Source organism: Lolium rigidum, chromosome 4 (genome assembly GCF_022539505.1).
Source record: "Lolium rigidum isolate FL_2022 chromosome 4, APGP_CSIRO_Lrig_0.1, whole genome shotgun sequence".
Taxonomy (NCBI): Eukaryota; Viridiplantae; Streptophyta; class Magnoliopsida; order Poales; family Poaceae; genus Lolium; species Lolium rigidum.
In genome coordinates, this window is record NC_061511.1 from 239315009 (window position 1) to 239387097 (window position 72089).

At 47.2% G+C, this 72089-nt stretch overlaps 3 protein-coding genes across 3 annotated transcripts; 2 read left to right on the forward strand and 1 right to left on the reverse strand.

The window, feature by feature from the left end:
- Nucleotides 1–21076: 21076 nt before the first annotated feature.
- Nucleotides 21077–25507, forward strand: LOC124707364 (sulfite reductase [ferredoxin], chloroplastic). The gene is made up of 8 exons (XM_047239021.1): nucleotides 21077–21277; nucleotides 21898–22677; nucleotides 22774–23070; nucleotides 23393–23590; nucleotides 23849–23983; nucleotides 24079–24195; nucleotides 24320–24478; nucleotides 25188–25507. Exons 1-8 carry the CDS (start codon nucleotides 21113–21115, stop codon nucleotides 25245–25247), a joined length of 1911 nt encoding a protein of 636 aa, XP_047094977.1. The 5' UTR covers nucleotides 21077–21112; the 3' UTR covers nucleotides 25248–25507.
- Nucleotides 25508–29028: 3521 nt separating this feature from the next.
- Nucleotides 29029–29862, reverse strand: LOC124648465 (serine/arginine repetitive matrix protein 1-like). The gene has a single exon (XM_047188231.1). The coding sequence runs from the start codon at nucleotides 29860–29862 to the stop codon at nucleotides 29029–29031; it is 834 nt and encodes a 277-aa protein (XP_047044187.1).
- A 4951-nt stretch (nucleotides 29863–34813) lies between these two features.
- LOC124707365 (secretory carrier-associated membrane protein 3-like) lies at nucleotides 34814–42724 on the forward strand. Its single transcript, XM_047239022.1, has 12 exons — nucleotides 34814–34911; nucleotides 36905–37003; nucleotides 37518–37577; nucleotides 38645–38678; nucleotides 39163–39285; nucleotides 40400–40462; nucleotides 40559–40652; nucleotides 40743–40788; nucleotides 40891–40958; nucleotides 41779–41827; nucleotides 42167–42232; nucleotides 42343–42724. The coding sequence occupies exons 1-12, from the start codon at nucleotides 34858–34860 to the stop codon at nucleotides 42427–42429; spliced, it is 843 nt and encodes a 280-aa protein (XP_047094978.1). The 5' UTR covers nucleotides 34814–34857; the 3' UTR covers nucleotides 42430–42724.
- The last annotated feature ends 29365 nt before the right edge of the window (nucleotides 42725–72089 follow it).

The window sequence follows — 72089 nt, forward strand, 5'->3', positions numbered from 1 at the left end:
CGCCGTAGTAGCAGGTGGAGCAATAGGTGTGCATAAGAAATCATTATTATTTGTGGTTGTGAAGTCACACAACTTAGTATTTTCAGGAGTGGCCATTTTAACAAGTAGTAAATAAAGCAAACTAGATAAAGTAAATGCAAGTAAACTAATTTTTTTGTGTTTTTGATATAGAGTGCAAGACAAGAAATAAAGTAAAGCTAGCAACTAATTTTTTTGTGTTTTGATATAATGCAGCAAACAAAGTAGTAAATAAAATAAAGCAAGACAAAAACAAAGTAAAGAGATTGGATTGTGGAGACTCCCCTTGCAGCGTGTCTTGATCTCCCCGGCAACGGCGCCGTAAAAGAGCTTGATGGCGTGTAACTCACACGTTCGTTGGGAACCCCAAGAGGAAGGTATGATGCGCACAGCAGCAAGTTTTCCCTCGTAAAGAAACCAAGGTTTATCGAACCAGGAGGAGCCAAGAAGCACGTTGAAGGTTGATGGCGGCGGGATGTAGTGCGGCGCAACACCAGGGATTCCGCGCCAACGTGGAACCCGCACAACACAACCAAAGTACTTTGCCCCAACGAAACAGATGAGGTTGTCAATCTCACCGGCTTGTCGTAACAAAGGATTAGATGTATAGTGTGGATGATGATTGTTTGCGAGAAAACAGTAGAACAAGTATTGCAGCAGATTGTATTCAATGTAAAAGAATGGACCGGGGTCCACAGCTCACTAGAGGTGTCTCTCCCATAAGATAAATAGCATGTTGGGTGAACAAATTACAATCGGGCAATTGACAAATAGAGAGGGCATAACAATGCACATACATGATATGATGAATATTGTGAGATTTAATTGGGCATTACGACAAAGTACATAGACCGCTATCCAACATGCATCTATGCCTAAAAAGTCCACCTTCAGAGTTATCATCCGAACCCCTTCCAGTATTAAGTTGCAAAGCAACAGACAATTGCATTAAGTATGGTGCGTAATGTAATCAATAACTACATCCTCGGACATAGCATCAATGTTTTATCCCTAGTGGCAACAAAGACATCCACAACCTTAAAACTTTCTCGTCACTCGTCCCGCATTTAATGGAGGCATGAACCCACTATCGAGCATAAATACTCCCTCTTGGAGTTAAGAGTAAAAACTTGGCCGCAGCCTCTACTAATAACGGAGAGCATGCAAGATCATAAACAACACATAGGTAATAGATTGATAATCAACATAACATAGTATTCTCTATCCATCGGATCCCGACAAACACAACATATAGAATTACGTGATAGATGATCTTGATCATGTTAGGCAGCTCACAAGATCCAACAATGAAGCACATTAGGAGAAGACAACCATCTAGCTACCGCTATGGACCCATAGTCCAGGGGTGAACTACTCACTCATCACTCCCGGAGGCGACCATGGCGGTGAAGAGTCCTCCGGGAGATGATTCCCCTCTCGGCGAGGTGCCGGAGGTGATCTCCGGAATCCCCCGAGATGGGATTGGCGGCGGCGGCGTCTCAGTAAGGTTTTCCGTATCGTGGCTCTCGGTACTGGGGGTTTCGCGACGAAGGCTTTAAGTAGGTGGAAGGGCAACGCGGGGGGCCACACGAGGGCCCCACACGCCAGGGCCGCGCGGCCAAGGGCCAGGCCGCGCCGCCGTGTTGTGTCGGCGCCTCGTGGCCCCACTTCCTTTCTCCTTCGGACTTCTGGAAGCTTCGTGGAAAAATAGGCCCCTGGGCGTTGATTTCGTCCAATTCCGAGAATATTTCTTTACTAGGATTTCGAAACCAACTTGAAACAAGTATAAGGTAATCACAAATAAAGGTGCATAAGAAATCATAGTTGGTGATGGCAAACTTCGTTCTTGGTCGAAGAACAATTAACAGATTATACTCATCTATGGAGCATGCAGCTATCATATTAAAGCTTATGGTAAACTTGCATACTCAGATCATAGTAATCATTGATAACTTTCAAAGCTATATTCATTCAGATAAAACTTGTACTAAACAAGGAAGAGTAAAAGACATGATGAGGTAAATCACAATATAATGGTTTGATCACAACAACTCAAATGCTTGCTTAAGATGGAGGGGAATAGGTTTACCGACTCAACATAAAGTAAGAGACAGACCCTTCACAGAGGGAAGCATGGATTACTATTTTTGTGCTAGAGCTTTTCATTTTGAAAACAAGAAACAATTTTGTCAACGGTAGTAATAAAGCATATGTGTTATGTATAAGACATCTTATAAGTTGCAAGCCTCATGCATAGTATACTAATAGTGCTCGCACCTTGTCCTAATTAGCTTGGATTAACACAGATTATCATTGCATAGCATATGTTTCAACCAAGTGTCACAAAGGGGTACCTCTATGCCGCCTGTACAAGGGTCTAATGAGAAAGCTCGCATTGGATTTCTCGCTTTTGATTATTCTCAACTTAGACATCCATACCGGGACAACATAGACAACAGATAATGGACTCCTCTTTAATGCATAAGCATTCAACAACAATTATTATTCTCATAAGAGATTGAGGATTAGCTGTCCATACTCGAAACTTCCACCATGAATCATGGCTTTAGTTAGCGGCCCAATGTTCTTCTCTAACGAGTATGCATACTCAAACCATTTGATTGTGAAAAACACCCTTACTTCGGACAAGACGAACATGCATAGCAACTCACATGATATTCAACAAAGGTAAAAGAGTTGATGGCGTCCCCAGAAAACATGGTTACCGCTCAACAAGCAACTTACTAAGAAATAAGACACATAAGTACATATTCTTCACCGCGATAGTTTTTAAGCTATTTGTCCCATGAGCTATATATTGCAGAGGTAAAGGATATAAATTTTAAAGGTAGCACTCAAGCAATTTACTTTGGAATGGCGGAGAAATACCATGTAGTAGGTAGGTATGGTGGACACAAATGGCATAGGTTTGGGTTGAAGTTTGGATGCACGAGAAGCATTCCCTCTCAGTACAGGTATTTGGCTAGCAAGGTTAATTAGCAAGCACAAAAGTTGAGGGAAACAAACGAATATACATGTGATAGAAACAATCATGCATCTTTCTTGTAACCACAAACAATTTTAACTTCAGAATAATAAGCTATGAGCTAACAAGAAAGGAAAACAATGAAACAACTATATATATTTCTCTTTTCTACTTAAACCTCAAGGTGTTGTTGCTATTGACCAATGCTAAGTTTGCCAAAACCAAATAGATTTACTCAATGCTCCCAAAGTGGTACCAATACTAAAATCAAGATCAATCATATAATAGAAATTGCAAACTAAAATAAGGTGTGCAATATGTAAATGATAAGACTTCTCATTAATATTTCATAACGATAACTCACACCAAGGGATACATAGACAACCAACTAAAAGAGAGATACTTCCACACTGCAACCCATCTTATATGATAACTTCCCTATTCATGATATGACACTACTTGATAGTAAAAAGTAAAAAGGTAGTGATGATGTGATACCGTGGCACTCCCCCAAGCTTGGAACAAACCAAGGGGATGTCAATACCGATGATGAATTACTGCTTTGGCGATGGTGGTGATGAATTCCCATCATCAGACTTCCAAGGAAGAGGCTCTCCATCAACAAACGACATCTTGGTCTCGGGAATCCTGAAACTAGCAGCATGGCTTATATGTTTAAACCTGTTTTCATACTCACAGTTCTGATTCTGAACGTCATAGAGTTGAGCTTGGAGTTAAACTCTGATAAATCTAACCACAGCCTTAAACTCTGAGATCCTGCTATCCCTCCTACATCGATATACCAACGGGGGCTCAGGTTTCTGTCACTCCGGCAACCCCGCAATTGGCAAACGAGTACAAGATGCATTCCCCTAGGCCCATAAAGGTGAAGTGTCGTGTAGTCGACGTTCACACGACACCACTAGAAGAATAACACCACAACTTAAATATCATAACATTGAATATTACTCAACCATAATTCACTACTAACATTTAGACTTCACCCATGTCCTCAAGAACTAAACGAACTACTCACGAGACATCATATGGAACATGATCAGAGGTGATATGATGATGAATACCAATCTGAACATAAACCTTGGTTCAATGGTTTCACTCAATAGCATCAATAACAAGTAGAAATCAACACCGGGAGAGTTTCCCCTATCAAACAATCAAGATCAAACCCAAATTGTTACAGCGGTGACGGTGTGCGGCGGTGGAGACGGCGGTGATGATGATGAAGATGATGATGATGGTGATGGAGATGATGTCCAGCTCGATGACGGTGACGATGGCGTCGATTTCCCCCTCCGGGAGGGAATTTCCCCGGCGGATTCCTGCCCGCCGGAGAGCTCTTTTCTCTCTGGTGTTCTCCGCCCCGCAGAGGCGGCTGTGGCTCTTCGCGATGTACCCCTGGAGCTTAGGTTTTCGGGACGAAGGCGTACGCGAAGAAAAGGAGGCGAGAGAGGGCTGTGGGCCCCCTCCTCACAGGGCGGCGCGGCCAGGCCTTGGGCCACGCCGGCCTATGAGGTGGGCCCACCTCGGGTCCCCTCGGCTCCCCCTTCTGGCTCCCTTCGTCTTCTGGAAAAATAGGATTTTTCATATAATTTCCGTCAACTGTTGATCTTCCGAAATATTGCATTCGACGGCGCTTTTTCCAGCGAGAATCCCGACTCCGGTGCGCGATCCTCCAATAATCATGAAACATGCAAAATAGATGAAATAACATAAGTATTATCTCCAAATATGAAATATATCAATGAATAACAAGCAAATTATGATATAAAATAGTGATGCAAATTGGACGTATCAACTCCCCCAAGCTTAGACTTCGCTTGTCCCCAAGCGAAACCGAACTCGGTAAACAGGACCACATGTTTATGGAGTGAAGAGTCGATAAATCAAATACGGACAAGAAGCATCATATTCATTCACACAAGACATTCTAGTGAACAACTTCCTCATATAACTCAACTTGAAACAAGTATAAGGTAATCACAAATAAAGGTGCATAAGAAATCATAGTTGGTGATGGCAAACTTCGTTCTTGGTCAGAGAACAATTAACAGATTATACTCATCTATGGAGCAGCGCTTTCATATTAAAGCTTATGGTAAACTTGCATACTCAATCATAGTAATCATTGATAACTTTCAAAGCTATATTCATTCAGATAAAACTTGTACTAAACAAGGAAGAGTAAAAGACATGATGAGGTAAATCACAATATAATGGTTTGATCACAACAACTCAAATGCTTTCTTAAGATGGAGGGGAATAGGTTTACCGACTCAACATAAAGTAAGAGACAGACCCTTCACAGAGGGAAGCATGGATTACTATTTTTGTGCTAGAGCTTTTCATTTTGAAAACAAGAAACAATTTTGTCAACGGTAGTAATAAAGCATATGTGTTATGTATAAGACATCTTATATGTTGCAAGCCTCATGCATAGTATACTAATAGTGCTCGCACCTTGTCCTAATTAGCTTGGATTAACACAGATTATCATTGCATAGCATATGTTTCAACCAAGTGTCACAAAGGGGTACCTCTATGCCGCCTGTACAAGGGTCTAATGAGAAAGCTCGCATTGGATTTCTCGCTTTTGATTATTCTCAACTTAGACATCCATACCGGGACAACATAGACAACAGATAATGGACTCCTCTTTAATGCATAAGCATTTAACAACAATTATTATTCTCATAAGAGATTGAGGATTAGCTGTCCATACTGAAACTTCCACCATGAATCATGGCTTTAGTTAGCGGCCCAATGTTCTTCTCTAACAGTATGCATACTCAAACCATTTGATTGTGAAAACGCCCTTACTTCGGACAAGACGAACATGCATAGCAACTCACATGATATTCAACAAAGGTAAAAGAGTTGATGGCGTCCCCGGAAAACATGGTTACCGCTCAACAAGCAACTTACTAAGAAATAAGACACATAAGTACATATTCTTCACCACGATAGTTTTTAAGCTATTTGTCCCATGAGCTATATATTGCAGAGGTAAAGGATAGAAATTTTAAAGGTAGCACTCAAGCAATTTACTTTGGAATGGCGGAGAAATACCATGTAGTAGGTAGGTATGGTGGACACAAATGGCATAGGTTTGGGTTGAAGTTTGGATGCACGAGAAGCATTCCCTCTCAGTACAGGTATTTGGCTAGCAAGGTTAATTAGCAAGCACAAAAGTTGAGGGAAACAAACGAATATACATGTGATAGAAACAATCATGCATCTTTCTTGTAAGCACAAACAATTTTAACTTCAGAATAATAAGCTATGAGCTAACAAGAAAGGAAAACAATGAAACAACTATATGTATTTCTCTTTTCTACTTAAACCTCAAGGTGTTGTTGCTATCGACCAATGCTAAGTTTGCCAAAACCAAATAGATTTACTCAATGCTCCCAAAGTGGTACCAATACTAAAATCAAGATCAATCATATAATAGAAATTGCAAACTAAAATAAGGTGTGCAATATGTAAATGATAAGACTTCTCATTAATATTTCATAACGATAACTCACACCAAGGGATACATAGACAACCAACTAAAAGAGAGATACTTCCACACTGCAACCCATCTTATATGATAACTTCCCTATTCATGATATGACACTACTTGATAGTAAAAAGTAAAAAGGTAGTGATGATGTGATACCGCGGCACTCCCCCAAGCTTGGAACAAACCAAAGGGATGTCAATACCGATGATGAATTACTCCTTTGGCGATGGTGGTGATGAATTCCCATCATCAGACTTCCAAGGAAGAGGCTCTCCATCAACAAACGACATCTTGGTCTCGGGAATCCTGAAACTAGCAACATGGCTTATATGTTTAAACCTGTTTTCATACTCACAGTTCTGATTCTGAACGTCATAGAGTTGAGCTTGGAGTTAAACTCTGATAAATCTAACCACAGCCTTAAACTCTGAGATCCTGCTATCCCTCCTGCATCGATATACCAACGGGGCTCGGGTTTCGTCACTCCGGCAACCCCGCAATTGGCAAACGAGTACAAGATGCATTCCCCTAGGCCCATAAAGGTGAAGTGTCGTGTAGTCGACGTTCACACGACACCACTAGAAGAATAACACCACAACTTAAATATCATAACATTGAATATTACTCAACCATAATTCACTACTAACATTTAGACTTCACCCATGTCCTCAAGAACTAAACGAACTACTCACGAGACATCATATGGAACATGATCGGAGGTGATATGATGATGAATAACAATCTGAACATAAACCTTGGTTCAATGGTTTCACTCAATAGCATCAATAACAAGTAGAAATCAACACCGGGAGAGTTTCCCCTATCAAACAATCAAGATCAAACCCAAATTGTTACAGCGGTGACGGTGTGCAGCGGTGGAGACGGCGGTGATGATGATGAAGATGATGATGATGGTGATGGAGATGATGTCCAGCTCGATGACGGTGACGATGGCGTCGATTTCCCCCTCCGGGAGGGAATTTCCCCGGCGGATTCCTGCCCGCCGGAGAGCTCTTTCTCTCTCGGTGTTCTCCGCCCCGCGAGGCGGCCGTGGCTCTTCGCGATGTACCCCCGGAGCTTAGGTTTTCGGGACGAAGGCGTACGCGAAGAAAAGGAGGCGAGAGAGGGCTGTGGGCCCCCTCCTCATAGGGCGGCGCGGCCGAGCCTTGGGCCGCGCCGGCCTATGAGGTGGGCCCACCTCGAGTCCCCTCGGCTCCCCCTTCCGGCTCCCTTCGTCTTCCGGAAAAATAGGATTTTTCATATAATTTCCGTCAACCGTTGATCTTCCGAAATATTGCATTCGACGGCGCTTTTTCCAGCGAGAATCCCGACTCCGGTGCGCGATCCTCCAATAATCATGAAACATGCAAAATAGATGAAATAACATAAGTATTATCTCCAAATATGAAATATATCAATGAATAACAGCAAATTATGATATAAAATAGTGATGCAAATTGGACGTATCAATGTCCACCTATAGAGACCATGGCCACGGTGACACTGGAGTCGGTGGCCAATACATCATGTCGAAGGCTCCGACATATGTGGACCCAGGGGCGAAGCTCCCAGTAGGGCAAGGTAGGGCAGCTGCCCTACCTTGATTTTTGGTGAATACACTTAGATGCGTGTGTTTGTTCTGAAAAATTTGAGTGGTCATACATCAAAAACGGACTCCGTATGAGAAAGTTATGTTTGTTTTAGTGAACACTGCGCAAAATCAATTACAAACCGAAAACATAGACTATTTACCTCCAAGCATAGACTATTTTAGTCTCAATGCCAATAACATTGCTTGTAATATAGAGAAGGGATTTCTATTTTCGTGCCCTCGGGTCGTTAGTTGTACTCAGTTTTCCCCAGCCCCTTAGTTTTTCCCCAAGCCTATGTCTGAAACCCGCAGAAGGAGCTCAGACGGAAGGAATCCGTTTATTTGGACGTTCTGTGCTGACGTGTTGCGCCGCGTCGTCTGTGGGGCCGCGTCGTGTGGGGCCGGGTCGTGTGGGGCCGTGTCGCGTGGGGCTGGTAGAAAGGGACCGCGTGGGACAAGACGAGAAGCGTTTGGTTGCACGTGAGCGAGAGCTGGGTTTTGTCTCTCTCGGCCCAAATTGGCATTTTTAAGAGCACCTTTTCCCCTCTTTCTCTCTCTCGTGTTTTTCACCAAATTAGTATCAAATCTAGAGAAGCTTCTATTTCTGTCTTTCTTCAATATGGCAGCAAATCTAGTAGCAAATCTCGGGGTTATTTATGCCTTTTGGCCCTCGTTTTTTGCCCAATATGGCAGCAAATCTAGAAGCTAGTATATGATAAATTCACAACAGCATAATCACAAAACTAAGTATAATACATAAACCGCATACAACGAGCCAAAAGCGAGGCAATAACGTTGTTAATGTTCACGACAAACTAAGCTGAAAAATATACAAGATCACGCACGCAATGTATGGACAACAAGAAGATTAGGATGAATGAATTTGTTCTTCATTCCTCCCCATATATTTCTTCGTCGCTCCATTCGTGCATTTCCCCAAGGAAATATTCATTGAACTCCTTCCGTCTGCAGTGTGAGGCCAATACATCCTCCAAACGGTATGGCCTGTGTTCATTTCTCAAACCGTAGAGTCCTATTCTATCCACACGTAGTGGCCACTCATCCCAAGCACTTGTATCATGAGAGTACTCTCTGATATAACCCAAATCCGTGTAGTAGATGCTGCCAGGTTGAAGTGTCGGGTACACTCTGGTGTCGACGGAGATACACCGGATATAATTCACGAAGAAGGCATTACTGCCAATGTTACTGACCAGATGGAGAGAGCGGCTCTGAGTGTCCACACGGTACACCAATGGTTTGGCCGCCAAAGCCTCGCTGACCAACAACACAAGCAGCAGATCACCATCCGACTTCACAAGGTAGAACTTCTGACATCCAAGTTCTGGAAATGAAATTAGTGTCTCCATCTTGACAGTGCTCGCGCGCTGCTGCAACTGTACATTGGTGCACACTATTCTTCCGATCTCAAAATTGTCCGCAGCCTACGCATACAGTTCACCATTGAACGGGGTAATGCAACGCAAACAATGGTTCTTGATCGAAAATCATCCTTCTCCCCAATCCCCATCTTCATTTATATCCTTAGTTGGAGTGCTCTCATCGACCCAACCAATTTCCGGCGGGTAATGTGCGGCAACGAAGACCATAGTCGGGGATTTGATAACAGCGACCGATTTCGAAAAACAGATGGCATCTCGCGCCTCAAACATAGTGTTCGATTTCTTTGTGAGTGGGTTCAGCAGCCGTATCTTGTGCGGCGGGTTCTTCTGGGCAAGCACGATGACGCCACGGGAAAAGCCGACGAAGTAGAATCTAAAATATATTGAAAAGATAACATTCAACACTAAGATTGAAAATAAGATCTATGGTGACGCCACGGGAAAAGCCGAGGAATTTGAACCTTGCACGAACTGCAGATAGATCTATGGTGACGTAGCGGGATGTGCCGAGATGGAGGAAGGTGAACTCAGCGGCGCGTGGAAGGGCGTGGTGTAGCATGATCCATTCGTGCAGGTGCACGTCGGGATCAGGTAAACCTGAGCGCCAATTTCTACAGACTTGCCTCATAGCGGAGTAGCTGTCCACGTACTCCTCTTTCGCCAATAAGCATTCGCCGATCTTGTGAAGTGGTCCGTCGGCCCGTGAGACCGGCCCAGTTCACGGAGGCGCCACGCTTGGATGCGCCGCCCTCGGATGCGCCGCCCTCGGAGGCGACGGGCTCGGCGGCGACGGGCTCGGAGGCGACGGGCTCAGAGGCGACGGGCTCGGCGGCGATGGCCGCCGGCGCATTCTTCTTCTCCATCGCCGGCAGGGGAGGGCTCGTACGGCGGTTGGGGTTTTTTGGAGAAGTTGATGGGACGTGAGAGGGGTGGTTTCGTGCGTGAGCGATAATGAGACGTACCGTGTGCGCGAGGGAGGGAGAGAGGGGCTTACGCGTCCTAAATGCGACCCGCGTCAACAATGGCACGTCTTCCACGTCCGCACCGCGACACGCGTCAACAATGGCACGTCTTCCACTTCTCGCACCGCAACACGCGTCCTCGAGTCTAACCCCGGAAATTTAGATATACTCAGGTATACCCTCGAGTCATATACTAGCATTTTTTGTATGCTCAGTTTTCACCTTGAGTGCTAATACTCGGCTAGTGCAATATACTCAGTTTTACCCTCAAGTGGCTGGTCAACAGAGAGTCAACAAATGGGATTAACTAGTTAAATGAGTTATTTAATGTGCAAAAAATTCCGAAAAAGAGTGGCACTTACTCATGGAGTCTTTACCACAAATTTCCACTTCTCAAATCATAGATAAATCCTAGATAAATCAAGTTTCACCACAAATTGCCACTTCTCAAATCACCTAGTAGCTATGAAGGTGCATGGTTTTCCATAATAAGCCCTACCCAAAACAGACTTTCCCCAAAACATACTTTGTCCGAATGAGACCATAATTTTCACACTCATGTAGATTTGTATTGCAAATAGTTTGAGGTAGGTCAAGATGGGTTTCATTGTACAAAACACGCATTTTCCATTTTTTAAATCTCATATTTGAATCCCTTAGTCCGTTTACTACTCACTTGCCCTTGGTTTCTTGATACTACTCGGCTTTGCCCTCTCCCTTCACAAACTCTCACAGACGCCCAACATTGCCCCGATTGGTCTAGCCCATGTCACGCGGATCGTGCCCGACGACCGTTGATCGTATGATCTAACGGGCAGGATAACCCCTATCTCTCTCTCCGGTCGGGGCCACCACCCTCTCTCTCTCTCTGTCGTCGGTTAGCTTCACGCAAAGTTTGGTTTTCTGCATTATTTTTCACGAGCTAAATTATAAACTCTTTTTAGGCATTACTTTTCACGCAAAAAATGATAAACCATCACCGATTTGTTGTAGCCATTACTTTTCACGCAAAAAAATGATACACCATCACCCATTTCTTGTACCCATTACTTTTCACGCAAAAAACGATAAATCATCACCGATTTGTTGTAGCCATTACTTTTCACGCAAAAAATGATACACCATCACCCATTTCTTGTAGCCATTACTTTTCACGCAAAAAACGATAAACCATCACCGATTTGTTGTAGCCATTACTTTTCACGCACAAAAATGATACACCATCACCCATTTCGTGTACCCATTACTTTTCACGCGAACAACGATAAATCATCACCGATTTTGTTGTAGCCATTACTTTTCACGCAAAAAATGATACACCATCACCCATTTCTTGTAGCCATTACTTTCCACGCAAAAAATGATAAACCATCACCGATTTTGTTGTAGCCATTACTTTTCACGCAAAAAATGATACACCATCACCCATTTCTTGTAGCCATTACTTTCCACGCAAAAAATGATAAACCATCACCGATTTTGTTGTAGCCATTACTTTTCACGCAAAAAATGATACACCATCACCCATTTCTTGTACCCATTACTTTTCACGCAAAAAACGATAAACCATCACCGATTTCTTGTAGCCATTACTTTCCTTTTAGGTATTACTTTTCACGGTAAAATGATAAACTATACCCCCACAACGGTCGTCTCCTCCTTAATTTATTGTGTATAAACCCCCACAACGGTCATCTCCTCCTTATTTTATTGTGTAAACCCCTACAACGGTCATCTCTCCCTTATAAACACCCACACGGCCATCCCTTGTGTCAATAGGTTCTGCCTCTCTCTTCTTCGTTCACATACACTTTATCCATTGCCATGGCTTCCACGTCTCGGACGCGGACCGGAAGGGGAAGGGGAAGGGGAAGGGGAAGGGGAAGTGGATCATCATCGTTGCCACCACCACCGTCAACACTGCCATTGATCATAGAGGAGTTCTTCATCGTCGTCTATGAAGACCCTTTGGTCAAGAAGGTACGTACGCGTTCCCACATATATGATGCATGTGATTAATTATGGGCAAGTTCTAAAAAACCTTTAATTTCAAGGGTTCACTAATTTCAAACGATCGGCGCTCGATCTCTTTGCGGGAACTCCCAAAAAATTTGCGGACTATCTTGACGGCAAGGAGCCAGCTAAGGTGTATCTGCGAGCAGCCGACTCGCGGTCCTCGTCTCCGGACCGTGGAGGTCCTATTTGACGGACAAGGCCGGATGTACCTCGACAAGGGCTGGGAGAAATTCGCCATCGCGCACGGTGTGGATTTCGGCTGGTTCGTACACTTCAAATATGAAGGCGATGATGTGCTCACAGTGAAGGTGTTCGACGGAACAATGTGCAGGAGGTACTACTACTCAGACGATGAAGATACTGACAATGAAAGCGACGACGACGTGAAGCCATGCATCCATCCCCTTTCGATAATTAAGGGGATTATGACCAAGAATATATATGTAGCTTCATATGCATCGATTTAGAGATCTAGCTATTTTCTATATATTATGCATGTAAAAAATAACATCGCATTTCCACTATTATTCGAGCACCACATCCTCCAAACGATGCCGATGCCGATGCCGATATCGGCATGGTCAGAACGGCTATGCTCGCCGCCACCGCTAGGTCAACGTCGGGATGCACAATGTTTAGCATAAGAGTCACTTTAGATTAAGCTGCGAAAATAGTCACGTGCCATGGGCTGAGGCGGCCCCTACGGAGCGGCTCTATATTATATTCTCTAAATAAAATAGACGACCACATCGGTCATTGGCTGCGGAGGCCCCACGGAGCGGCAATATATAATTTTCTATAAATAAATAGACGACCCACTCGGTCATTGGCTGCGGCAGCCCCATAGAGCGGCCCCATTTGTCATTGGCAGCACCGCGTATACAATCGGAAATAAAACGGCCCACGCGTCGGCGGTAGATGGATCCACCCGTCGAGCACGAGACGGTCGGCGAGGAACCGACCTCACGGTAACGGTAAGGCCTCCGACCTCGACGGCAACCCGCGACTTCGAGGGGTTTCAAACTAGAGGGAGGGGAAAACTGAGGAAAAACTAACGAGCTGGGGAAAACTGAGTACAACTAACGAAGCAGGGGCACGAAAATAGAAATCCCTATAGAGAATTATCGTTGACTGAACCTTATGATATACAAGGTAAGCTCAAGTTATTCATTAAATATTTGAAAGGCACGTTATAGTTTCTCCGATCAACATCTCATTAAAATGATATTGGTTTTACCAATGGCGGCATCAACAATTGCAAGAAATTTTCCGGCAATAAAGATAATCAAGATCAAGTTGTACATCGAACAAGGGATAATCAAACATTTTGATTGTTTGAATTGCATTAAAAAGATGCAAAGCTTTTCCATTGAGTTAGCATTATTGGTATTTTTTGTTCTAATTATAGTTAAATATGTTTTTGTTTTTATTGTATCTAGTGATTGCGTTTGAACCATATACATCACTACCGCTTTAGGACTATTTTGGTATTTGTATCTTTCAAGATTCGTTCTACCTTAGATTTTTTTCGTCCTTCGCCACTGTGTGGACCAAGGGAAGGCGTTGGCGGAGTCACCCAGGCCCAAGCACAAGCAGTGGCCTATACCACCCATGCCACACAGGAGCTGTCTGTTGTCACATGCACTCAAGCAATAGTCGTGTGTGCGCTTCACGGCGACCACGATTGGACCGAGGCTGGATGGCGTGGTGGAGTTCATCGGAGGCATAGCCGACTGATGTTGTGCCAGCGGCGACTCGCACTGTGTAGGCGCGAGCTAGGGCCGCATGACCAGCTCCTACAAGTTAGAGGCCTGGAGGGCCCCTCGTCATCCAACTCGGGCTGGCTGCAGGAGACGCCTTCCTCCTGCTTGACCTGCTCTAGCTTGACGAGGTCCGCGAAGTCCTCATGTCATCCTCTAGCTCACCGTCCTGATCCTCCCATTGTTGCTCACGCTCCTTGTTTGTCGTCCATCTATGGGGGCGGCGGCATGTCGCCCGCAAAATACGTGTGGTATACCATGTCATCCTCTAGCTCAATCCACATGTCCCACAGGCGAGGTGGGAACAGTCTCGTATATCTGGCAGGGCGAGAGCTTGTCGGTTGTGGATCTGGTTGCGACGTGTCGTCCCTTCTTTCGGCACGGGTGACACAAGACCCTGGACCGGTTCAAATGTTACCCGTGAGGGAGGTGCGCATCTGGCCATGACACGGGTTGCTTGGCCTCCCAGAAAGTGTAGGCTGCCTCCATGATGCTCAGCCCCGCATGTGCGGCTGTTGTGCCAATGCTCGGCTTCGGCGTCTGGATGAGGATTCAGTAGACAGCGCCCGTGTAAGCACGCGTGCCCCACTTGGCCTCCCGGGCTGCCAGCCGGTGGCAGACATACGACTCCACACCCAAATCTACCACCTCCTCTTTATTTCAACACCACCGCATACGCCCCCTGCTGATTTTGTCGATGTCGTATGCTTCGATCGCTGCTCATCGAAGGTCAGGCATGTTGCCAGCGTTCTTGTGCACACTTGTCGCCACCATTACAGGTCCACGTACTTCGCCATCCGTCGGCTTGGACCCGTCCACTAGTTTTTTTTAGAAATGGGAGAAATATCACCCCAGCTTCTGCATCCAAGGGATGCACATGACTTTTTTATTAGATTATTCACAACACCTTACAAGAGCAATACAATAGATCAAACTCGAAGCCAACTCGCTAAACCTGCAGAGGGATGAAGGGGGTGACAATACACCAACTCACATCATCCAAAAAACCAAATGCCTTCCGAGGCCGCCCAATAGCAGATGCGAAGCACATCCAGTCAAGCAGACTCTCAGCGCACGCCAACGCACACGCCACAGAAGATGCTACCGCCGTCTTCCTCGACTCCATATTCAAGAGGGATCATCGCATTGACCTTGCCATGCCTTCCATCGATGTCTCCACGGTGCCAGAAGACACCACCATCCTGCACGCATCCATCACACTGCATCCGTCTCCGAGACACCACTGCACCATGCCGTGGAGACTCGACGATGCCAACACAGCAAAAACACACCGCTCCACCTCAGCAGCACCACCATACGTTCTATGCTTCAAAAACGATGCCCCCAACAGGTAGAACGGCGCTGCGCGCCACCATCGTCTGATCCGGGAGACCCGGGTCTAGGGTTTCCCCTGGAGCAGCCCAGACAAAGAACGCAGACTGCAGAGACAATGCCTTCAACAAAGTAACGACGAACATGCGCCTTCATCATCCGCCATGACCGAAGTCAGGGCCGGCTTTCACCGGCAGCTACGCCTCGCCATCGGGAGCTAGACGACGGATCGCGAGATCCGCCAAAGCTAGCCACACAACTAGCCGATCTCCTCTGGTGAAAGAGAAGACCACCACCGCCGTGCCTAGTGTAGATTCTCCATGCGCCCTCGTGAAGAGGAAGGGACACAAACGAGGACCGCACGCCGCTGCCCGCAGGAGCCCGCTCATCCCCTCCGCCCGAGCCCCATGGGGACCCGATCAGATTGAATGGTGTCACCGCTGCATCTTGCAGACACCGGATCCGATGTGGTCACCGTCCCATCGCTGCACCGACGCCATGAGAAGAGACGACGATCGCCATCAACTCGGCGCCAAGAGGGACGTCCGCCGCCGCATCACACCGCCCAGGCTTTGCTCGGTGATGCTCCCGGCGGCGGCGGCGGAAAGGAGAGCGCAGGAGGGGGCTGGAGGAGCGGAGGGTGGCGGGCGCCGCTGCGCAGGGGCGTTTTAGGGTTCTAATAGTTTTTTATGGGAACAACACCCCGCCCACTAGTTGCATCGCCGAGGACCTGTTTGGCCATTTGTGCGACCGAAGTTGAGGTACTAACTCAGCCTACATGTTCCGGTATTGATATTGACATATTGACCATTGTGTCATTTTGTACATAGATGGATAGTAGATCTATCAAGTTTTTCTACTAGAATGACATCGATACATCATCAGACGATGACTCTGATGGTGATACCGAACTGATGATGGCCGTGGCAACCCCTTCATACATGAGGGCAACAAGAGGCAATTGCCACGAAAGCTGGCAATATCCGATCCACTCTTCCGGGAGCACATATTTGGGCGCCGCTTTAAGATGTCAAAAAAGTTGTTCCTGCATATTCTCGATGGTGTGAGGGACCACGGCTTGTACATCGAATGCAAGACCCATGTTGCCGGTAAAATCAGCTTCACTTCTTACTAAAAAATGTTCTGGTGCTATTTTGTTGGTGAGTACATGTGCGTTAGCGAGACCACATGTCTTGAATCGTTGTTCAAGTTACGCTGATGTAGTGACCGGGCGATGTTTAACAACGAGAGCCAAATGCTGCCGACGCTTCCTGGCTGGATGTTGTCGATCAACGAGTGAAAAAGAGTTTCGATGATGTTTGGAATCATAGATTGCGTGCGCTAGAAGAGTTTGCTTCCGAAATGCGATGTTTATTTGGTTGTAAACTATTTGAATAGTTTTTTTGTTGTAAACCACGTTATTGTTTTTCATTCATGGGTCAGATGCGCTCTGATACCATGTAAAAGTAAAGGGAGAGAGAGGAAGTTTAGGCTGCGATGATCAACTGATCACCGGTTCATCTCATATATATAGCATGCCGCGTGTACAGGATAGATACAAATCTACACGGTTTGACAACTTATCGTATCTATCTAATCTAATCTGTCCAGTTCACATATACGTACATGGTTAGGATACTACCTAACTTAACACGACCTCCTCCAACTCCTCCTCGTCCTCCTCATCGTCCTCACCATCGACCTCCTCCTCCACCTCGTCACAACCCAAATCATACGCAAGGAGCGGCGGCTGCATGATGCACACCTCTGTCTCGTTGAGGAGTTGAACGAAGAGTTGGGGGTTTCGTCATACCTAGAAGGCATTTCATCAAACACGTTGCATGCGCCAACATCCGAACGCTGTGGAGCCGTGAATTCAGCTACTGGCCGGGAAGCTTGAGGAGCGGCGGTGCGGCGCTTCACGGCCTGCTTCTTGCATCCGCATTGTGTCGCCTTCTTCCGCCTTGCGACTACCAAGGCGACGACGACCATAGCGGCGGCTGGGGAAGCAGCGGCCGGGGAAGCAGGAGAAGCGCCGGCGGCACACTTCCTCTTCTTGATGGCGGCATGGGCAGCAGCCGGCGAGCATGCGTGCACCGGCGGAGCAACATGAGCTGTTGTTGTGGGACGGGGGAGTTGAGCAGCGGACGGCGGGAGGTCGGAGGACTCCATGGCGCCGATTCGCGGTGGCGACGACCTCGGAGGAGCGCTGGGCCGGTAGATCGACGACGGCGGCGGCGTGGTAGCGGGAAGGGATGAGGGTGGAAGTTTCGTCCCACCAAAAACAGAAGGGAGTGCGGGTCGCGCTCGGTTCCCTCTCGAAGCCTGAAGAAGTACCGCTCAACGGGCATAATTTGATGTTGCCCGTAAAAGTTTTTAGATTTCGGGTCGGAGTATGGGTGTTGTACTGCACGTTCTTTTAAGGAAAACGGAAAAATAACGGTTATTATTCAGTTTTACCCCTTTTACGATAGCTAGCTGCTAGAGCTGCTCTTACCGTTTTGCTAGAAAAAGAAGCCAAGACAACAAAAACGTCAGCCTTGTAATTAACTTAGAGGCTGAATCCTTGTAAAGAATTCGATCTTTGTCGAACGACTTGTTTCTCTCACTTGACTGCAGTAATGGGCGAAAAAATTATTGGCATGAGCTAGATAGATTTAATATGTTCACCAGAACAGCGGTGGGCCCAAAAAATTTGTCCAAACCTGGGTTAATCTGCTTAGGATTTTTTTTTTGTCTAAACCGCGTTAAGATATAATGCTGCTTCTCGTCATGCCCGGGTGGCCGTCCAAGCTGAAGGGATGCTAGGTCTGCCCTGCTCCAGAAGACACTCAAACGGTGTTCTTTAGGAGAATACACTTCATAGATGAACTCATAATTGTCCCTATAATATTAAACAAACTAGCATGTTGGCCCTCGCAAATGCGACGATATAATCTAAAATATGTCCAGAAATAAATTAATAGTGTGTATTGCGTGTTCTAATGTACTCCCTCATTCTTTTAGTTATCTGGCGTCTAGGGTTTTTTAAGTCAAACTTTATCAAGTTTGATTAAAAATATCTTAAAAATATTAACAATCATAAGACAAATTCCTTAAGTTGCAGTCACCCACAAAAATGCACTTGAGTTGCATTTTTCTGTCAAAAAATTGCAATTACACTTTTCTGTCAGAAAAGTGCAACTAATCCGAGTTGCACATTTTTTTGAATTGCTATTGCACTTTTCTGAGTTAACTGAGAGTCTGAGACTTAAGAAAATCTCAGTCGACTGAGACATAGACACACCTACATAAATATATAGCTTATGTCAATTATATTGGCATAACCTTTTTTTTCAAGCTCGATATAACTTTTACATCGCAAATGTTTATATTCTCTCTAAATATTTAATCAAATATTGCAAAGTAATACAGACTAATTGTGAAAGGATGGATTAGTACAATTCCATAATCATAGTAAATGATATGCTAATAAATTCCATGGGCAAAATAAACGCTTTAAGTATGTCTTCATCGGTTTTTCAATGGTATTTTTGTAAAAAAAAGTACCATGTCCGGCCTGGGACTGTCTTTGGGATGCATTTTTTTAGAGAAGTCAATCATACATTTAAAAGTTACCAAATTGACCACAAATTTTAATATCAAATTCAAATATTCTCATCCTCTGTCCTTTTCAAATCTTCTCCACTTCCGTCCTTTCCGCCATCTGCCTCTCTGCTCGTTGTTGGAAGGCTATCGTGAAGGTCGCCCGACTTGATCTGTCGAAATTATCCAGTATGGACCCGCCATTGTGCTTGCGCTCCGTCCTCTTCGTTGGAAGTAGGAGATTTATATTTATATATTTTTGTACATCCAAAATTTATTCTATAGTCAACATGTACTTGTCATGTCACGTCCCTGTATTTCTTTTGTACGAGTTCATATTCAACACTACGTAGTATTGAATAGGAAAAAACATTGCCTATTGATCATTTGTAGAAGACTTGCATATCTACTTCTAGCATGGGGCCGTATATGGCAATGACTTTTCACAGCACGGAAAGATCTTGACACGCTAGTCCAACATGTAAAAATATTATTTTCTTGAAAGTTATGTATAAACATAGAATATCTAGATGTATATGTAAAAAATTATTTCAAATTATTTGATAGTTTAAAATGTGTTTACACACAACATATTTATATGTAGCCGAGATATAAATTGGATTTTCCTACTTAAGACGTGATGGAGACGGACTCCCTAAAAAGTTGGACACTTAACAAAACACGCCTTATTGAGCTCGTTCTTTTTGTTTTTTCCTGCTGAGCTTGGTTGCTTAACTTTCTTATAACCCATAAGCATATACATGCATTGGACTTATTTTGTACCTGTTAACCAAAATATATTTTTCGCATTATCTTCTAAATCTAAACCGTTAAAGTTTATAATCAATGGTTAAAACTTTTTTTTGTCTATGTGGAATCACATGGTGCCTCTATTTTAGACCCCGTATTGTGCTTTTAGTATATAATAGATGTATGATTATGTGAAATGGAAAGGAAAATAAAAAGATAACTAGCCAGCGCTACCGAATAGATCTGGCTGGTGCATCTTGCCCCTCCCCAAACAGACCAGAAAATTCCGGAGGTCTTTGGCCTATCCACGAGCCAAGCTATGCACTAGTATTAGACCAGAGCAGAAATATTTGGACGCCGAACGTACAGTACGTGTTTGCGTTGAACTGGTGGTGCTGCATTTTCCCTGTCCGACCATGTCCCTGTTGATGCGATATTCCGTTGCCCGTCGCCTCGAGCGGATTTATCCGAGAGCAGGGGCCACTGTCGCACTAGAAACAGAGGCAGCCACACAGGTCACAGGCCACACGAGATTCGGAGACACGATTGTCTTTGCCTGATCTCATATCTGACCTCACATCGTGCGGTGAGCCGCCTACACGCAGGTTGGAAGGGAATCGAGCTTTTTCTCGCGGAAAAAGACGTCCAGGTTCAACGTACCCACACGAACGAACCGGGGTCAATCCACCCGTCGCGCATCTTGGAGCCGCCTCCTTGCGAATATACAAGCCCGGCGCTCGGCGGCCACGGGCGTGCGTCCCATTCTTCACCGACATGTGGGGCCAGATTTGCAGGAGGCCCACCTGGCAGCCGGTCGGGGTGGACGTGTGGCCGCCACAGTCGTCAGGTGTGATGCTCGCCGCAGCCGATCCCGTTTTTACTTCTTGAGTCCACCCCACGAGCCCCTGATCCGCGTTCATACACCGGCGTGGGAGCCGGCCCCACATGCCATTGCTGCCAATCGTGTCGTTTGTCCGGTCTACGATGGACCCTGCGCACAGAAATGTATTCCCCTCGCATTTGTCAGTGGGCCAGGGCGGTCGTGGCCGCACCCATAAAGCCCCGCGGCCCGTCGTGACGCCCTCTCGACCCTGCGAAGGCCGCAACAACAAAAATCTCTATCGCTCGCTCTCACTCCGCACACGCATCTCTCCCCAGGCTCCGGCCAATTCATTCCCCGGCCATGTCGGCGGCGGTGGGCGGCGCCGAGTTCCACGGCTTCGGCGGCGCGGCGCAGCTGCCCAGGTCCCGGATGCTCGGGCGGCCCCTCAGGGTGGCGCCGCCAGGGGCGTCGCCGGCTGGCGGCGGCGGCAACGCATCGGCGGCCAGCATTCGCGCAGTATCCGCGGTGAGTTCTGACTTCTCGTCAAATGGTGGACGCGTTCCAGTTTAGGGTTCTGCCGTTTTTTGGGGCAAGATTTTCGGGTTCAGGGAATGAAATTTCTCTACTGTACCTTATAATTATTTAATTGTTTATTCAAGGGCCAGATTAGTTCAATTGAAATTGATGCATGATGTCAGTTTAGTTCAATTTCTTTATAACCAGCCGAGTTTTTTTTTCTAGCGGGTTTGCCACTGGTGTGAAAACAAACCACTCCCCCTCGCCAGTGTTGATTTCGAAATTCCCATCACTCAGGCCAACACACGCAGACTGCCTATGTCATTCAGTGGGCATAAATTCATTTTAAATTAGCCCATATAGGATAGGATTCTTTGTCTTAGTCAGTTACCCCTGTGATGTTGATTATACCGTTAGAACCTATCAGCCCGTTTCAAATTATAAGATGTTCTACTACTAGCTTCTTTTTTTCTGAATCGTATCTAGATGCGGTTTCGGTATGTCAGTTCCGTATGCTGTCCGCATTGATATATTCAAAACATCTTATAATCCGGAATGGGTGGACTATATGATAGTTGCTCAATTGAAATGATTTTGTTCTGTTCTGAAACCTTTTGCCGTTCGTGCAGCCTTCGAAGAAAGACGCCACAGTCAAGCGAAGCAAGGTTGAGATAATCAAGGAGAACAGCAACTTCCTGCGGTACCCTCTAAACGAGGAGCTGGTCTCGGACGCTCCCAACGTCAACGAGAACGCCGTGCAGCTGATCAAGTTCCACGGGAGCTACCAGCAGAGCGACCGGGAGGTGCGCGGGCAGAAGAACTACTCCTTCATGCTCCGGACCAAGAACCCTTCCGGGAAGGTCCCCAACCAGACCTACCTGGCCATGGACACGCTGGCCGACGAGTTCGGGATCGGGACGCTCCGTCTCACGACCAGGCAGACATTCCAGCTGCACGGCGTTCTCAAGAAGAACCTCAAGACCGTCATCAGCACTGTGATCAGGAACATGGGGTCGACCTTGGGTGCCTGCGGGGATCTCAACAGGAACGTGCTTGCGCCTGCGGCGCCGTATGCGAGAAAAGATATTCTGTTTGCGCAGGAGACGGCGGAGAACATTGCGGCGCTTCTTGCGCCGCAGTCGGGGGCTTACTATGACCTGTGGGTGGATGGGGAGAAGATCATGTCGGCGGAAGAACCTCCTGAGGTCACGGCAGCCCGGAATGACAACTCACATGGGACAAACTTCCCTGATTCCCCTGAACCTATCTACGGAACCCAGTACCTGCCCAGGAAGTTCAAGATTGCCGTCACGGTTGGTGGTGATAACTCGGTTGATATTCTGACCAATGACATCGGTGTTGTTGTCGTTTCGGATAGCGCGGGAGAGCCTGTTGGCTTTAACCTCTATGTAAGGGCCTCAGAAAATTATGCTGCACATGCAATTCGTTATACCAAAGCCTATCTTTTAAATTTATCCCTCACGTTTGCCATCCCTATTTTTCAGGTTGGAGGTGGCATGGGAAGGACACACCGAGTGGAAACCACATTCCCTCGACTAGCTGATCCACTTGGTTATGTTCCTAAGGAGGATATATTGTATGCTATAAAGGCAATAGTTGTCACACAGAGGGATAATGGAAGAAGAGATGACCGCAGGTACAGCAGATTGAAGTATCTCCTTGACCGTTGGGGAATTGACAAGTTTCGGGCAGAAGCTGAAAAATATTATGGAAAGAAGTTTGAAGAATTCCGTCCACAGCCAGAATGGCAATTCAACAGCTACCTTGGCTGGCAGGAACAGGTATAATTCCATGACAATGTATCTAAGACTAGCAATGGCAGTTCTTTTTGAAAAGGAATAATTTACTTGTTTAGGGAGAGCACGTCAATTTTTTACTAAATAGTTTTCCATTTTCATCATTAAAAACAAACTTCCCTTGGTACTGCAATGTTGACATGACTTGCACATTTATATACGTTCTCGCTGTAATATACTGTGCAAAAGAGTGTTCGGTTCATCCTGCCTTATCTGTTAAATGCTAATTCATTCACAAGATCTATTTTCAATGGTTATTTCTGAAAATCTGGTTTTCATTTATTTTTCTCTTTGTTGTCTATTTCAGGGTGATGGTAAATTATTCTATGGAGTGCATGTTGACAATGGTCGTCTCGGCGGGCAAGTAAAGAAAACTCTGCGGGAGATAATTGAGAAGTACAACTTGGATGTTAGCATTACCCCAAACCAAAATCTTATCTTATGTGGGGTTGAACAGGCATGGAGAGAACCCATCACTGCAGCTCTTGCTCAAGCTGGTCTGTTGGTAAGATTTCTTTTCTCCATATCATTACCCTGGTCCTGTAATGTGGATTGTACACCTTTTTAGTTGATTTAGGTCCCTGTAAATTATTTGATCTGGCAGCTCTCCTTGTTGTGTCTCCTGTCCAATTCATAATGTTGATCTTATTATTACTCACATTGAAAAAATAAATAAATAATTGCAAAGTTTTTCTTTATATATTGTCTGCTTAACAACGTGCTCTTTTTCTGCCCACTAAAAGGTTGGTATTCATGTCTGTAGGAACCGAAGGATGTTGATCTCCTGAACATAACCTCCATGGCGTGCCCTGCCTTACCTCTGTGCCCTCTAGCACAAACAGAAGCTGAACGAGGGATCCTACCAATTCTTAAACGAATTAGAGCAGTTTTCGACAAGGTATTCATCTGTCATGTTGTCAAAAGTCAGCTTCGGACTTTAGAATATACCTGTCTTGCCACTTGGGAATTGAGATAATGTTGCCTGCTTAATAGGTTGGCATCAAGGAAGAGGAGTCTGTAGTGGTGAGAATAACTGGCTGCCCTAATGGATGCGCCAGACCATACATGGCAGAGGTTGGTTTCGTTGGTGATGGCCCAAACAGTTACCAGGTAAAAAAACAATGTTGAAATATTTGTCGTGTTTATGCAAATTTGTTACTTCCTTTTTTGTTTTTTCAAGTGTGATTGTATTTTTACTTTATCTCGATTGAGCTTTTCCTTACTGTGACTGTAGATTTGGCTTGGAGGAACACCAAACCAAACCACCTTGGCAGAAACGTTTATGAATAAAGTGAAGCTTCAGGATATTGAGAAGGTTTTGGAACCACTGTTTTCCTATTGGCATAGCACACGTCAGGAAGGCGAATCCTTCGGGACCTTCACAAACCGAATGGTGAGTTTTTTCTTCAAATACAATGACAGTTAGTGATCTGGGAATGGAGCACATTTGAACTGCAGTGTGCCTTTCTTCTGATGCTGCTTAGTAATTGGTAGAACTATTACCTCTGTTCTATAATGTAAGACGTTTTGGTAGGCCATTTAGCCTACCAATTAATGCAGAGGCTGGGGCTACTCCATGTCGAAAAAAATAGCCTACCGTAACATCCTATAGTACCTCCGTTTGAAGAAATAAGGCTTACGCGTATTCCAAGACGAAGTTTGTCCATAAAAATTGAGCAACAAAATCTTGATTATATTATATGTAATTAGTACTGTTGGATTCTAATTGAAAAGCATTTTTTAATGATACTAATTTCATACAAACAATCTTTATCCATTTGAAGTAATTCTTGGTCAAACAAAAAAAAACACGTAAATCGAGGACGCCTTATTCCTTGAAACGGAGGTAATATTTAGGAACGAAGGTTGATTGTTCAATTGCAACTTCTCATGAGGTAGCTCTCATCAATATGAGCACTACATGAACGTGGATACAAATTCAGAGTTACTGCCTGACTGCACCTGAATGTTTAGTTTGATACTAGAAAGTGCTAGTGTGCTTGTTCACCCAAGGCCACAACAAACCAGAACACTTGCCGTAGTGCTTTGGTTACTCCGGAACTGGCTTTTACTGACTGTCTTGCCTGTCTCTTGCATTTCAGGGTTTTGACCAACTGAAAGAGGTGGTCAACAAGTGGGCAGAGTCAGCAGCAGCCGCATAAGAGCTTTTTTTGTTGGACAAGTCCCAGCACGTTTTTTGCTGGGTAAATCTGGTCGTGGTCAAGGACTCTTCAGACATAAACAAGAGGAAAGAGAATCTGTCAATTCCGTTGACAGGCAGAGGATGAAGACTCGAGTCTCGACTTGCGATGGATGATCTTTTTTCCGTGTGTGTTTGTATGGATAACTCGGTTGGATTTCTTTGTTTAACTTGAGAATAAATTCCTTGCAACAAAATAAACTTGACAATAGATTTGTTGAAGTTGTCTTTTGCCCTTTGTTCTGGCTACCACATTGTTAAATTGTCTCAGGTAGCTGCCTTGTGGGCTTTCCTGCTCTAGAATTCTTGGTGGGCTGCTTGGAACACCAACCTGCTCTGTACTTTCTTTCTTGCGAGGCGTTAGGCGTCAACAACCATCTCCAACGGGACGACGCAAATGGATCAAGGGAGTCTATTTGCGTCTAGTTGGACAAAAAATACGCTTCAGCGGCTAGACGCAATATAAACCTGGTTTAAATATGCGGCAGGAATACATCTGTGTTAGCCCTGTGTCTCCTCCTTTATGCAGGTTAGGCCTATGTGCTCGTCAATGTGGTCACACAAAAGATATTTTTCTCTCTCCTGCTTTATTAAAAATTAAAGCAGGGTAAGGTCCTTGTGGTTAAAGAAATACGTCTCTACCGCTGAAGAAAGGCTAGACATATACGGACATGTGACCATTTGGAGATGTGCTTAGAGCATGCTTATACTTCCTCGGTTTGCTTTAAGCATCTCAAACGGACCTGCCCATTTCGGACACCAAAGGCCTCTTTAATTCATAGGAAGGCCTCTTTGATTTGTAGGAATGCTGCACGAAGATATAGAAAGGGGGGGGGGGGGATCTGCTAAGAAGAAACATAGAAATAAGGGGAAAAAACAAATCTTTGATTTAGGTTTTGAATAGAAGTAAAGAAATCCTACATTCCACTCAAATCTCTTTTTTACGTTCCTATGCACCAAGAATGGGATAAAGGTCACAAATTGTATGATGATAACCTAATTTTTCTATTACATTTATTTTAACCATAATTTAATTATGAGTTTAATGATATTTGTGTTTTTCTATTCATAAGAATCAAGCACTTAATTTCTTAAATTCCTGTGCTTTTACAATCTTATGCGTTTGCACATGTGCATTCCGTATTTGAAATCGTGAGAATCAAAGAGGTCCCAAATGTATGTGTTATAATTTGTTTGGGTTGGCCCGCTGACAAACATGCGACGTGTCCCTTTGACCGTTTGGGGCGGGGCAAACCTAGTGACCATTTTATACATTAAAATTATAATTTACATATAGCAAAAAATGGAAAATACATATATAAAAATAAATTAAAGCCTAGCTCGTAACTAGGGGTTGCACCGGCCTATTAGTCATCGTCAATCTTGATGTAGATAGGCGACAACAGGGCACCCAGGGCCAGCCATGGCCGATTTCGCTGCAACGCAGGAGGTGCGGTCGATGGTGTTGGAGGCGCTGGCACAGGATGGCAGGAGCATGTGACATCATCTCATACAACGACCACGCCACATCCACAAGGACGTACCAGCGGCAGTTGTGCTCGCGTTGGCGATGAGGCGCCGCCGCGCGCACGAGCAGATGCACCAGCGACCATGTTTCGACGAGTACCTGCCTCGTTGCGGCTCTTCTTCCACGACCAGGGCTTGCCTATCGCACTGCTAGTTCAGGGAGCAAGGTCTAATAGAAGTGGCAATGGTTTTAGTTTTGGGAGAATGACGTGTATGCGGCTGTGACATTAGTGTCGTCGTCGCATGAGTTCAAGTGGTCATAGCATTAATGTCGATGCAGAACTACAAGCGGCAATATTGATGGTGGCGCAGAGACAAGCGCAAAGTATTGGCGAGTGGAAGGCGAACAATTGGTCGCTGAGTCGCGTCTTTCATGTCATCTTTTTATCATGGATAAATAGATAGGCTCGATACATCTTGTTTTGGGAGCGGGGACTATCTTCGGGATGAAAACCTAAGATCTTTGATCGAGCGATGATGGCACCGGTGCACTATTTTCTTCTTAGAGGCGTCGCTACTGGAGAGTCTGTATTTCAGGTGTTGTCTTGGTGGTGGATGTACTGCTGTTGCTAGGCCTGGGATACTGTGGCGGGACTTTTATTTCTTAGTTTTCTTTTCTCTTTTTTGACTGTGTGTATCCATACTACCACTAGGTTGGTGTGTTATCGTAGAAGCTGGGTGTAATTGGTATCTTTTGATATTAATATATTCTTTTTATCGAAAAAAAAGATAGGTTCGATACACTGAGGAGGGAGCTTCGCTTAAGGAGAGGTGACGGGCAGATGAAGAAGAAGACCTGCTGACATCTACTGTAGAACATAACGGTTGCTGTATCCCAGAATCCCAGAAGCGGCCGACCAGTGTACTCGAAAGCTGCAACGTACTCCGCACTCGTGAAAAGTGGGAGCCTGAGGAGAGCTCCATGCATGGCCCATGCCACTGCTCGCATGTCGGCGTGCGGACTGCGGACGTCGGCTTTGGCCCAACGTCGAAGATCGAGGAACTGCGAAGGCTCAAAAGCTGGCCCCGTCCCGGTGGCGGCAGAAAGCACAGCAGCCTCGCAGCACGCCGGCCGGCCTCGCATCGGGGCCGGTGCGCACTCGCCGCACGGGCACGTCCCCTACCGTTTCCGGCCGTGAGATCCGCCGCGATCTCCCCGTACACCTTGAAAAGAACTCGTTCCAGGCACAAAGGGGGAATGCCATGCCAGCACAGGGCAGCCTTGTTAAAATAATCGGTGCAGGGACGGCCACGGGCTTGGCGACAACGGCGAGCGGCCGACAGGCGGCGTGCGCCGCTGGGCGCGGCGGTGGTGGGCGCGCACATCAAACAACGTGGAGCAGTAGGCGGTGGCGCGAAAAGGTGGCTAGCGGCGGCCCCCCATGAGCCTTGCCGGTCCCCGTTCCTGTCGCGCGCGTGCCGATGCCGTCCCTCCCGGTCCCGGCCACGGACACCATCGCGTCGCGCGCGGGTTCGAGCGTCGTGCGCGTGAGCGGAGACAGCAACGCGCGCCAAACACTTTCTCCCATGGATCCACTCCACGATGGATGCCTGTCGCCTACTTCCTCTGTTACAAAATAGATTAGCCGACGACAATCGACGCAACTACCATGGATCTGAACCAACAGAGCAAGCACTACAGGCACAGGTCGATACAGTTGCCCCTCCCTCGTACCGTTACGTGATTAGACGCCACCCCCATTGAATACAGAGGCGAGGATCGACACATCAATTCAGTTACACGAGAACGCGCCCGCCTGGTGTGCCGCTGCAAACGCAATGCCGTTGAGCAGAGTTACTGAGCTGCGCAAATGCGGAAGCGCCATTGAATGCCCAAGCGAACTCAGCGTGATGGACCATCGAGGAAGAAGCGGCAATGGTCCATGGATAGGATCGGACACAAGTGGTAACTCCAGCTCTGCAGAACTGAGTTAATGTACTAGGAAGGAAAGAAAAGAGATATGCAGTTCATTACAGAGCTATGCATATGCAGTGAGTACAGAGCTACAGTCTACAGATTACATGAAACCATGGCAGCACAGCCAAGCCAAGCCATCGGATTTCAACCAGACGGCGCGCGGCGCTAACATGTACAGGACGGACAAAATTACCGACGGGATTCCCTAAATGTCACTCGCCGAAACGCAGCTTCTGAAGTCTGAACCTGGTTACTCCTAACGGTAAGAATACAGTAGTTACCTGCGGATTAGATGGCGCTACAGGAAGATGAAGCATTCCATGGACACCAGGGGGTTCTCCAACGACTCCTTCCCCTCGCCGTCGCCAGCTCCGTCGACGCCATCACCGCAGGAGGCGGCATCCTCCTGCTGCACCGGTGCCTGCGGTGTCGGCGGCGACGCGCAGTGCGTAGAGCCCTGTGACAGTGACTGCGCCGGCGCCGGCGTTGGCTGGGTTGGCGCCTCCTGCGCACGCCGCGGCGTCGGATTCCGGCCGCACGGCCTCGCGGGCACAGGCGGCTTCCGCTGCGCGCAGGAGGCCGCGGTGTCGCGGCGCTGGTCCTGCGACCGCTTCGCCGCCGGCGACGGGGACCTCCGTCCGGGGTCGCGCCTCGGAGGCGGCGGCGAGGGAGACGCGCGCCCGCCAGGAGCGGCAGAGGCGGAGCGGTCCCGCCTGGCGCGCCTGGGCTCGCCGGACGTGGCCCCCTGCCGGTACCTGGGCGGCTTCGACGGCGACCGGTCAGGCCCCGTCGCCGTGGTCGCGGCCGACGACTCAGACGCCGCCTCCGACTTCTCCTCCAGGGAACGCGCCGGCCGCGCTGCCCTGCGGACCCTGTCGCCACCACCGTCCCCCTTTACCTTGGCAACGCCGTCCTTCGCGTTGGCATTCTTCTCCGCCGACGGCGCCACTACGGCGCCAGCGACTCGCTTGGGCTTAGGCCGCGGCTTGACGCGGGGCGTCTCGGAGAGCACCTCCTTGACCTTCTCCTCCTCGGGCGGCGGCAGGTCGCGTGCCTCGACGACCTTGCTCCGGTGTTCTTCACCGGCCGCGCCCGGCGGCTCGCTGAGCTTCTTGCTGACGCAGCAGCCCATGCCTCCGCTGTCCTCCTTGCTTCTCGCCGAGCTTAGCTAGGCTGTCATTCCGCGCGAGCACGAGCTGGTTGGTGGTGGAGCAGGAAGAGACTGTAGGCTGGCCTCCTTGCTTCTTGCAGTTGGAATGGAAGAGAGACTGGCCTGGGGAGTGAGTGGCTTTGGGTTTCCCTCCGATGTGCTTTGATTTGTGCGAGCAGAGGAGCCGAGAACGGGGCTGTGGTGGGAGACCGGGAGTCAAAAGGGCTGAGCTCCAATTAGCTCTGCCTTCTGATCTGATGTGTGAGCTTAAAATACTGATCAGGTCATGTGCAAGCCAGTATTAGTGACCTGTTTGACAACGTGTAAAGGGTGCACTGCCAACTAGGGCCTCTGATTCAAAGGAGTTTTGTAGTGACTTTTGGAGGATCTACAAATCTTTGAAATTTTTGCTATGGTATTTGTTTGATTTGTAAGATTAAATCTCACAAGATTTTGTCTAAGGAAATCCTTTGCCCTACAACAACATTGCATAGCAAATTTAACATCCACTCCAACTTCATTTGTAAACTTTTTTTTTTTGCTTTTCCTGTGGTGAACCAAACAAACTTTTGTTTGGTATGATTGGAATAGACACGACATTGCAATCCCTCTATTTTCCTATTTCTGGATTTTTGGAATCCTGCAAATCAAACATGCCTAGGGCTCCTTTGGTTCATAGAATTGTTTAGGGATTTGGATTCTATGAAAAAATTCCTGCATAAGTTGTTTCATTCATAGGAAAATATACCATATGAACTAATTATACAGGAATCTTGTAGTGAATATCACAGGAAAAAAAATTAGGTCATACCTCAAGAAAAATTTCTTTGCTACAATCAGACAAATTTCATCTTCACACAGGATTAAGCATGACATTCCAATCCTATGATTTCCTATTTCTATGCTTTTTCTATCCTAATGTTTCTAGGTCCTAGATAATTTTAGGGTTTTTGTTTCTTATAACTTATAAGTAGTTAATATGTGTGTTGGATGTTTGTCAGAATGTAATTCATAGAGAGATATTTTGGTGATTATTGTTTAGCACTATATTGTATGTGAAAATTTTCACCCACACAAACCTCTTGGAAAAGACTCTAGTTATTCATCTAAGCATTAAACATCTATTGCGAGGAATTCATGGGGTTTATGTAGTCTTGTAGAATTTAGGAATGCATGGTGCCCACTTTAATCTACAATTTTCAAATTCTTACTTTTTCAACCAAAGGCCTTAGCTTAAGTTGACCTTGAGTATCTTGTATTTTCTAAGAGGATCTAAAGAACCAATTAGAAGCAAAGGACATCATGGCCATTACACGCGACTCTCTCCATAACTACAAGAAGTGGCACTAAACAAAGAGTATAGTGTACCACAAGTTCTTAAACTGCTTGATGGGTGCTAAGTTAGTCCCAACACTATAAAAAGCACATGTGAATCCTAAAAGATTGTTAAGCATGCCATCTGAGGTCGTATCAACGCTGCATTAGCTTTCACTTACACGCATGGCAGATTGGCACTGCCATGAGGTTATATTTTTCAAAGAGCACCCCAAAAATCATGTCTCTGATTTTGTGGCACCTCTCCTCACATGTGTCATCTTTCCCACTTGTCTCTCTGCAAGTCAGCATATATCGGCTACCTCGTCGATATCAACCCAAGAAATTAAAATGGGAACTCAAACTCCATGTAGGCCACCAATTTAAGAAACAAACATGCCTAGTATGGGATGGGGTGGAGGATTTAGATGCCCAAGTTGAAGATTTTGCGGATTTCCTACTAAACCTATAAATGACCTTGTGAGCAAATCACAAGCTTTTAACACTTGCATCTCGTCTTATTATGCATTACCACGTCATGAAAGATCAACGTAACAACGAGGGGCACTCTTAAATTATAATTTCTACACCAAAAACATTCCACCATTTGTAGGCGTGTAAACAAAAATAATGACTAGTTTGATGGAAGATGTTCATCATATTATAGGTCATACGATGTTCCAGGGACCATCCGTCAATAAATCTTCAAATTGACTAATTATTCCTTAAAGAAAACCATGCAAATGCTAGTTATAAAGATCATGTCAACATGATCTTATTCCCTGAAAACAAATAAAAACTCTCATCAGCTAGAAATCAGGAACATTGCATACCCCAAAGACAGCCTCAAGCGAAACAGGAGCCTCATCCGGTCTAGTAGAATATTTAGCGAGCACCTCATGCGCATGCTACAAAAGCCATCACCTCCATCAACCGCTCGTCCATCTTCAGGACAAAGATTTGCATAGGCCTTGCCGGGCCTGCCATCGATGCCGCCAGATGACACCCCCACCCTGCGCGAGTCCATCACACCGCGAAAGTTACCGAGTTCCTGCTGCCCCACGCCACCGAGACTCGTTGTTCTCTACGCAGTAGATGCACACCCACTCCACCACATACCACCACCGTCTAGCAATTGCTTCAAAAATGATGCCTCAAGAGGTAGTACGATGCAGAGTGCCCCATGGTCCGATCTAGGATACGCAGATCTGGGGTTTCCTCTGAAACAACACGATTGAGTAAAACGTAGGCTGCAACCAGCGATGTCTTTATCAAGGTAACAACGCAGCACACCGCCATCACCTGCTATGACTGTAGTGAGGGCTTGGTTTTCACCGACAACCTTGCCTCCCCAGCTCATTGCAAACTGGTCGACCACCTCCGGCGAAGGAGGAGACCAACACCATCATGTCAGGAGCCGCTGCCCAAGACGTCCTCGTGCCGTGGAAGTAGCCCAAGAATCCCACCGCGTGCAGCCGTCGGTGATGATGTAATGCAGTAGGCATGGCAAATTGGTCGGCCAGGCCCATCCGGACCCAGATCGGGGCCCTACCAACCGTCTGCTCCCACCCACGCCCATCGTCAATGCTGAAGGAGGCTCGCCGCTGCCCCACGCCACAATCCCTGCCAAGGCAGGTGCAGGCTCCGCCGCCACGAGATCGGCGCCACCGCTGGGAGATTTAGGAAGCTCCACCGCCATCGCGTCACTAGGGCTTTGCCTAGCGACGAAACCGCGCGACAGCGGGGGAGGGATGAAGATAGGGGAGCCTAATTTTGACTGTTGACCAATAAATTCGAGATCAATATCGAAAAACAGCAGTTTGAGATGCAACTATCGATCAAATTGTTTTTGATCCAAATCCAAGGCAAAATCCGATGCAAATAGCCTGAGCGTAGCCGCGTAGGAAAAGAAAGGGAAAACGCTGGCTTTCCCCCGGAGGAACAGCGTTCCGATCCTCCGGGTCGCGCGCCGTTAGATTAGATGGATCGCGCGCTGATAGCTCCGTGGCCGTGGCTTGCTACCACGTGCATCTGCGGGTCCCACACGCTACCGACAGCGCTCGTCCACTCGTTTTTCTCCCCGACCCCTACGCATCCTTATCCTTCCACTGGTTCTTCCCCAACCGCATAGCACAGAAGCTTAGACCAGCTCCGGCTCGCGCCGCCGCGGCCGCCGCAGCTCGCGCGCCACCGCGCACTTGGCGTCCGGCAACGCCGCGGCCTTGGAGTCCGGCGGCCGCGCGCCCCCGGAGTCCGGCAGCCGCCTCCTCGAGCTCGCGCCACCGCGGCCGTATTCACGCCGCCGCGCGCCCCTCGGAGTCCGGCCGGCCGCCTCCTCCGGCTCGCGCCGGCCGCGGCCGCCGCGGCTCGCGCGCCACCGCGCGCCCGGAGTCCGGCCGCCGTGCGCCCCTCGAGTCCGGCCGCCGAGCGCGCACAGTTGGCCGGACTCCTCGCGCCGCACCCGTCCACGGCGGAGGCGGAGGCGGCCGCGGCGGCGCCTCGCATCGACGACGACATGCTCCCGGAGGTCTTCAGCGGCTGCCGCCGCCGCCGGCGGCGTGTCGCCTCACGCGCGGGCGCCGACACTCGGTGCTCGCGAACCGGCATGCCATGGCGGCGTCGATGCTCGCCACATGTGGCGTCGGCGTGTGCTACAACTCGCGGCGGCCGCCGCTACAAGGGCGGCGGCATGCCGCTACGGCGGGTGCCGCCAATGCATCGGGCGGCGCTCCAAGCGGTGAGCGACGTTGCTGCAAGCCGCCGGCATCCTCGCTACAAGCGGCCACCGGCGCTGCTACAACCGCCGAGCGGCGTTGCTACAAGCTGCGGCCCACGTACGCTGCTATTGTCGTCGGCCGCAGCTGCTACAACCATCCGGCGGCGCCGCTACAATTGCCCGCCGGCGTTGCTACAATCGTCCGGCGCCGGTGCTACAATCGTCCGGGCGGCGGTGCTACAGTTGTCCGGCGCCGTTGCTACAATCGTCCGGCGCCGGTGCTTGCAATCGTCCGGCGGCGGCCGGGCTTGCTACACACGGCGGCGGCGCTGCTACAATCCCCGGCGGCGCTCGCTACAATCCCTCGTAGGCGCCGCTACAATTCTTCGGCGGCCGCCGCTACAATCCTTCGAAGCTCCGACGAAGTCTTCTCCGGCGACCGGCGGCGCTCATGGAGGAGCGTGGTGCTGGACTGCTATACAAGGGCGACGATGCGATGCGGGATGGCCTGCCTTTTTTCCAGGAGCGTGGAGAATTTGTTTGTCTATGCATGCGCGTGTGGTGGTCCAGGTGGACACGTGTCAAGCAGAGGACCCGGGGGATTAGATTTCTAATCCCCCGGGGGACGCTCAGCGCTGCCCAAAAGAAAGATAACCTGCGATCCCAGTTTACTCGCGGCCGAAAGGGACACCACACCACCAACACAGCACCGCACCGTACGGCCAGGTTGGCGTCTCCCATTCCCGGGCCCACCCTGGACCCCACCTGTCATGGACTACCTCACGCGTAGCAACCGCGTTTCTCATCTTTCCCTTTCCCCGTACCAGTAGAAAGCAACGCAAGTCGAGACGCGCAGCGAGCGAAGCACCACCGCTTGGTCGCCACCACGTCCCGCTCCCGCTGCCGCTGCCGCCGCCGCCGTCGGAGGAGGAACCCGGCCGCGCACCATGGCGGGGAGGGGCCGCAACGGCTTCGACGACGACGACGTCAACCCCTTCGCGGTGAGCTGCTCCGTCCCCGCCTCGCTCTACCCCGCCCGCCCGCCGCCGCCACCCTGCCCGTCTCGCGCCGTCGGGAAGCTTCCTCCGTGCGCGTAGATCTCCGGGTGTGCTTTGCTGTTTCCGATCCGCGTAGTTTTTTTTTCTTGCTTGCGTCTGGGATCCGCCATTGGTTTGGTTCCTGCCGTGCTGGATCTGAGCGTGGGAGCGGGATGCGATGGGGGGATGCGGATTCGCGCGGGTCGAGTTGGCGATTACGCTGTGTGGGTAGTGTCGGCTGGATTGCTGTTCGAGCGGTTGGTTTGCCCTGGATCTGTGCTCATCTGGTGAACTAAGCTGCGTAGCAGATGAGTAGCAGCCTGTGCTGGATGATTTGAAGCGGGATGCATGGAGTAGCGTATGTTAGCTGGAGCTTGGGATTTGGTATAATAGCAGACTAGCCAATGTGGTACCTTCGATGTGTGTGATACAGGATCATCTCGCGCTTTCCTGTGTCTGGAGGACACGCCTCATATGCCTAGCTCACTTGTTAATTGCTATTGACTACTTCATTGTTTAGGAACGCCTTCTGGACCTGCTCTTTTGAGTTGTTAGTGAATACTGGTGTACAATTGTTCGAGCTCGGTTGCTACCATTGGACATTTGTGACTTCAACAGCATGTGTATAGAGGATGCCCAGCTTTGCCGCCTTAGTTTCTTTATGCTGCCAGTGTTTGTCAGGCAGAGGATGAGACACTTGCTGCTGGTTCGGCAGATGCAATACCATGATGCTTACCTTACTTCTTTGAGGTTACTTTAAGGCAGCGGTAGTAACAGACCCACTGTTTTATGTTTTGTAATTCAAGTAACCTTCTAAATTTTATATCGACGTGCTACAACCTACATGCTAGAACTTGGTTAACGTGATACCCAATGTATTGATAGTTATAATGGATAAAAATCTGAGGTCTGAGATATCTCCGTTGTAGTGCTCTAGATGGAAAGTTGTAAAATGGAACTGTCCATGCCACAAGTTCTTTAGTACCACTTGATAGGTCTATTTGTTGGTGATGTCATCAAGCTGATGCAGATAATACCATGTTTGACTGTAATCAACTTAAACACACCCGCTCTTTGGCAACACACATCGTAATTGTTGTGGTGATCGCATGCTAAGCTAAATGTGACAATGCACATGCCTGCGGACTTATTTATTCATTAGCAGGCCATGCTCAATCACATGCCAAAATATTTTTGTTTTTTTATCGTCCATATTTACTGACTACTGGGTATATACAGTCAAAACCTCCACCTAGTTCTTAATAATCAAGTATAGACACTGGTATGCAGCAATTCTTGCACCCATCTCCAGTCAGTTTTTTTGGGTGTTTTTATATTATTAGATTTCTTTAATCAGCTTTTCATTTTATGCTATGTTATGTTGATAGTTCATATATATAGAGTATTGTTGTTGACCAGCAGGTTAGACTTTTGGGAAAAAGGAGTGAATTCCACTTTTTACCCTGTAGTTATGCATTTGTGACACATATTACCCCATTCAGTGGCACTTCTACCAAAATATCCCATTTAGAAGACTTTAAACACGGTTTAGACCCAATTTATCATTTTACTTGTTACTGTTAGATAGAATAGACATGCTACGTCGATGTGGAGCGATAAAATATGTAAATATACAAGGGCATCATGGACGATTAATGCCCAAACGTGTTAAATCCATATGTTCTCTTCATCACTAACGTTTTGATATTTTTAGACCCCGATCATCACCTAACACCTTGCCCAATGGATACACACCAAAAAAATAAGGGTACAAAGCCTTTAAAATGGGTAATCTACACAAATTTTCACTCGGCGGGGTAACTAGTGTCACATATGCAAAAATACAGGGTAAAAAGTGAAATTCACTCGGGAAAAAGAGATCATGCTATTATTAACTTGCTCATATGCTTCTAGTTTGTCTGTTCCTAATATCTTCCAAATGCTTCATATTCTACAGGGTGGGAGCGTTCCCCCGGCATCCAATTCTCGACTCTCACCTCTCTCCCACGAACCAGCAGGTTTTTATAATGTGGACATTCCAATGGATTCAACTAAGGTACTTCTAGTTTATAGAAGTTTTTATTAACTCCAGTATTTAACATATCCTAATGCTGTAGTTTGATAGATGCTCTCTTCGCCATTGTCATGGTCAATTATGTACGTATTATCAAGTACTTCTTGTCATGATTATCGTAATCAGTTTTGATGAAAATTATAAGACATCCATGCATAAAAAATATTGTTTTATTTCGGCCATTATTATTGCTTTATCCTTCTTAAACAATCTAAGCATGACCGGCCAAAATAACCTCTGTCATCTACCCAAAGCAGTTAATGGAAGGCACTTTAGTCATTCTGTCTGTTAACTTTCTCAGTTTTGGAGGTGTCTTAATCCATGTGCAGATCAAAATACATGTTATAAAATTTAATGTGTGGAGTAAAATTGTACAAGGAATGTAACATGTTATTTCTTTATTTACACTGTTCATGTGCGAAGTTAGTTTTGGTTATCCCTTGAATATTTTGTTGGTATGATTTCTTACGTTATGCATGCATTTATCTCCTGTTAGGATAAGAAAAAAGAGAAAGAACTCCAGGCGATGGAAGCTGATCTCAACAAAAGAGAAAAGGTATGTGCCTTACCATTTATGATTTCCATATGCTACCTGCTGCATTGCTTTCTTTATTATTACAGCCATTGGACTAATCAAACCGTATTTATGTTGATTTTGGATTCCTGTTTCATTACTACCACATAGGGTAGCTAGCTTAACCTAAAATCTCGACAGTTTATAGATGCTATATATTAATTATTTGCTGATCTGGCAATGACTACCATCTGCTGCTCTGTATGAGTCTACAGAAGTTCCGTCTCGTCAACTTGTCAAAACTAATTAAGTAGCTGTCTGCTGTCAACAGGGTAATAGAGTTACAGAACACATAGTGTGTATCGAGTCAATGAGTATGAGATTTATGGACTACCAAAACTTTTCTGTTTGCTAATGATACAATTTGAGTCCCAAAGTAACATGGGCAGAAACAGGCATCGTCCTGTACGGTTGGAGCGTTGGTCATATAACGGCTCTGCTTGAAAATGAAGGGTGCTTTTGCATGATAATTTCAAACATGCATACACATTTTGAATAGAACTTTTGCACCCTTAAAAAGGGTCAAAGATCTAAAATTGCTTTTTAGAGCACAACATTTTTACTCACAGCGCAAATTATCAACGAAAATTTACAAGTGTTACATGTGTAATTTTTCCTGATATTGACATTTTTGTGTTATTCTAGCTTACTGTTCATCCCAAGAGCAGTTTCTTCCAAGAGCCATTTTGTTTCACCCTGCTTTCCCCTGGTGTCATTATTATTATTTTAATCAGCCTCATTATTCCAGATAGGGGAATCTATGTCTCAGCTTGCTAAATTAGGTTGGCTATTGCTATGTATTTTTAAGTGATGAATGGTCTGCAATTTTGTTTCCCCAATCAGAAGGGTTCATCTGGGAGAACCATGTTTCTTCAGCTTGATATTTAACCTGTTGAATTTTTACAGTGTTATGTCAGATTATTTAAATAAAAAAAGTTATTCTGTTTCTACTGCATTCCAAGTATATGGACACATGTTTAAGTAACCATATGCAATGTTCCTTTTCCAAATGCTGATCTAGTTCCTCTTTTTTCATCTTCTTGCCATAGGAATTGCAAAGGAGGGAAGAGGCTGCATCACGAGGTATAACTGACATTCTTTCCTTATGCTGAATAGCTTTAATAGTTCTGTTTTGGTCACTTCACTAGCATAAAATATGAAGACAGAAGAAGCATTGATACAAGCAATTTGTTCCCGGAATTGTACCAAGAAACAGTTGCTTGCCCACTCATTTTGATTAGAGTGCCAGTGTTTCAGCATTGTTCACAGGAAAACAACATAGCATTTTAGTGTTTAGATCATGGAATAGGGCATCAGGGTTATTATCAGTATATTACACTTTATGATTATTGGTAATTGGTAATATTTGGCTATTTGCTGATGATGTTCCTTTTCTTGATAACTTAGAATTGGTCTTTTCGTGGCTCCAGTTTTGGATGTCTGAAAATAAGCACTTGTCATTTCTTGTGGCAAGAGGAAATTTGGTTTCATACTTATTCTGCTTTTCCTATTGGCAGTATGTTTGCACAGTATATTTCTTCTAATCACATGTTTGTTTCATTTTCAGCTGGAATTGTCATTGAAGAGAAAAACTGGCCACCCCTTTTCCCTATGATTCACCACAATATTTCAAATGAGATACCCATCCATCTACAAAAAATGCAGTACCTTGCATTTTCATCATTTTTGGGTAAGCTCTGATAATGTAAAAATTTAGTGTTCGGTATGAATATGTAGTGCTACCATTGCATTTTTTGTGATTACCTGTACCAACCAGGCAACCACCATATGCCCCATGCCATGATTGAGTTTTTGCTAGCGTATCAACTATCACGTACTTATGAAAATGGGATTGCCACCTCAATCTCCGCGTCATTTGATGCAGAAGCCGGGATGATTTTCTCTTCTATTATCTAAAAAACCACGTCAAGCACCTTCAACAACAGGATCATGTCTACCGATGTACTCCAACCCTGGCATCCACTGCCTCTCCCTCGAACCCCAAGTACCTGGCCCTTTACCACCTCGACCCACTTGTCCCAAGCCTCAGCCTCCATGACTTCCCTCAGTCTTTGGCTCCCTCCACTCCGCCTCCTGCCTGCCTCTGATTGTACCACCACCAAACCTCCACAGCAGACGGAATTACCAAGCCTAATAACCGGACAAGCACGGTCAACAACCAACTTACCAGCATAGGGAAGCAGCACCACAAGTCCACTACATGGATCGCAACAGATCAGCCACAATAATATCACTGTCACAGGATCCATTTCAAAGATATCAGCCCATCGATCTGAATTGGGGTCCAATAGCAATATCACAAAAACATAGCCACAGTGCATCCTGTTGCCCCAGGAGCAACAAGCCACCGCTCCTTTCTCTCACTACTACCCTTCTCCTTGCATACCATGGCCATAACCCATGAGCAGTGAGTGGCCATATCCAGCAGCGACCTGCCAGCAACACATTTATAGCTCTTCTCAGTCTCTCTCAAGCAGCCTGACACAGGACCTGCACAGGTAGCTATTGGAGCCTAGTGGCGCCTGGATGCTGACCACCAATTTGAAGTAATACAAGTTCACCAACAAGTATTTCCAAGCGATATTGTCTCTTATTTCTTGCACCAATGAGATGATTATCAACATGAAATGAAACAATAAGTATGGATTCCTTGGCATAATGCCAATGGATCTGCATTTTCATTTTTATTAGTGGACCGAGAACTAATCTGGTAGATAAGTATTTCGATATGTTGAGCTACTATGGATTTTGTGTAATTTTTGTTAAATTTGGATCTCATGCAGGAATTGCTGCCTGCCTCTTCTTCAATATCATAGCGACTACAACAGCATGGATTAAAGGGGAAGGTATATCTGAAGTGTACCTTATTGTCTACACCTAATATATCAGTTGCTATCACACTACTTAACATGTGAACTAAAAATACATCTCTGCTTTAAAAGGTGTTATGATTTGGCTGCTTGCAATTATCTACTTCATATCTGGTGTCCCTGGGGCATATGTGTTGTGGTATCGCCCTCTTTATAACGCAATGAGGTAAGACATATGGGTTGATGTTTCACTATAAATTCACCTTTCCAAATATTTCATGTGATCATATCTTGTTTTATTTAATGCCTGTCTCAGAACTGAGAGTGCTTTGAAGTTTGGGTGGTTCTTTCTGTTTTACATGGTAAGATACGCTTTACTAGGTTTCATGTGGCCACATCTTAACATTAAATGAAAGGCTCTGTACTCAACTGTTACCCTACTGTTCTTCTTTGTCCATTTCCAGATTCATATAATCTTCTGCGTGTGGTCAGCAGTGTCTCCTCCATTTCCTTTCAAGGGAAATTCTTTGACGTAAGTCTTGTATTCTTTTTCTTGTGCATCTACTTCTGGGATGCTGTGTAGGTTGTAAGTTGTAAATGAGTTTAGATGAGAGGGGTTATGCATTTCCTTTGTCACATTTTGTGTTTTGTTGATAAAAGATTATGTGATCACTTTAGCTGTTTCATCGAATGGTTTATCTAAACTCTAAACATGTTAGAAACACGCAAGAAATTACCAAGATAATCCATGAACTAGACGATTTAATGTGGAAAACCCAAATCGAGGAAAAAAAGGGCACACACAATGAGGTGAATTGCTAGCAGGGGAGTTTACAATGCGGCGTCAACAAATCGGTGCAGCTATAGAGGGTAATATTATAAGGGGTACATTGGCAAATCCAAGATGAATACGGGAAAATTATACACATCAGCATACTTGTGCTGAAGTAACAAGTTCCTGAAACCATTGTTACCTTTTTCTTGAGCTGTGGTCCATGTTGACATCTGCAAGGGATCATGGTAGAAACATAATTTGTGATCCTGGAACTGAACATATAGGAATACAATGTTATAACAGGTACTCCCTCCGTACCAGATTATAAGACGTTTAAGACTACTAAAACAGTGTGCTAGAACGTCTTATATTTCGGTACAGAGGTAGTACATGCTAATGCAGACTGCAATTGTCATGTTTCTTGTCAACCATGCCACTCAAAGTAGTGCTTACAGTGACTTCTAACTCTCCATGTTATCATATTTTACCTTTATATCATTACATTTGCTTTCAGTTTAGAATGCATAAACACTTTATTACTTGAATGACTAAACTTCGTTGCTTTCTAATGCTGCAGTGGGATTTTGCCTGCCATTGATGTCATAACCAAGAGTGCTATTGTTGGGGTAAGTCTAAATTACAAGTTTATCTAAATTATCAGAGGACTAATTTGTTTATGTAGCCTCATCTTCCTCTCACCCAGTCCATGTTTTATGTGTTTTCCCCAAATGATTGAGCGCTTCATGCTGCCTTAGTTTGAGGCCCAGCAGAGTCCACTGACTAGACAAAAAAAAAATACATTTTGAAACAGATATTGTGCACTATACCTCCTTGCATGCATATGAGCATCAAGTCTTTGCTTGGTAGATTTACCATCAATGCATTTGCAAGTGATATACTGGATCTACTAGTCTTATTTAATCCCTTACTGATGTGTATATTTTTGTGGCATTTTCCTTTGTCAGATATTTTACTTTGTTGGATTTGGACTGTTCTGCCTTGAATCACTGCTGAGCATAGCTGTCATTCAGGTGGGTGTGGTTTCCTCTTTTTTGTTGATTAAATGAAATGTTGAAATTCCATATGATTGTAACTCATGTCCCTGTATCTTGATCATCCAACTCTCTTACTCAACATGCAGCAAGTATACATGTACTTCCGTGGAAGTGGAAAAGCGCAGGAGATGAAACAACAGGCAGCACGTGGTGCCCTGAGTTCCGCGTTCTGATGAAGAAAACCAGCAGCCAGAGTAATAGGCAAGGTAGTGAGTGGGAAGGAAGACATGATGTCTGCCGATTGGGCATGGTAGTCTTGTACATCGCTGCACCGTGCGGATTTGGATCGTCGAAAGCATACACAGCTATATCTTTTTGCTCTTCTGTTCATACAAATATAACGAGCCTTCTTGCGTGGATACTTTTAACATGTTGTGTTGTTTCCATTTGTTGACATGGTTTTAGATGTAGCGAGAATTAATATCCTTGGTTGAATATATCTGCATATGCCGGTTCATTTCCTTGCAATGTTGATGCAGCCTGCTGCTGTGTCTGTCAGCTAAGACGATTCACTTATATGGTTTCTTTTCGTCTCTGATTGGGCAGGGGTTACCTGTTAATATCAGAACATTATGATATTTTGGTATTCCCAGATGGTTAACCAACCTGTTGCATACTCCTACGTGCAATTTTGTTTCGAAAAGAGATAATGCAGTAGTACAACTTTGAAATACGCTCCGTGGAGTATACAGCCCAATGCATTTGAAGATTTCAGCAACCTTTTGCTGTAAAATTTACACATTTGGCCTAACGCTAAGGAACAAATATGATAGTCCCCCTCCTCTTTGCGTCGTGGCTTCTTCTGTACCTCCTCCAGACACGAGTGCTTTTCTTTTGGCATTCATTTGCTCCTCTAGCCCTTCACCCTCAAGTCCTCAACTGCTAGTTTACCTAAGAGAGTTCAACGATCCTTCAGGACATGGATAGCAGCGTTATATGCTTTCACGTTTTTCTCCCCAATCCTAACATTTCCATAGCCGTAAGGTAAGCTGTGAATGCCTGGAGCTGAATGGCTTTTATTAGCCCCCGGTTTTTCTGGTAGTGCTTAAGGTGCGCGGGCAACACATCCCTGCCTTGATGGTCCATCTCTTCATGATGTATGTACTTTGACGGGATCTCTTTCACCCTCCTCTCCACCAGAACCTATCACGCAAATACAGACATGTTAACTACTTCCTCCGTTCCATAATGGAAGCTGTATTAGCAGACTATGTTAGTTTGCTAAGGCGGCTTATGTTATGAAACAGAGTGATATATGACAGTCAAAATGTTTATAGAAAATACACCACATATTCAATCAACGAGTTCAGTGAAGGGAAACTTTAAGGCATGACAAATTGGCCATATGTTCATACATGCCACACGCGCAGGAGTAATAATCATCTGTAGCAAGTACCTCATATACTACTTAACACCAATTCTCCTCCGGATCGCTGTCAATATACCTTGCTACATACCTCTCTCTTCCGCAGAAATCTCATCAACATCATAGTAACCCGAGTAAAAAAGCGCTTCCACGAATTTCCCAAACATGTTCCTAGTGTAGATCTTTGCTGTGTGCTTCTTTGCATCGCACCACACCTCCCTTGTTAACATAAAAAAAAACAATTTATTACATGTCAACATAGGAATAACACATTATACACCTTACAAAAAGATGACTGGTTTTTCATATATTTTCCTGGACTTACAAGCCGCATCTCTTCTCATGAAAACTCTCTTTGACTGTTTTGTGATAACATGCATCTGTTGCAATGAGAGTTAACCAATCATAACATTAAGACTTCAGCATATCGAAAAAAAATGTGATCGGCGCTTTCGCTCCGCGTGCTTATCATCTGTGCCCAGAAGGCCAGAACGTCCCACTGAAATAGGGATTTGCTCACTTTTTTCCCGTCTTTATTCTCAACACCGTAGTTATCTACTACCGCCATCCTAGAATAAGGGTCTCATTTTTATTTGTATCTAGATGCATTTTAAATATAGATACATCCGTATCTACGAAAAGTTGAGACACTTATTTTAGAACGGAGTGAGTAGCAATCTGCCTCCAAGACTCCACCGATTTCTCCTGCGTTAGCATTTGGTTTACTATCTTGTGAAACTCTATTTTGAACATGCTGTTTTTCCTGTACAGAGCACCCATTCTATCTTTTGCTTTTCGCGGGACATGCCACAACAACTGTGGGTAGTACCAGGCAACACATTCGCAATAGTCTCTTCCACTGGTCCGCGAGAAACCTCATCCAAGGGACGAAAAGGTTATCCTCCGATAATGTAACCCGGCTCTCATATTTGAGAGGCGTATGGAAAAAAAAGCTAAACTACCAGTCTTAGCATAACACATGGACAAAACGCTACATTGATAGATTTACCCAATAAACTATAACCCCGACCCAAGCAAGTCTAACCTAGATAAGCGAAGTATCACAGTACGACTGGATGCTACATGAGTACACCGAGCGGTGAGGACAAGGAAAATCAAGGGGCTAATAGTTTTGATGGGATTCCCAGCACATCCCATTCCCATCAAATCACTATATGTGTTGTCTGGTTCCACTTAAGGTTTATTACCACCGCCCTGTCAATCAAGCCTCCAGCTCAGTGCCCACGAACTTCTCAGATATCTTTGCATTAATATTCTGTTGTTCCGCTTTTGCTGGTTTTCATGGAGAAAGCTTGTAATTTATAGGTGAATCATGCTTCCTTGACCATTGACATAAGTAGAAACACATGGCTCAACCACTCGAGTCCCCAGGCTTCAGTGTGTCCCCAATCATTTAGTGCTTCATCGGTCACCAGTCATGTTATTTATTGTGTGAAGCATTTATTTTATACGTAAAAATAAGTTCTGGTGGCCTTTCTCAAGGGTGTCAATATAAAAATCGCTAGAAAATAAAAAGTGAAGCAAATTAACATGATATACCCTTATAATGTAAAAAAATCAAGTTCAAATTTGATATACACCGAAAACAAAAAGTCTATTCTGAACAATACTTTGGATGTTGTTCATCAAACTATCCAATTCCTTATTTCTCAATATTTGTGGAATTCCTTGTTGCATTTTGTATCATGGTACATGCTCTTGAAAATTCTGCACTTGATTTCTATTTGTTTGTTGTACGGTGTGATTCGAGGTATCGGGACAATATCTCAAATAAAATGACATCCAAGAGCATCTCCACTCGCCCCCGTTCGGCGTCTAGAAGAGCCATCCAAACAGCCTCCCAAAATGGCCATTCGGCCTACACATTGAAATAAATTCAACAAAGCAAGCTTATAAATGGTTTAACAAGTTTTGAAACACATACAACTAAGCCTCTCCTTTGAGCATCCACAAATGATCCACCATATAAGTCTTGCAGTTGGTGATGACTAGTTGAGTCTCGGATTTCATGACACATGGCGGGGAAGGCAACAAACACAAACACAACCGACACCTATCACCATCTTCAAGAGGATCCTTCAAATTTCATGGTTCATTGCTATGCACTGGATGCTCTCGCTCATTGTCAATAATCATGTTGTGCAAGATCACACCAGTCTTCTCGTCCGTCATCTGATATTTCAACCAGAAAAGAGCGGGGTACCGGAGAATAGCACAACAAGTTTGGAGCACACCATATTCCCACCGAGCCTAGCAAACCAAGGTATTTTTCCGGAGTAGAGCCTGAGATTGTCTTCACAAATATTGATCATCTTAGATAGATGCCATCCGTCAGGTAGTATCCCTTGGTGTACTCATGGTCATTGATCACATAGTTCACCGGAGGAGAATGACCTTTAACAAGGTTGACAAACACATTGAAGCATTGCAACATGTTGATGTTATTGTGAAGTAGTCAACATACTCCCTGTTGGTCAACACAATCTTCATAAATAATTTCCGGTTCAACCAAAAACAAGGACGAAATATAACATCGTCGTGTAATGGATCATTGATGAAGTAGCCGGCGTACAACATGCAGTAGCCCTCAAGCCTCTACCTTGGCTTGCTCTTGCGCCGCCCCAGCCTCGAGCCTCCCCGCCGCGGCTTCAAATCTCGGCGTACATGACAAGGAGGCAAGAGAGGATCTTCATATGCTCGTCGTCGTCGGAGGCAACAACAACAACATCGACCTCTACCTCCAACAGAGCAGCGACCATCACCTCGTCGGCGAAATTCATGCTGGCAAAACACCAAATACCTCGCGGGCAGGACGACCGCGATGGGCCTCAGAAATGTTGGTGGACGCCTCTGGACGGTGGAACTGTGCCGGTGGACGGCGAGGTAGGTCGGGGGTGTTTTTGCTCAGCATCCCTGCCTTTTCCGACGATGAGAAATGGTGGAGGCGGAGGAGGGTGGTGCCGGCAGCGATCTAGCAGGGTGGGAGGGGAGAGGAACGAAATTGGGTTGTTTTCCTCTATAGTCACCAACAACAATGGCCCACACCGTATTTTGCTTCATCCGGAAACTGTTTGGGGCATTGAGCGCATTGGAGGCCGAGTGGAGATGCTCTATGCCTTCTCTGTCCAATGCCGTTTTGGGCCTAGCTGCAACCTTATTTCCATTAGCACTGCTCTCTGTCCTCTCCACGTCGCTCTTCTTGTTACACTTTCCCCGCCAGACCTCTCTGTCCGTCAAGGACTAGGACAGTAGGAGTGGGATGGCAGCGTTGCCTCACCGCGATTCTTATTATACAGTGTGCAGGTTAAGCTTCGTCATGACTACTCTCTCCTGTCCGCGGACGATTGGTGCGTCGCTTGCTCTGTCTCCACGAAGGGAGGATGCTGGGGAGAAGGCGGTGCTTCAGCTGTGCCCGGATGGTGTTCGACGAAATGGCCGTGAGGTCTACACCTTCCAGGCCTGCCGCACCAACAAGGTTAGCGTACCGTTCCCCATTGTATGAATGCGACTAGAAACTAGTAAGCAGTAACACATAAAATTATTGTTGCCTGTCTGCTGAGTAAATTGAAGATTCAAAGTTATACCCTGATCTTTCCGTGGTGCGCTTTCAGGACCAGTCTATATCAGCGTGGAATCGTACACACATTAGGTGGAATAATTCACACCTCAGATAGTTAGATAGCGGTAATTTTCAGCACGTGCCCTTTCTCTGTTGACAATAAGAAGTTGGCCTATCTGCAACATCCAGCTATTGACTTGCATGGAAGCAAACACCAGCACTCTGCAATTTCCTCCCGCCTCCTGTCTCTATTGGAGTCTTGGACTCGGGGTTAGTGACTAATTACTTAATTAGCGCTCTAAGATTGGGGGAATCCAAGATGGAGCTTGCCATATCTGCAGCTGGTGAACTCGTGAGCCGATTTTTATCTCGTTCCTCGCCAACAAGTACCATTCACACCACACGTACTCGGAAGAGAAGCACGTTGAGAGGCTGCAGCAACTGCTTCTAAGAGCCCACACGGTCATCGAGGAGGCGGACGGGCCATACATCACCAAGTTTAGGATGCTGGCACAGCTCAACGTGCTCGCAGAAGCCATGTACCGAGGCTACTGGGCACTAGGGGCCTTCAGGTACAGGTCACTTCAAGAGACTCCCATGGTGGAGGAGGTTAGCAACTCATCTCCTCCAAAACGTTTTAACACGGTTCATGGCAGTTCTAGAAAGTCAAAGAACAAGGCCCCAAACCTTCTCGAGCTGCAAGGAGCGTTGGAGAGTTTAGAGGATGTAGTTACTAGCATGATGGAGTTTGTTGTTCTCTTGGGTGGATGCGACCGTATGCTACGCAGGCCATACGATGCATATCTTTACAATGACAACATCATGTTCGGAAGACACACCGAAAAGCAGAAGCTCCTGAAATTCATGTTGCAAGACAGCTCTCCCGGGGTAGTGCGCCGGCTGTCCTCCCAATCATCGGTTCTCCTTCGGTCGGGAAGAGGACCCTGGTTGCACATGTATGCAAGGATGAGAGGGTTAGCTCACATTTCTCTTCTATTTTGCACCTGAATGGAGATTCCTTTGGTAGAGTGGCAGACCATGGTAATCGGTTGTCAGGGAAAGTACTAGTAGTTGTTGAGCTTATTTCAGATGTTGACAAAAATCAGGCTGGATTTTTCTGGGGCAGCCCCTTCTCCCCTTCTCCCCTGGTTGTCCCCCGCGGCGGCCGAAGGGGAGAAACCCTTGCCCCGCCTTCCCGCTCCCCCTTCTCCCCTCCCTCCCCTGCCGCCGCCAGCGTGTGCCGCTGGGCAAAGCCCGCACGGTGCCGGCGGCGACCGGCTCTCCCTTAACCGGCGCATGGCGGGCCGTGCGGGCGGCTCCGATTCATGGCGGCGGTGCAACTAGGCGGAGGTCGGCGGGGCCTGGCGCGGTGGTGGCCGGCGACCCGCGTCAGGGGCGTCCTCTCGCACATGGAGGCGGCGGTGGTCGCTGCAGCCGCGCGTGGTGGCCGTGGTGGTGCTTGGCGGCCGGGCTCGATCTGGGCCTGTGCGGGCCGAAGTGGGCCGCGGCTTCGGGGCGTGGTGGCGGCGCGTGGAGCTCAGTCTCCGGCGTGCTGCGTGGGCGCGGCTGCAGTGGTGGTTGGCCGGCAAGGGTGGCCTCCTCCCTCGGGCTCTTGCTGGCCACAGGTGACGCCGGTGGTGGCCGGCGCTCCTCTTCGGCGACGGTGAGGCCGGTGTGGCTTCTTGCCTTTCTGGTGGTGGTCCAAGCCGGCGGTTGCATCTCCGTCCAGCGTCTCCAAGTTCGCCGCTGGCGACATCGGGGGTACGGTGAAGGACCAGGGTGAAAGCCCTGCCCCGGTGCATCCGGTGCGGATCACGACGACGCCTGAGGGCGCCGCTTCCTTCCTGAAGGCGTGATCTTTGGTCCCAACCGTGCCTTCCCTCTCCTCTTGGTGCCAGGGGAAACCCTATGTCCGGTCATTCGGGCAAGGCGGCGGCGGCGCCACGGCGTCGTTCTCTTCTTGAAGACGTTGTCGAGGCTTCATGGGGAGAGGCCGATGTGTATTTGGAGGCGGGGCATTGTGATGCGCTGCTGGTGTTGGCTGCTGGCCAGGGCAGGGGGCGTCGAGGCGCTATGTACGACATGGTGGATGCAACCAGCTCTGCTGCTTCTCCAATTCCGAACGATCCTGCCTTCTCCTCGCCGACTCTTCTAGGCTCATGAGGGGAGGTACGTTGGTCCGGGCTGCCTTGGAGTCGCGAGCGTGCTATGGTGGTGTCTCGCTTGGTTCGTGACGCGGTTCGGTGGCTCCATGCTCCATCTCCTCACCTCTTTTGGTAGGATGTTGGGGGCGGGTGGCTCTCATCGGGTCGTTTGTAGCGGGGTGTTGTAAGCCGCTTGGCTATGTATCGTCTTGGGTGTGTGTGGAGTTGTTTCGGCCATCGGCCTCTTCTTCTATGTGATTGGTACGTCTTCCAGGACGTATTCTCGAAAAAAAAAGATGTTGACAAAAAAGATTGGGACATGTTTTATTCCACCATGGCAAGAATGGACAGTGGGAGCAAGGTGATCATCCTCAGCCGGTGTAAAAATTCTGACAAACTGGGAACTGTAAATCCAATGTTCCTCAACACCCTGTCATACGAGGAGTTCAGCTACCTCTTCAAGACACTCACATTTGGGAGCGTGGACCCGGCACAGTACCCGAAGTTAGCATGGATAGCAGACGAACTGGCCAGGGAGTTGCAGTCGGACTGATAGCTCGTTGCTGCAAATTTGCTCACGGACGTAATGTGAAGGAATCTAAATCTCCATTTCTGGCTATGTGTGTTGAGCAGGATGAGAAGAGTGGTCAAGAGAAACTTCTCCATGTTTGGGGAGCACCCGAAGTTCCTCGTCCAGAGATGCCACCAGATAGATGTTTGCATCCTTCTTCTCCAGTCTGCATCGTGCCTTCTTGTGCCAGTGGGAGCAGCCAAACAGAAGTCACAGTAGAAAGGGAATCGCTGCCAAAGGTGAGGCTATGGGATCTGGTGATGGATCCTGGAGTTAGGCCAGATGGGTAATTCAATATTGTTACATGGGAATCAAGGTTGCCACCTTACAATTCATATATTCATTTCGTTCCAAGTGGTGCTTCAGGTGTGGCTGAAGATACTCCTCTGGCTGGGAAGAAACGTCCAGCAGTGCATTTGTAAGGCCTTTTGATTCAAAGCATTCCTATCGGGATTTTTTCGGTTAGAATCTTTATTGCTCCATCTGTTTGTAAATACACAAAGTTTTAGATATTGACACAGTTTCCAGTATGGATCTTCAACCGTAATCTTAATACATATATATCAACAGAAACTAATGAAATTTATATTACGGAAAATTATGATTTTCAAATCTCTAGTACGTTTTTTTCTGTGGATTCAGTTTAAAAAAAAAAAGTTTGTTCCTACTACTCATTAGCTGAGCAAATAAAAGGCTCGAAGTCACCATCCATGACCAATCTAGATCAGCGTGGAATGGCACGTGCCCTTTCCCCGTTGCCAATACAAAGTTGGTCTATGTCTTTGTTTTTTTTTAAAGTTGGTCTATGCCCAACAACCGGCTATTTACTTGCTTGGCAGGAAACGCCAGCAGCCTGCTACTTCCTCCTGCCTCCCACCCTCCCTTGAACTCCATGATTGCTTAGAATTTAGAACTCTAAGATAATTTGATTGGAGGAATTCAAGATGGAGCTTGCCATATCTGCAGCAACAAGTGAAATTGTGAGCCGATTCCTCTCCTTACTCATCAACAAGTATCACTCAAGCCACACATATTCTAAAGAGAAGCTGCTGAAGAGGTTGGAGCAACTGCTCCTGAGGGCTGGCACAGTCGTCGAAGAGGCGGACGGGCGATACATCACAAACTCCGGGATGCTGGAACAGCTCAACATGCTCGCAAAGGCCCTGTACCGAGGCTACTGGGCACTAGGGGCGTTCAGGTACAGGTCACTCGAAGAGACTCCCCTGAAGGAGGAGGAGGAGGTTAGCAACTCATCTCCTCCCAAACGTCTTCGCATGTTTCATGGCAGTGCTAGACAGAAGAATGCAACATACCTTCTCGAACTGCAAGGTGCGTTGGAGAGCTTAGAGGATGCCGTCTCTAGCATGAAGGAGTTTGTCGTTATTTTGGTTGGATGCGACCGTATGCTGCGTCGACCATACGACACATATCTTTACAACGACAACATCATGTTTGGACGCCATGCTGAAAAGCAAAAGCTCCTGAACTTCTTGTTGCAGCACGGCTCTCCCGGTGGTGCACCGGCTGTCATCCCGGTCATTGGTGGTCCTGCTGTTGGCAAGAGGACTCTTGTTGCCCATGTATGCAACGATGAGAGGGTTAGATCACACTTCTCCTCGATTTTGCACCTGAATGGGGATTCATTTTGTAGAATCGCAGACCACAACAATCTCTTGTCAGGGAAAGTATTGTTAGTTATTGAGCTTATTGCCCATGTTGACCAGGAGGTCTCGGCCAAGTTTTGTTCAACCCTGGAAAGCATGGACAGTGGAAGCAAGGTGATCATTGTTAGCCGGTCTAAAAGTTCAGAGAAACTGGGAACATTCAAGCCAATCTTCCTCAACACCCTGCCATACGAGGAGTTCAGCTACCTCTTCAAGACACTCGCATTCGGGAGCGTGGACCCGGCACAACACCCGCAGTTAGCACGGATAGCAGACGAGGTGGCCAGGGAGATGCAGTCTGATTGGTCGCTTGTTGCTGCTAACTTGCTCGCTGACGTGATGCGAAGGAATCTTAATATCCATTTCTGGCTCTCCATGTTGAGCAGGATGAGAAGATTTGTTGAGAGGAACTTCTCCATGTTCGGGGAGCACCCACGGTTGCTCGTTCTGAGGCGCCATCAGATAGATGCTAGAGACTTCTTCTTGCATCCTTCTTCTCCACTCCTCATCCTACCGTCTTGTACCACTGGCAGCAGCCGAACTGAGATTACAGAGGAAAGGCAACTGCTACCGAACGTGAGGCTTGGGGATCTGATGGCGGATCCTGGAGCAAGGCCACAAGGGGATTTCAACATCGTTAGATGGGAATCAAGGGTGCCACCTTACACTTCATTTATTCATTTCGTTCCAAATCGTGCCCCAAGTGTGGCTGAAGACACTCCTCTGTCTGGGAGGAAGCGCATGTCCATTTGATTCAAAGGGTTTTCTGCAGGGATTTTGTAGTAATCGAATCTTTATTGCTCCATCCGTTTGTAAATTGTAACTAGAGTAAGTTTTAGACATTGACACAGTTTTCAGTATGTATCTTTAACGGATGAAGCTCGGTAATCACATGGGTATGTGAGCACGCCCCCACGAAACGACACGTGTCTAACGGCGTTAGCCCTTGCCGTGAGGTGCTGAGGTGGAAAGGAGGAGCCAGACACGATTAGCGGGATGAGAGGATTTGGTCAATGGCCATCAAGGGGATAAGGACCCGTTTCTTCTCCTTCGCGGGCCGCGTCGTCCGCACCCGGCGACCAACATCCCCCAGGTCGTCTGCAGCAACGCCGGGGCCGAGCTCGTCGTCGCCGACGCCGTCGTGCCCCTCGCCACTGCCGACATCGCGCGCGTCGACCGGTCGCTGAGCCTCATCCAGACCCCCTCCATCTTGCTCACCGTCGCCACCAACCACCTCCTCGCTGACGGCAGGGCGTTCATCCTTCCTGATTCCGAGCGCCCGGTGCACGAGCTCGCCGTAGGAGAGCACGCGGCAGCGCGCCGAGAGCGCTCGCTGACCATCGGCGACATTTAGCAGCTGTGGTACAAGAGGAATTGGAGAGAGAAACAAATCGCTGCTAGCCCCGCTCTTCCTCCAGCTCGATTTCCCGTCTACTAGCTCTCAATTTCCCTTCCCTTCACTTGATTTGAGCTGTCGATTTGCCGTCGTGGCCACGCCCGACGCCGATTTGAGCTCTCGATTACCGTTTCTGGAGGATATGCGGCAGCCGCCGCTGCTCTCCAATTGAAGAACCAGGTCCATGGCGTCCCTCTGTCTCCCATTTATCCAGCATCAGTGGCGGAAATCCCTCCCGAATCCGGGCAGGAGATGAGGGTGGAGGGCTGCTGGAATCCATGCGAGCCACTACATCTGGTCCCACTCCAGCGACGCTACCTCTGGTGAGAGAATCAACCCGGGACACGCGGGGCCGTCGGCGCCGATGAGCGGCAGCTCGTCGTGCTCCCCGCCGTTGGAGTCGGCAGCGTCGTCTTCCACCTCGCCCAAGAACGAGTCCTGTTTTGTGAGATTCTTGGCGCGGGAGCTTAGGGAGGTAGGCGGAGAAGCGGGAGCGGAGCCCGGCGCGGGAGCGGAGGGGAGGAGAGGGCGGCGAGGAGGTCCTCGGCGGCGGCCTCCATCGCCGATTGGGGAGAGCTCGGGTAGGGCGTCACGGGGTGAGGAGCGCGGTCCACGGCGGCGAGGCCCAGGCTCGTGGGCGGAATCGAGCCTGCCGTGCTCGATGCAGGCGAAATCGGATTAGGATTTCACAGCGCGCTTGATCTCCGTTAGCACTCCGCGAATCTAAAAGCAAATCAACGGTATCTAGGGGGTGCGCACGTACCCCTCTGAACACCAAATCCACTCTTGTATCTTTAATCGTCATCGTAATACATAGATAGATATATAGATATAGATATATTAAAGTTGTACACTTTGACATTTAGTTCTTTTGAGGGAAGCATCAGAATCAGGTTCTCCCCACCGTTTGTGATTTTATTACCCTCGAAGTGACTAGGCAGTCAGTCCATACAAAGATTTACAATGCGACAGAAATCAGCATGGGGACGGGGAGAGAAAATAGATAACAAATTTTTTTTAGATAAAAGGCATACATATGCCCAACTTTAAATTAATAAAGCCTGGAGAGTTCGACACAACCACCAATACGAGTACAAGTGCTGCGGTATACAGCTTAGCCAAAATAAAACACGACAAGCTACGAGCGCCCTGAGTACAGCAAAGAGCGATAATAGGCACTAAGCTACTATGACGGTAGGTAAAGAGGCTGGCAGCAATCTTCCCCTTAGATCGCTCCAGAGCACATTTCCAGAAAAGGGGTCTCCGCCAAAAGCATCAGGGATTCCATCTTGTCGTGACATAGATCTCCCGCAGTTGATTGATCATCGAGCAAATCCCAGCTTGGTCCCTAGTCTTGGAGTTTATACTCCACAGCTGCAAGAAAATCATAGTCTTAAATATAATAGCAGAAGGATGATTAATGATTTTTTCTCTCAATCGTCATTTTATTGCGGGCTTGCCACAATGCCCAAGACTGGGCCAAAAACAGCAACCAGAGCCATCTGCGCGAGGCCCCGACCAAGCTAGATAGGATATGATGAAACTGCGCGAAATTAGACGGATTCCAATTGCAGCCAACCAGTTGTCTTAACACCCTCCAAGCAAACCTAGCTAGCGAGCATTTGAAGAAGATATGAGACGCATCCTCAAATTTGCCACATAAGGCGCATGACCCATCCGACGGGCCTGTCGAATCACTTTATGGCTGCTGGAGGGTAACTTATCTAAGGCGAGCTGCCAGGAGAAAATTTTGATTTTAAGCGGGACAGCCGGCAGACCAGAGGTCTTTGTGGTATAGCACTGTCACCCCTTGCGACAGTTTGGTGTACATGGACTTCACCGAGAAGAGCCCGGAGCTGTTTAGGTGCTAGGAGACTTGGTCGCCCCCACCAACCAAGGTCATATCTGCCACCAGCCGGCGAAGCTCCCTCCACTGGTCCATACCGTGCGGATCCAGCGAGCAGCGGAGGCGTACGGCTAACTCCTCGTTCATGAAGGACTGTGCCACTAGCACATTTGGGTCTTCGCAGATGGCAAACAGCGAATCTAACCAGAACCTAGTGCGGGCTCCATTGTGCACCGAGAGCTTCGTCCCCAAGGCAAAGTAGTGCTTGATTTTATGAATGCTTTTCCAAAACGGAGAGCCACCTTGTCCTGTCCCGGCAAAAATGTTGTCGGCGTCTGTATATTTAACTCATATGATCTTGGCCCAGATAGCATCATCTTCATGGTACAGACGCCAAACCCACTTAAGCATAAGGGCAATATTCATCTTCTTGGTGTTTAGTAGACCTGGACCCCATGTCTTTTGGTCTACACACCGTGGGCCAGTTGACCAGATGGTATTTTCGTTTATTTCCTGACCCCTCCCAAAAGAACTTAGCGTGGCTAGAGTCGAATTTGGCGTGGATACCGTCATGGGCATCGGGGGTCTCCGCCTAGTCAAAATAGCCGTTTGTAATAGTTGCCTTGTGGCCTATATTAACACGTGATTCGATGGGAGACAAACCAATCGGTTCCACATAATCATAATAAACATGACTATATATTATGTTCATTTTAAAATCGGTTAGTGGGAATATCATTTAGTATGCTACGAAAGGTTGTTATACTTGACATGCACATCTTCTAAGAGCTCTAAGCTCCCAGTATTGGGAGCGATTCTGGTGGTTCTGCCGGTCGCTGTTGTGGGCCCCGCTTGGAGGGGTGTTTGCGTTGCATTTTTCCGTTTGGTGATGGGCTGTGATTTGGGCCAGCGCGTGCGTGTCGTTGCCATAACGTGTCGGCGAGGTCAAGCGGTTGCGGGTCGGTTCGAGGTTGCTTTGACCGTGGGTTCGTTCTTCCTTCGATATTCTTGGCTACGGCGGAACTTCTCCTCGCGTAGCAACGATCTCCTACTGCAGTCACTCCCCCACCGCCCCCACCCACCGCGAATACTTTCTAGCGTTGTGCTAGCCATAGCCATACCGGTGCCGGTGCCCCGGATCGATGTGGAGGCCTGGCCGTGCGACACCGCAACAGCGATTCACATCCCACGTAGAGGAAAATCTTCATCACTGCTGGCGTCTCTGGCCGCCGTTGGAGATGCGGTTGGGCGAGAGAGGCAACGAGCAGCGAATGGACGATGAAGGCCACCTGTCCTGCAGGAGATGAACGAGCTGCGGAGCCGGTGAGCAGACGCTTCTCATCTTCTCTGATGCAAAGTTGATTCAGTTGTATTGCACGGTTCAGATACCTTATTTTGTTCTTGGCGCTCCTTTACTAAAACACTATTACTATATATGCTTCCGATTGATGATGCAGAGGGATAGTCGATGCCTTGACATGTGATCCTCGACTAATAACCTGCCTTAGTCTTAATTATTTCACATTGAACGTTTTTTGATATTTTACTTAAACCACGGTAGATTGGTAGAGATCTCTTATCTCAATTCAATACTGGACCGCTAGAAGTCTGAATTTGCCTCCAAATTACATGGAAATCACGGTGGATTGGTACAGATCTCTTATCCCAATTCAATACTGGAGCGCTAGAAGTCTGAATTTGCCTCCAAATTACATGGAATGTTCATTCTAATATCGTAAGAAAAGTTATTTGGTTTCTTCCATCCATGAATGAAGGTAAACGCACAGAGAAATTTGATTTCCTGTGCCTCTTGCTCCAGAAGGCTGCGGCGGAGGGCTTGCTCTCCGACTTGGCCCCTCGTGGCCTCCGACAGCGCACCTCCATGTACGCTGACGACGTGGTCATCTTCCTCAAGCCCACCTGCCTTGATCTTGACACCTGTGCGGCGGTGCTGGAGGACTTCGGGAAGGCTTCGGGTCTTCTCACCAACCGAGCTAAGAGCTCGGTTCATCCCATCCGGTGTAGCCCAGCCCAGGTGGAGCTGGCGCGTGCCACCCTTGGCTGTGCCGTTGCGGAGTGGCCCACCTTGGCCTGCCGTTAGGGCTGCGCAAGCCCTCGGCAGCTCAGCTCCAGCCGATCGTGGAGAGCGCTGCCAAGCGGCTGCCGCAGTGGGGTGCCCGCCTGTTGAATCGTGGAGGTAGGACCATCCTCGTCCAGACCACGCTTAGCGCCATACCAGTCCATGCCATGATGTCCCTGGATATCCCCCCAAGACTTTACAAGCTCTTGGTAAGGTGTGCCGAGGCTTCATGTGGAAGGGGCGGGCTGACGTCAGTGGTGGCCACTGTCTGGTGGCGTGGGATAAGGTGACCGCTCCGAAGAGGTGTGGCGGCTTAGGCATCCCTAACCTTCGCCTTCTCAACGTGGCTCTGCGGTGTCGGTGGGCTTGGCTACAGCGTACAGACCCGACGAAGGCGTGGGCCGAGTTCGATCTCAAGGTTCCCCCTCTGGCTCGGGCCCTGGCTGACTCGGCCATGGCGATCTCCTTGGGCAACGGTGAGGACGCCTTGTTCTGGAAGGACCGCTGGATTGGCGGAGCGAGGGTGGCGGATCTTGCGCCTAACTTGGCGGCCTTGGTCAGCAAGCGTCACGCCAACTCCCGCTCCGTCAAGGAGGGGCTCGGTGGGGAGTGGATGCGGGACTGCGGTCCCAACTTGGGACTGGCGGCGGTCCCGGAGTTCTTCCTCCTTTCGAATGCCATCTCCGACATCCTTCTCTCGCCGACCGGGTGGATGCCTTTCGGCGGCGGTGGACGGTGGACGGTGTCTACTCTGCCAAGTCGGCCTACGACGCCTTCTTCGCCGGGACCACTATGGCGCCGGTGGCCTCCCGGATTTGGCGTTCGCGGGCACCTTACGGCTGCAAGTTCTTCGCCGGCTGGCTTCCAGGAACAGATGTTGGACGGCGGATAGACTGCAGCGGCGTGGCCTCCCACACCCTGCTGCTTGCCCACTGTGCGACCAGGAGCCGGAGTCCATCCAGCACCTTCTGCTTGGGTGTGTGGTCTCGCGTGAGGTCTGGGCTTGGGCCTTAGCTCGGTGGGGGAAGCTGGAGTGGCTTCCCTCCGTGGACACCGACCTTCTTCAGTGGTGGTCCTCCTTGAGTTGTCCCTCAGGGTTGAGGCGGGACCTTTGGACGGCGGTGATCCTTGTCTTCTGGTGCATTTGGAGGCACCGGAATGAAGTGGTGTTCAACGGCGCAGTACCGGAGGCTCGAGCGATTAGAGGGAGGATCAAGGAGGAGTCCCTCAATTGGCGCTCAGCTAGGTTGTTCCGCTCTGAGTTTTTCGGCTTTCCCGACCCTTTTCCTTTTTCGTGGAGAGACGGAGATTAGACTTTGACGGGGGAGCTGTCACCCCTGTTGACAGCGCGAACATTGTGGTGTAAGCCTTCTGGCTGTTCTTCTATGTGATTAATACACCTTCCAGGGTGTATTCTCGAAAAAGAAATTTGATTTCCTCATGATATTTATAAGGAAAGCCTGAAGAATGTTAGACCTACACGCACAGTCAATAAGGCTATCATCGAAACTGAAGATAAATTCAGTGTTACTATCACTTTTTGGATTCTCTGGGTTGATACAGGGCCCTGCTAGATATGTTCTATTCTCATACTTTCCCAACAAATTAAATGACTTGGCACCTTTTTTTTTTTTGAGATGATGACTTGGCACCTAATCATACATCAAATGTGGTTAGTTTAAATTATATTACTGATCACAGATAGTCAATTAGTCATATTTGCTGTTTTCCTTAAATTCGTTCAGTTATTATGTACTTGAGAAATTTTTGGGGACCCTAATTTCTTGGGGCTCTCTTGGTAACTCACCCTGCAAATGCCAAGATTTGGGCCTGCTAATAAAAATTGTCGTTATGGCTAAATTATCAGTCATAATGCAGAGTAAGGCTTGATGTCTTTATTATAGAGTATGAACCCATTCCTATTTCCGAATCAACACTGGTCAGTAGGTTACACATTGCTAATGTTTTCCTATTCTTTTGCTGAGATATATAATTTTGAAATCTGCCCAAATGGATGGGGTATTGAGGATGCACCCAACTCATTTCAATTTCTTCGACGAGATTCAATCAAAACTGCCTAGAAATAAAAGATGCTTCTTTTTTAGAAAATTGGCATATGTATGCTATGAAGTATATGATCCATTATTTGACGTCTCATTGTAATTGGTATGATCTCTCGGGTAAAGTCGGTAGCATATGAGAATCATTTTTTGTATGTGCTGTGAATGTGGAAATATTGGCGAAAGCTTCATAGGGAATTACTCACTTGGTTTTTGCCATTTGGGTTGATGGCGCCGTAGTTGATTTCATCCATGCAGTTGGTGCCGTTTGTGCTGGTTCGGCCTTTCACTGCTGCTTCTTTTTTCCCATTTGGATGCCTCTGGTTCTCATCAGCACAATGGCCCTGATGTTCTTCATGCTCGTGGTCGGTTCTGTTAGTTTCTCTTTTCTGTCAGGTGTTCTTTGGTTTTCGCTTCCGATTTATCTTAAGGTTGCGCTGAATTGTTCCTTCATTATATTTCGCATGCCATATCAACGGAGAATCGTTGGAAACACGTTAGTGTGTTTCCAGGTAAAAGCTGCTGAGCAGTTTGATGCCGATGCTCTTATCCGGAGAAGTTGGTGAGAGCCTGTGATTTTGTTGGCTATTGGGCGCACCTTCAAGCTGTAAGATTGTATGCCCCCTATTAGACATTTTGTGCCTTTGCTCTGTGGCGACGCTTAAGAGAAGCCTATCCAGGATACCTGATTCTGATGTGATCATTTGTTTTCTCTTCTTTGTAGCTATGCTTTCACTGAGTCCTAGCTATGGATTGGTGAAGCTTGCGGTTGAGTATTCTTTGAAGTTGTTACCTATGATACACTAATAATATGGTAAGGTGGGCCATACAAGGCAAATGGGTAGACTAAAGCAGACCTAAAGTAGTGACATGGTAGAAATGATATTTCTACAATATAAGTACCAGTTCTACGTTGTTGGCTACCTTATGAACTTTGAATATATCTCCCTTTAATCACACGAATGAGTTTCTTTCTTTCGCTATGTTGACTGTTACTCCCTCCGTTCCTATATATAAGTCATATAGTTTTTTGAGAAAAAATCCAGAATATAAGGTTTATTGCGTTACCCTACTTGTATGAACAATATTTTTAGAGATTTGATTAGGTTTACTTATCTTATGCAAAGTCCTCTATTAGCTCATGACAATTACTTAGGGTTAATCCTAGCCAAAGATGGTGTATTTTTTCCTAAATACGAGTTCCTTAATTTTCGTGCCAAAAATTATATGGCTTATATTTAGGACCGAATCATGGTTGCTCAAGTGATCTGCCTTACCGGCAATCAATAGTGTCCTTATATTGAAGGCTTATTGTTTCTAAAGAAGAGGTTAGCTTTCTGATTGAATTGCAAATCTCAGATAGATAGCTAATCTCTTCAAATGATAGCAGGGTACTTTGTTTTTTTTTTGCTTGCAGGAAAACAAATAATAAATAGACCATCCTGCTGGTTGTTTTCCCTTTTATTTTAGATTTCTGTTTCAGTTCCATATGATTGTGGTCCCAATCCAATTACATGCACTAGATTTTTCATGTTACAAAATCATCTGAAGCTGAGTCTACTTTGATGACATTGAAGCTAGGGAGGTAGAAGCAACTAAGGTAAATAAGACGGGCAGTACTAAACAAATCCACCGTCAGTCTTTCCTGTCACTGCCATCTTAGAATATTTACTTCAACCTATGGATATAAAAGGGATTCATGGACATGATGATGCCCAAAGGCAGTTGCTGTTATAAGAAGAACCATTGGTCGTATTATTAGCATGGTGAAGCCAGAGTTTCATGCAAATTTTAGAATATTTACCAGTTTGTTGCTCTTTCTACTGTTGTATATTGAATTAGTTTGGAATATTGTTGTAATATTGTACTACTCCCTCCGATCCGAAAGTGTATGAAAGACGCTTTTCCAAACAAGCCCTCAAGTTTTATTTTCCATTAACCCGCACTCCCAAACGGAACCAACCAGACACCACACATCGCGACCTCTCCCATCTCGCGCACGCACGCCCGAAACCCGCGCCACTCCTCCTCAAAGCCGACTTCGCCCGTCCCCACCCATGCCTCCCTCCTCATCAAATCCACCTCCGCCGCCCCAACCGCATGTGGCGCAGCTCTCCGCGCCGGTCACCGGCTGCAGCCACCGGCTGCCGCCACCCCAGCCACACGCGGCGCAGCTCCCCCGCTGGTCACCGGCCGCCGCCACCCCAGCCGCACGCGGCCCAGATCCGTACGCCGGTCACCGACCGCCGCCTATGGCTGCCCACTCTGGTTCCGGTGGCCCGCGTCCGCGAGGGGGATCTTCTCCTCGACGCCGCACTCTAGCCCTGCGGAGAGGACGGGATGTGACTGGACCGGGGCGAGGAGGCTGGTCCTGGCCATTGTTCTGTTCGTGGAGGTGATGGTCGCTGATCTTGTTTTGATTAATTTGGAAGGGGTTTACTGTAAAACGTTATTATACTATGCCTTCCGACATTTTTTCGGATCGTAGGGTACCATTTTTGGGAAATTATTTTTCTGCACTATATGACTTATGAGTCTGTATTCTTTTTTTCAAAAACTATGTGCCAAACATTAGCCTCATAGCACCCACAAACTGGTTATAATGAAGAGAAAGACTCTGCCTATCTATCAAACTGAAGAAGTTAAAATCCTTTGCTCAATTTAATCTAACGCAAATAGCTAAAACGGGCGCGGCAAGGCGCGCTAGATCCATCTAGTATCAAATGAAAAGAGCATATCTACATCTAATGAATATCTTTCTGTTTGCAGATTGAGCTAGACTAAGATTGCACTTTTCTTGGATAGTGGGGTAATATTCAGTTAAAATTATTCAAGTTTTCTTTTACTATCTGAGTCCACTTCGTTATGGAATTTATGTCTTATATATTATAAGCTTAATTACTCTACATCTATATCCTCCTGTAGTTAATTAATCTTTGTATTTGTGAAGTTTCCTATGCTCTTCTTAAATTTCCTGTTCTCCTTGGTGGCTTTGATGTTTGTAATACTTTTGCATCTTTTCAAGTCGTACAAGTTCTGGCATAAGAAGAACCTACTGATACCTTTGATCCGGATTATAGATTGTAGTATTGTAAGCTTTTTCCCTAGAAAACCTACGTTTAATCGAACCTTGGGAAACACTACTAAAAAGAATTTAAGAAAACTTCTACAAGACTTGCTATTTATTTTTATTTCACATTTACCGGACCTTTCCAGTTAACTTTGTTTGGTGTTGTATTCAATGTATGGAAATAGGCCAGGAGCTATGCAAACATATGTGATTAGGATGAAGATGAAGCACAGTAATGTGTAGAAGATAAAATAGTGATAAGAGTTGTGAGCAGCACATCTGTAAATACTATTGACCCTAAAACCAGAGGTACCAATAGCCTCTCACTACAAACAACTCGCAAGTCCATAACGACTTTAGTTCGTCGGCGAATGTTAAAAATGCATCACAGACACGTGATGCTGACGGTTTGGAATACCGTGGAACCTCACATCACAGATGGACCGGCTGACGGTTAGGGAAGTGCGTCATGGATCCATGACGGCTAGGTCCAAGCCAAAAACACAGCCAGCCCGGTGCGTTCTGACGGGAATAATCGTACGCGGCCGGAGATCAGACATGTCAGAGAACGTGTGGCCCTGTCGGCTCTGCCGTGTCGCGTGACGTGATCATCTGTCATCTAGTGTGACATCATCCGACAACGTCTGTTTCCGACAAAGTTCTTGTACGGTACATGTGGCACATCTTGCTCCATAGTCTGGACACGTGCCGAACTCGTTGATAAACAAAAATCTTCAGCCAACCAATTGTGACTGGACACGTGTCATGATATGTGGACCCAGCCGCCAACGTGGCGCTCGCATAGCTCGTGAGAATGTCATTTCTGGGCCAACTACTAGGTGGCACCTGTCGATGTACGGACAACCCATTACGACGTACAGACTGCAGCCCAAAAAATGTAGCCCACAACGTACAGACACTGGTAGAAAAAGGGGCTTTAGTCCCGGTTGGCAACTGCCATTAGTCGCGGTTGCGCAACCGGGATTAAATATGCGCGACTAAAAGCCCCCCTTTAGTCGCGGTTGCTTACGAACCGCGACTAAAGGCACGTCCACGTGGGCGCCAGGCGACCGTCGGGGCGGAGGACCTTTAGTCGCGGTTCTTCTGGCCAACCGCGACTAAATGCCGCCGCAGGTTTAGGGTTTTAGCCCCCCCTAAATCTGGTTTCTTTTTAATTTGTATTGTTTTATTTCTTTTGTGTTTTATTTTAATTTTGAAGGAGTTTCACATATTCTACGGTACTACATACATGCATATGAATGTAATTTCAAATTAGAACCAAGAAGAATTCAAGAGGAATATACAATATATATTCAATATCGGATGACCATATACAATTTTGAACAAGTTTCCATACATAATTTACGGTATCAGAAGTTCTACGTCCTCGTAATAGTGTTCTCCTTTAGGATGACGGACTTCCCTCATGAACCATCCTGCTAGTTCCTCTTGAATTGGTCGGAAGCGAGCTTCTGGACTAAGCGTCTTCCGCAAGTTATTCCTCTTGACATTGTTATCCGACGGCGTCTGCTCAGAGGTGTATCTCTGGATGAACTCACAAACATAGTATCCACATAGATTGGTCCCCGGTGGCTGAATATCCCCAGTCAGTGACCTTTTAAATTCTAGCTCTTTTTTGAATTCACCGACCGTTTCATCTGTGAACCGTCTCCAAACCGTACGAGGCAAAGAAAATTAAATGAACAAGAGAGTTATTAGTTACTTGATATTAGGAAATGAACGAAAGAGGCCGATCGATATAGAGCGCAAATGAATGAAAATAATTACTTTTGCAGCATTCTTCTCATGTCGACCCAAAGCTTTTGATCCATATTCAGAGAGTCCAGGACGAGAACTCGGAGGTGTGAAATTCAATTACGAGCAGAATCCAGTGGAACCTGCGGACACGATACATGCACAGTCATGCATAACTCATCGATTAGACATACCATGCATGGAGTAAACAAAAGAGAATGTGCTCAAGACAGAAACACTCACCCAAAATGGTAAGGAAATAGAATTTCACTTTTGAGTTGCTGCTTTGTAAGAAAAAGCCACAGGTCTTGCTCCACGTCGGTGGGGTGTTTTTCTAACACATATCCATTAACGATTTGTGGGTCAATGAGCCCAACATCATGGATGTTCCTTATTCTGCATTCCCTAATCTTCATTCTGCATAATAGCGTGCACAACAATATAGTTAGGACAATATATATATATATATAGTGCAGGCAATGAACGAGATGGGGTAGAAATAAATCACTTACAGAACGTAGGAACTGATGATAGATTTGTCGAGCTCGCGCAGATTGAACAGCTGGAACAATTCACTCAGATGAACTGTTACATAGTAATGTTTGAAGTGATGCTCATGCCTAACTTCCGCATAAATATAATCTTTGCCGGCGTTATTTTTTATGTAACCCTTGTACCAACGTAGCAGATTTTTCATTTGTGGAGGTAGATCCTCTTCCCGCGCAGGCTCGATGAGAGGCCCATTCGCCACATATGTAATTGCTACCTCACTTATTGACGCCTCCTCAAGGCCTAACACTGCACGAAGAGTCATACCGATCTGGGCCGCTTGTTCTCTGGCACCCGTTACAGTCATTCCATGTGCTGCCACAGCTGCTATGATTGTGGGGGTCCATTAGTTCAGCATCCGGACCGGCGGCTTTCACTATGAGCGGGGGGATCGATTGTTTACTTTGTTCCCCGAGCTGGGCAACTCGTTTCCCGGTTTTTTTACTTTATAATTATTTCTCGGCCTCCTCCAAGGCTTTCTTCTCCTGCTTCTCCGCGAAGTCTTTCTTCTCCTTCAACATGAGTGCTTGCCTACGAAGTTCACGTACATAGTCGTCAGGCATATTCTTCGCGGCTTGGGACGGTGTGCTCAAAAATGACTTAGCCCACTACTTTTCCTTCTCAAAAAATACTTGCTTGGGCTCGGGCTCTCTTTTCGCCTTCACATCCGCCTTCATTTCTCATACTGAGCAGCCGTGGCCGCGTCAGTTTCCTCGGCAGTATGTTCCCAAGGCCTTGTGGGAAGAGGCTTCAGTGATGGCTCCGGTACCTTTGTGGTTTTAGGTACATAAGGGTCTGGGTTAATAGTCCAGGACTGCTTCTGCTTCTTCGCCGGAGGTGGATTGGGGGGCGGCGTCTTCTTACCAGCCCGAAGCGGACTGGGGAACGGCGTCTGCTTACCCGCCGGAGGTGAATTGGGGGGTGGCGTCGGCTGACGTGAAGGAGGTGTAGGTGAAGCACCACCACCACCACCACCGCCACCACCACCACCACCACCACCGGAGGGGGGTGGACTTGTTAGCCTTGGCGCCTCGCCTGGAAACACTATGTACTTCTTTTTCCATAGAATGAACTGGCGCTTGACATCTCCAAGTCTTCTCTCCCCTTCGGGTGTAGCAATGTCAATCTCCAGGTCCTCAAACCCTTGGACTATTTCTTCCACCGTGACACAAGCATAGCCATCTTCAATGGGGTTATTGTGGTGGAGTGCTCCAGGTGTACAGGGTAAAGCACTGCCGCTAGCTACCTTCGTGGAACATATGCCCCCCACTGAAAAATGCAGATCACATTCTTTCATCTTCTTTACATCATCCACGGGGCAGTGAGGCTCCGGTGCACGGATCTCGATCGTCTGTGCATTAGCACCAGCCGAGGTAGCACCAGCCGGGGCCAACAAGGGTGCATTAGCACCAGGCGGGGCTTCCGTGGAAGCCACACTGCTTCCCTGCAGCAGCCGATCTTTCTTTTGCTAGTTCATACACCATCTGCTTCACCTCATGGAGTTCCGATGCCAACTTTCCCATAAAATCTACATCCCGATCCGTCTTTCTCTTACGGCTTCGGTAACCGTACGGGTCATCGTCCTGGGAAAACCCGACGGACCACGGAATGGCGCCTTTGCCTCGTACACGTCCTCCGTGTTCAGGATTCCCGAGGGCTTTTGTCAGCGCGTCATTCTCTCTATTGAACTTGATCTTCCCCTCTTGAGCATCCCTCATTGTGTCAATAAGGTCTTGCGTGGGTTTAAACTCTTTATTCCGGTGAATACACACCCCTGTCTCCGGGTGTAGCGTTCCCCCATGCCCGTACCACTAGCTTTTGGCCCTTGGGTCCAATCCCTCTGTACCTAGAGGGATTCCTCGCGCCTCAGGTCATTCTCCATCTTCTCCCACTTAGGCTCCGAAAGGCGGTACCCTCCTGGCCCCATAATATGATTGTACTCTTTCTTAGCCGCATTTTCCTTATTTTTTCGATATTTGAATGAACTGCTCCGATTTCTTTTGCCTCACAAATTCTAGCCAATCATCTTTCAGTTTCTCATATTGTTCTTTGAAATCCAGAGTCTTGTTCTTGTTGACATAGTCACGGGCTAGATTTTGCTTGCATTTCCGGAATGCGTCGGCCATCTTATGAAGAGCGAACTGTTTGACTAGCCTCCTCCTCTCACGTCCACCCGGAATCTCGTTACCGAATTCATCGAATTTGTTGTATTCTGGAGGTAGCACGAAATGTTCCAGAAGCTTTTTCCAGCAATCTTTTTTTGTTCTCTTGTCGACAAAACTGAAACCAAGACGTGCCTTCTTTGGCTCATTCCACTCCTGGACGGTGATCGGGACGTTGTCTCTAACAACGGCTCCACATTGGTTGATAAACTTGGTGGAGGTCTTTTGGGGCTCCAGCGGCTTGCCGGTTGCACTGACAACCTCGATGGTATGTGTTTCTCCTTGTTTCAGCATCTTGGTTGCGCCACGCTTTGACGACGTACTCGATTGTTTCGACGATCCGACCGAGGGCTAAAATAAGAAAGAGAGTCGCGCGCGTTAGTACACATATTTATTCAAACCAGTAAGTTTGTATCACCAGAGGCTCAATGTTTATATATATACCTCGCCAAAGGTGGTTGCTACTTGCAATACAAGATCGTCGTTTATCGACGGTTGACCTCCATCGTCATCACCTCGCTGACGACCTTCATCTTTACCGTCAATGTTCAGATAAGAAGAGACATCCTCTTCTTCATCTTGTTCGGTCGGCACATAAAGAACATCGCCGTTTATGAGGCCCATTATATGTTCTTCAGCTTCCGGATCATAGTTGGCCATAATCGGATCTGCTCTATCGTCCGCCATATGTCAGTCCTGAAAACATGTAGTAAAAACTAAGTAATTAAGTCAAGAAGGGGGGAGGTGGCAGTGGCGAAAGGGTGGCGGTGGCGGTGGTGGTGGCGAAAGGGCGGTGGCAAAAGGGTAGTCCGACTACAACACACATAGGGGCCTCCCTCGCCGCCCCCTCGATCCAAAACAAAACACCGCGCGTATACGGATGGGGCGACGAGGGGGCGCGGCGCACAAAGTTGTGCGCCGCCCCCTCGCCAAGCCTCCGTATACGCGCGGTGGTTACGTTCTCCGGTTGTGCGGGGTCGCGTTGTTTTTTTGGTTAAAATTTTGTTAAGTTAAAATTTTGGTTAATTAAGTTATTTTTTTGGTTAAGTTAAACTTATTGTATTAAATTAAAATTAAAGTTAAATTAATTAATTTTTTGTTAAGTTTAAAAAAACAAAAAAAAGAATGTGAGAGGGGCGCCGTGTGTACCCTGGCGCCCCTCTCTCCCGTATGTGTGCGGTGGCCACGGCCCCGGCCCCTCCTCGTAACTGCCGCGGTGGCCCCGACCCCTCCTCTCTCTGTCCCGTGTGGAGGCGGCGGCGCCCGCGCGCGCGGCTGTCGGCGGGCACGGCGTACGGGGGCGCGGCGACGACGCTTACGCGGCGGCTTCCAGCGGCGAGACGACGAGCGGGCGGCGAAGGCGTGCGCGGCGACGACGAGGGCGAGTGCGGCGACGACGTCGACGAGGGCGAGCGCGGCGCTGCAGAGACGAAGATCTGGCGGAGAAGAAGAAGTGGCGCGGCGCGAACGGCCGCGCGAATATATAAGGGCAGACCTTTAGTCGCGGTTGGTGTGGCCAACCGCGACTAAAGGGTACCCTTTACCCTTTAGTCGCGGTTGGCCACACCAACCGCGACTTACCCTTTAGTCGCGGTTGTCCACACCAACCGCGACTAAAGGTATTTTTCCCCGGATTCGAGCGGTTCCCGCGAAAAGACCCTTTAGTCGCGGTTGGCGCGAGGCCAACCGCGACTAAAGGTCTTTTTCAATTTTCTTTTCAATTCAAAATGTTAAAAATACAAATAATATATCAAAAAAATCAGAAAAATAAAACTAATTCAATTCAAAATGTTAAAAATACAAATAATATATCAAAAAATTCAGAAAAATAAAAATTATTCAATTCAAAATGTTAAAAATACAAATAATATATCAAAAAATTCAGAAAAATAAAACTAATTCAATTAAAAATGTTAAAAATACACATAATATATCAAAAAATTCAGAAAAATAAAACTAATTCAATTCAAAATCATAAAAATACAAATAATATATCAAAAAAATCAGAAAAATAAATTTCTTCCCGCCTCTGTCTTCCCGCCCCCTCTTCCCGCCAGTTCTTCCCGCCTCTGTCTTCCCGTGCCCCCCTCTTCCCGCCAGTTCTTCCCGCCCCCCCCTTCCCACCAGTTCTTCCCGGCCGCCTCTGTATTCCCGCCCCCCTCTTTCCGCCAGTTCTTCCCGCATCTGTCTATCCGCCCCCTCTTTCCGCCAGTTCTTCCCGCATCCGTCTATCCGCCATTTCTTTTCAATTTTATTTTCAATTCAAAATGTTAAAAATACAAATAATATATCAAAAAATCCCCGCCGGCCACCGCGTCCCCGCCGGCTGGAGCCTAAGCGCCGGAGGCGTGCCGGTCCCTCCCGTCCCTCAGGGTACTGTGCGTCGGGCGGCCATCACGAACCACTACTACCTCGACCTCACGCCGGAGCAGCGGATGAATCCCCGCTGGCATCCCGATAACAAGCATACTTGGGACGCCTTCTTCATCAGTCGGTGTGAGAGGGCGCTCGCTAGGTATGAGGAGATTTTCCAACCCTTTACCCAACACTATTAGAGGAGATGGAGTCTTTCACGGGCTTGCAGGAAAATTTTCCCGAGGAGCAACTTCCGAAGATGTCGTAGGGCGTGTGCACCGACGACATCTTCGATAAGTTGCGCCATGGGAGATTTTCGAACCCTTTACCCAACACTGTTAGAGGAGATGGAGTCTTTCACGGGCTTGCAGGAAAATTTTCCTGAGGAGCAACTTCCGAAGATGCCGTAGGGCGTGTGCACCGACGACATCTTCGAGAAGTTGCGCCACAGGAGATTTTCCAACCCTTTACTCCATCCACGGGAATGAAACTCTCCCTACCTGCTAGGTTGGCTTGTTGGTCTGCTTGCCAAGGCGTATCGATGCTCCTTTTATAGGCACGGCGCCGCTGCTGCTTTGTCTTGTTCCTCCGACAGGGTGTCGTGCGCTACATGCTTTATCTCATCGAGCAGTGCGTCCACCCACGCGTCCTTATCCTGCCGATAGCTTTAGTCACGGTTGCACCCTCCAGCCGGGACTAAAGCTTACCCAAACGTCCTTATCCCACCGACAATTTTCTTAGATGACACAAAAACCACATTTAGTCCCGGTTGCACCCACCAGCCGGGACTAAAGCTTACCCAGACGTCCTTATCCCACCGACAGTTTTGTTAGATGATACAAAACCACCTTTAGTCCCGGTTGCACCCACCAGCCGGGACTAAAGGTTAGATGACCAGCTCTGGATTCCTCTTCTTCCCGCCATTTCTTCCCTGTCTTCCCGCCTCTTTCTTCCCGCCCCCTGTCTTCCCGCTCCCATTTTTCCCGCCATTTGTCACTACATATATGTAGCCCGGCTTGGCCAGCATTATGATCACATCTCTACAATCTCTCATCACTCTCTCATGGCTTCCACCGTACCCACTCTAACCTACCAGCAGGTGGAGGAGCTTTGCGCCTCGAACTACCCTTGCCCACCGGGCTACCGCGTCCCCGCCGGCTGGAGCCTAAGCGCAGGAGGCGTGCCGGTCCCTCCCGTCCCTCAGGGTACTGCGCGCCGGGCGGCCATCACGAACCACTACTACCTCGATCTCACGTCGGAGCAGCGGATGAATCCCCGCTGGCATCCCGATAACCAGCATACTTGGGACGCCTTCTTCATCAATCGGTGTGACAGGGCGCTCGCCAGGTCTGAGGAGGATGGTCTGCCTCCTGGGAACTTCCACGAGGCCGGCCGTCGGCTATGGTGGTACGGCCGGACTCTACAGAGCGTCATGGACTACATCACTGCCGGCGATATCCCCCGCCTGCGCTACCCTCAGTTCGAGCCACGAGCGCCGCCCGACGACAGCGACGACGGCAGCGACGACGACGGTGGCAACTTAGAAGGCGACGACAACCAGTACAACGGCAGCGACTATGAAGACTACGAGTATGCATATTATACGCCTAGGCAGGAGTATGACTAAGTCACACCAAATTTCATGTATCATCAGTGGTATCTCGAATCAATCGAATCATTCGAAAATGGACACCAAACACATCACATATAATATAATTCATTCACATGATCCATTCAACAACGTTTGGTACAATAAATTATTACACATAATTTCTTCCCTTGTGTCCCTGCTTGCTTATGATTCTGCCGTATCCATGGAGCATCCTCATCATTTAACTTAATGCTTGGGTCGGTGTTCACTTTGAAGGGCAGAATTTCACCAAACATATTATAATCTTCTGACATGTCTGTCTTGTCCTCCACTCCCACGATGTTTCTTTTCCCCGAAAGAACAATGTGGCGCTTTGGATCATCGCATGATGTACTGATCATTTTCTTAACTTTCCGTTTCCTCGGTTTGCTACTCATGTCCTTCACATAGAAAACCTGAGCGACATCTTTGGCTAGGACAAATGGTTCGTCAAGGTAACCAAGATTGTTGAAATCCACCATTGTCATTCCGTATTGCTGGTCCACCTTTACCCCACCTCCTGTTAGCTTGAACCATTTGCACCGGAACAAAGGGACCTTAAAGGAGGGTCCATAGTCAAGTTCCCATATCTCCTCTATGTAACCATAATATGTGACCTTTTGCCCATTCTCGGTTGCTGCATCAAAGCGGACACCACTGTTTTGGTTGGTGCTCTTTTTATCTTGGGCGATCGTGTAAAATGTATTCCCATTTATCTCGTACCCTTGAAAAGTCGTTATAGTCGAAGATGGTGTCTTGGCCAACATGTACAACTGATCTCCAACATCATTGTCATTCATTAAATGTTTTCTCAACCAACTGCCGAAATTCTCCATGTGGGCCTTTCTAATCCAGGATTCAGGCTTCCCCGGGTTGTCCGAGCGTAAAATATTCTTGTGTTTCTCAAAGTACGGAGCCACCAAGCTGGAATTGGTCAGAACTGTGTGGTGTGCTTCAGTCATAGAATGGCCATCCATACATATCGTTGATTTCCTTCCGATCGTGCCTTTTCCACTTAGTCAGGAACAAAGTCAACACAAAACTCAATTACCTCCTCATTTCCATAGCCCTTGGCAATGCTTCCTTCTGGCCTAGCACGATTACGAACATATTTCTTTAATACTCCCATGAACCTCTCAAAGGGGAACATATTGTGTATAAATACAGGACCGATGATGGAAATCTCTTCGACTAGGTGAACCAGGAGGTGTGTCATAATATTGAAGAAGGATGGCGGGAACACCAACTCGAAACTGACAAGACATTGGACCACATCGTTCTGTAGCCGTGTGATACGTCTCCGACGTATCGATAATTTCTTATGTTCTATGCCATATTATTGATGATACCTACATGTTTTATGCACACTTTATGTCATATTCGTGCATTTTCTGGAACTAACCTATTAACAAGATGCCGAAGTGCCAGTTCCTCTTTTCTGCTGTTTTTGGTTTCGTAAATCCTAGTAACGAAATATTCTCGGAATTGGACGAAACAAAGACCCGTGGGCCTATTTTTCCACGGAGCTTCCGGAAGACCGAAGAACATACGAAGTGGGGCCACGAGGTGGCGACACCACAAGGCGGCGCGGCCCGGGGGGCCCGC

Excerpts from the sequence above, each read along its gene's own strand:
- LOC124707364 (XM_047239021.1), top strand. The coding sequence starts at position 21,113 with ATGTCGGCGGCGGTGGGCGGCGCCGAGTTCCACGGCTTCGGCGGCGCG. Across the intron at positions 22,678-22,773 it reads CTGTTGGCTTTAACCTCTAT|GTTGGAGGTGGCATGGGAAG; the intron begins GTAAGGGCCTCA and ends CCTATTTTTCAG. Across the intron at positions 23,071-23,392 it reads ACCTTGGCTGGCAGGAACAG|GGTGATGGTAAATTATTCTA; the intron begins GTATAATTCCAT and ends TGTCTATTTCAG.
- LOC124648465 (XM_047188231.1), bottom strand. The coding sequence starts at position 29,862 with ATGGGCTGCTGCGTCAGCAAGAAGCTCAGCGAGCCGCCGGGCGCGGCC.
- LOC124707365 (XM_047239022.1), top strand. The coding sequence starts at position 34,858 with ATGGCGGGGAGGGGCCGCAACGGCTTCGACGACGACGACGTCAACCCC. Across the intron at positions 37,004-37,517 it reads TTCCAATGGATTCAACTAAG|GATAAGAAAAAAGAGAAAGA; the intron begins GTACTTCTAGTT and ends ATCTCCTGTTAG. Across the intron at positions 42,233-42,342 it reads TGAGCATAGCTGTCATTCAG|CAAGTATACATGTACTTCCG; the intron begins GTGGGTGTGGTT and ends CTCAACATGCAG.